This window comes from Strix uralensis, chromosome 3 (assembly GCF_047716275.1).
Source record: "Strix uralensis isolate ZFMK-TIS-50842 chromosome 3, bStrUra1, whole genome shotgun sequence".
In the NCBI taxonomy this organism is placed as follows: domain Eukaryota; kingdom Metazoa; phylum Chordata; class Aves; order Strigiformes; family Strigidae; genus Strix; species Strix uralensis.
Genome location: NC_133974.1, coordinates 108,296,404 through 108,349,685, shown reverse-complemented (window position 1 = coordinate 108,349,685; position 53,282 = coordinate 108,296,404). Strand labels below are relative to the sequence as shown.

General features: G+C 42.5%; 1 protein-coding gene across 2 annotated transcripts; it reads left to right on the top strand.

The window, feature by feature from the left end:
* The first annotated feature begins 1,442 nt into the window (after positions 1 to 1,442).
* Positions 1,443 to 32,311, top strand: CAPN8 (calpain 8). 2 transcript variants are annotated; one of them, XM_074863814.1, is made up of 21 exons: positions 1,443 to 1,698; positions 4,407 to 4,476; positions 12,357 to 12,475; positions 13,573 to 13,706; positions 14,015 to 14,183; positions 15,080 to 15,163; positions 15,977 to 16,062; positions 17,410 to 17,484; positions 18,487 to 18,647; positions 19,347 to 19,522; positions 21,529 to 21,540; positions 23,225 to 23,436; positions 24,022 to 24,058; positions 24,739 to 24,804; positions 25,741 to 25,798; positions 26,714 to 26,778; positions 27,989 to 28,057; positions 29,383 to 29,461; positions 30,375 to 30,491; positions 31,122 to 31,180; positions 32,061 to 32,311. In XM_074863814.1, exons 1-21 carry the CDS (start codon positions 1,462 to 1,464, stop codon positions 32,082 to 32,084), a joined length of 2,109 nt encoding a protein of 702 aa, XP_074719915.1. In that variant the 5' UTR covers positions 1,443 to 1,461; the 3' UTR covers positions 32,085 to 32,311. The 2 variants fall into 2 exon arrangements, 1 of the variants encoding a protein (XP_074719915.1); XR_012628274.1 differs by lacking the exons at positions 26,714 to 26,778; positions 30,375 to 30,491; positions 31,122 to 31,180; positions 32,061 to 32,311 and having other exon boundaries at positions 27,918 to 28,057; positions 29,383 to 29,450.
* Positions 32,312 to 53,282: the final 20,971 nt, after the last annotated feature.

Genomic DNA, 53,282 nt, shown 5'->3' with positions numbered 1-53,282 from the left:
ACAGTATTAATTTAATTTTAGGACAACCAGTGTAGTAATTCCCTCAGACCAGCCTGGAACCAACCAAGTTATTTCATTTCCTCTTTTGTGTTCATGGTCTTCAAATATTTGCAGACAAACAATCTGGCTAGCCTCTGTTTGGACTCCTTATCTCAACAGGTTTTGGTCCTTAAAAATTCTCTCTTCCCTTCTCCACACCTTCTGTCTAAACTTACTAAGTGGGTAATCATCAAACATGCTCTCTGGCAAACAAAGTTACTGTTTATCCAGCTCTTAGCTGGACACGCAATGGGATTTGCTGGGGAAACCTGGCCATTAAATAGGAAGACAGCAGAGAGCAGCTGTGCTGCGTGGAAAATTGCTCCTGCTTCAGTTCTCGAACATACAGACATTTGCAGCCACCTTTGCAGGGAGGTGTGCACCCCTGTGTCAGTACAAAATGGGGTTGCCAGGGTAGAAGCTTGGAGTTCCACTACAAGAACAGGAACCACTATTTTTAAAGGTCTATAAAAAGCCTTCTGGACCTTTGTTTTTTGGTTGTAAACATTTTATATGCAGAAAGCACCACCAAAAGACAGTAAATATGATAGCTAACTTCTCACTAGCTGAGATAAAACCCTGTTTTTACAGATAGGGAAGGTACAGTGACTTTTGACCAAGGTCACACTGGAGATGGGGAGCAAGGGGTACCAGCTTGCCTCCTATCTGGTGATATAATTTTCCATTCTTGGCCTAGCTCATGCTCCTGGATTGTATCCTTGCCCTCTGCAGGTCATATGGCCAAGTGGCCATCTCTAGTTCTGTCAAATTCACACCTTTTATTGATAATAAATTAACTCAAAAAATCATACTGCTTTGAGAGTACCAAAGAGAATTACAAAAAATAAAAAAAAAATCACTTAATCCAGAAATGGGTTCAACTTTTCAACTTTTTCCTGGTTTTAAAACTCAATGACATTCCGTAGTCACATAAGGTTTAACAGCAGATATCCAGCTCCAGATTTTGTGGCTTCTCAACCTTCCAACAGTATAAAGCCCCATCTCAGAAGGAAGGAAAGGAGTTTTAAACCATCTTCATCTGGGTGTTTAAAGCATTGGTCCTCAAGCCTGACTTACAGCACTCCGAATGCACACACAATCACTTTCCATGTGTAAATAGGCGTGTCTGCAAAAACACTGGTTTCCCTTGCTGCTTGTTAAAAGTGTATTTTAAAAAGGGCTAGCAAAAAAGCAAATAAGGTGGGAGTCAGCACAAGGCAGTGCCCACAGTCCTGGCCATGCTGGCTGTGGCTGCTGCCAGCTCCCTGCCCACGTCTCTCGGGTACATATTTGCACTTCTGGTGCCTCCTCCCTCCAGGGCAGCCCCCAGCTCCACCTGAGCCTGCTACCTGCCTGTATTCACCTCTGCTCACCCAGGAGGCAAAGACTGAGCTGCACCACACACCAGGAGGGTGGTCAGGCATGTCCAGGGTCGCAGCAAGGCTGTGCCAAGAAAGAGCGGCCACAGATGGGCTCGGATCCAACAGGAATGCCATCAAGTATTTGAAGCAGGACTACGAAGTCCTGAAGCAGCAGTGCCTGCAGGCTGGCACCCTCTTCAAGGATGAGGAGTTCCCAGCCTGTCCTTCTGCACTGGGCTACCAGGACCTGGGACCATACTCCTTCAAAACCCAGGGGATAGTCTGGAAGCGCCCCACGGTAAGAGTGCTTTCTAATTGCCTGATTTACTGGATTCAGATCTATGAAACATCCATGTTCAATCAGTGGTGATCTTGAATGCCCACTATTCCTGTACATTTTGTTTTTTTCTTCTATCTTGCTTTATGGTTAGCAGAAGCAAGTTTGAAAAGGGGGTGGGAAAAAAAAAAAATCAACATTTTCTAAGCTCTTTATAAAGCAAATAATCCTATAACTGCTTCATGAGAACCTGCCTCCTCCCTGTCCAAACCGGCTCCACGGAGTTACAAGTCCAGGGTACAATCCAGAGATAGATGCGGAAGACCCATGCGTATCCAAACAGACCACAGGGCACGCCAGGAGCCATCGACCGTCAGTTATAACGATACCCACACCAAGATCTTGCCACTGTGCACCCTAGGAAATCAGGCTAATACTTAAATAAAATCCTCTGCCTCACTTCAAGCTACCTATAACAGTTAAAGACCAACTGACTGGAACCATTATTACCCAAATACATATATCCTATAAATGGCCTTTCATTTAAAAAAAAGTAATTTTCATCAAGAAAGATTACATGTTGAATTTTTTTAAACCACAAAATCAGGGCTTCAGAGATTTTTCTGTACCTTCAATTTTTCAGTCATTTGTTTCTGTCCTTACTTTGCTCCTCCTTTGTCATTTTGCCCCTCCTTGCAACATCAAGAAAAATTGAAAAACAGGAGAAGGAAGGAAAAACGCCCAAACAACTTACCTTACTCTGATGGAGGAAAGGAGAATGAGAAGAAGGGAAAATTTCAAGGCTTCAATATTTATTGTTTTTTCACCTGAAACGTGAGAAACAGAAACTTGCAGATTTAAAAAGTCCAAGTTTCTACCCTGGCAACACCATTTGTCCATCAGCACCTCACTCTGGGACCTGGATGTTTCAGCAGCAAGTACCATGGATGTGTCCCTCGACTTTGTCTAACCTGGGAGAAGATCAGCCTTAGAAAACTCATAAAATCAGATGGGCTCCTCATGCAAGAACAACATTGTGTCCACTGCAGCCAGAGAGACAGTCACAAGAATAACAGGGTAAGGAATGACTGAGGGCTGACATCCAACAGAGTTAAATGTCCCAGCCCTGCTCGCATGGGACCCCTCTGCCCTCCCGGCACTCAGCAGAGAGTTTATGGACTCTTAATCCACAAATGCCAGGACCCACTGGCTTATCCCTATGCATGGAGCATAGCCCAATCCCTGTGGCAAGGTGAAACAAACCCTCTGCTTTGCTCTCCTATGGAGGGACCTGGATCTGACCTGCTTTTATGTGTTGCAGATGACTCCTGTAGGAGGTCACAGCCCTGCTCATTTCTTGGACTTTTTCAAACAGCCAACAGGTTTCTAACTGCAGACTCTGCCTGTGATTGCAAGCTGATGAGATTGCTGTTCACTTGCCTGCCTGCATCCAAAACAGGCAGCAGGACCCAGTGGGAAATCTGGAGGAGACCTGCTGGAGAAATGCCCCCTGCAAAAGAAATATCCACTGCTAAGGTCATCCCCCACCAGGTTGTGACTGCTGTTTTGCAGACAGTGAGCGTTAGACACTCTGCCATAGACTTATATGCCGATTTCAACAGGGGGTTTATAGAAAGAGAGAAGATGGAAATGCAGTTGTGCAAAAGGTGTATGTGGCACTTGGCAGTGGCTCAGAAAGGACAGATATCTAGGTGAGTAATAAGTCATACGCAGCTGGCTATCACCAGGCACACTGATTTGGAGGAAGGAGGGAAAAACAACACAAAATCTTTTCTGTGTGGTAGGTAACCTACTCCTAACTCCTATCCACTGAGACAGCTACACCAACTGGATAACCACAGAAGCAAAAAGGATGTAGCTGAGATCACACGTATTGCAAGATGAGATTCACAAACTGACTCTTTGTGTCTCACACACACACACACGAAGTCCTGGGTTGTCCCTGTCTCTATGGGATGCTCAGACCTGACAAATGGGAGTGCCAGCAACTGCCTAAACCTTCCTCAAGCCTGCTTGCCAAGTTAGGCTTCTTATAAACTGCCCCTTGCTGCCATCCAGAAGCTCACAGAAAATGCTTGGGAGAAAGGGAAGGCTTCTGTCTCTAGAGAGATACTATTAACTTCCTAATATAAGACATGAATTGTGGGAGGGCTCAGAGTTGGGATAGAAGGGACAGTCATGGCCATAACCTACTTGACTGGACCCAGAGGGCCAGGAAGAAAGGCGGGTGTTGCTAATAAAAGCATTTGAGTAGCTGGCCTCCCAGGAAGTGATGCTGGGGTGGGAGAACACCCTCCATTCTAGTGACAGTGGAAACTCAGCACAGCTCCAGTACCAGAGCCAGCAGTGACAGTCACAAACTCATTCGCACTGCTTGAGTCAAAACCACTGGAAGATAAAATAAGATGCAAATGCCGAGGTTACATTTTCACCTCTGTCCCCACAGTAGCAAAAATTCTCACTAATATCACTGAGAGTCTCAAATAGCAAAGGACTTCAGGGCTTGCCTCAAAAAAATACATGCAGTCTTCAATTTAATAAGGCAACATTGTTTTGACACTATGTTAATCAGACAGAGAACGAAGGGTATTTTTTTAAAGAAATGTTGAAAGTGTTTAATATTTTTTGAACATTGAAACATGGAACAAAACCCAGGAACTTTTCAGACCAGAAAGGGTGATGCATACTTTGAAAATGTGTCTTTTCAGGAGTTATGTGCCAACCCTCAGTTTATAATTGGAGGAGCTACTCGAACAGATGTCTGCCAAGGAAAGCTGGGTATGTACAGCACTTCTGAATTTTGTTTTGGAAGAAGAAAAAAAAAAAATGAAGCTTCATTTAAAAATTCCTCACACACAGACCATTTTATTGGCTATCTCCCAGACATAGTGTGGAGAGAGACAGATACCCAAGAAGGGGACTCACACACCAGCATTGCTGCTTGAGACAGAGTATATAAGGGCTTTTAAGAGATATGTTAAACCTGGGAGGCACCAAACTGTTTCCTGGAGGTAGGAAGCTAATTATCCCTTTGTGGAGTAAAAGACAGGCTTGCTTTCCACCTCTTGAGACAGAGCTGGACACCAACCTAATCATGAGAGCACTTGTCCTGAAGCAAGAGAGTGGACTTCATGCCCACCCCAGCAAAAGCAGCTCTATAGACACAAGGGACACCAAGGAAGTTTCACCCTGTAGCCTAGTCATTAGGGATTTTTATTTGGGAGGCAGAGCAAGCTCCAGCCTCAGTTTCACACAAAACAAATAGACAACAACCAAGGAGCAGAGCAGGAACTGGTTTAATACAGGGGCTGGGCTTACAACATGCTATTTCATGGCAAGAAGGATGGCCCATCTGCTTGCAGGTATGAGTTAACAAGGACCACATCCTTGAGCATGTAAACTCTGTAATACCATATCAAATTGTTCCAAGCCCTTCATGCTGAATGGTTCTTCAGTTTGTATAGCGTTTGGTGTAGAGCTATGAGCAGGGACAGGAGCGACCAACCACTGGCCATGCTGTGCAAACACAGCCAAAAAAGACAGTGTTGCTCAGCTCCTTGAATGGGGCCTGATGCTGGTGAGATGTCTCTCAGACAGCACTCATCCCCTCCTGGAGATCCATCATAGGAAAACTTTCTTACCCATTTTTCTCTAATGCTTACTGTTGTCGAAACAGAGCTCCTATGCAAGTGGCCAGAAGGGAGCTGTAAGGGAGCTTTATTCCCCCTTCAAATAGCTGCTGCTGTAGCCTGCCTTGCTGATAAGATCCAGCTCCAGAAGACAGCAGCAGAAACCTCTCCTGACTACATATAGAGGCGAGAAGGCTGAAGCTCTTGTAATGAGAATTTGATAGATTAGACACAGAGAAATCAGTCTTTCCCCCTCCTGTGCTGCTTACTGCAGTGCTCCTGACCTTACTGGTCTCTAGCCCATCCATTGTGCAAATGAGATTCAAACAATTTCTGCAAGTCACTGGCAATAAATAATACCAATGCTGGTCCTGTAAACACAGTACCATTAAAGCAATTGCTAAAAAATTCCCTTGTGTGTGGGCCTGTGCTCCAAATGCTAAAAATAAGATGCCCAATCATATACTTGCTCCAGGATATTTATTCGGTAGATGCTGGAACAGAGTATGGGGAAATCACTTACTGTATTTTAGGAGAATGGTTCAGATAAGCAATAAAAATGACATTTCTTGTCACCTCCAATTTGGGAAGTTTCTATAATAGCATAAAAAAAATAAAGATCATATGCCTGAAGTAAAACCTCATTTTCCTTGACAATTTACAAGCTAAAGGTAAAGGACTGAAGAGTATTACCTGCTCTTAAACTAGAAGAGGTCAACGCATTATTTGTGTTAAATCTAGAAACTGAATGCAAATACCGTGAGCCCCTTTTTATTTCTGTCACCTCCTGAATGTCTCAGTGGAGTCCCAGTCCTTTGTGCTAAATGTGCTTTCATTAGAGAGCAGTGCCAAAATCCAAATAGTAACAACAGAATTGGACCCAAAAATCTCCTGTGAATCTGGGGACGGTGCCCAGCTCTGGGCTTTCCCAAGCCAGCCTTCGGTGGGGAGTACCCCAAGTGCTAGTCCTGAAAGCTACCTCTAAACATAGAAGAAAAGTCCCAGAATCTTATTCTGCTTTTGTTAGGAGCTTCCTTTTCTCTCTCTCACAAAAAAAAAAAAAAAAAAGAAAGATATAAAATAATCAAAGATAATCCAATTTGTTTCTGCAAGGCTGGTTACAGTTGCTTCTACACACAATGACCCTTCATAAAAATAAGCTTCAGAATATAGGCATGGGACTTCCCTTCTGGCATTCAGGTATTTGCTTTACATCTCTGAGGCATGCTATGCTTCTTTGGTATTTGATCCAATACCTTGAATATCAAAGTCCTTGTTACTAAAGCCCTCATGTAAAACACTTCTATTGAAACAGACCCTGATTACATATTTACATAAGCCATGTATGTGACCTGTTAACAAGTCCTTTAGGGAAATAGATCCTATTTTTAATAATCTTCTCTGACATGTTTCTTTTCTTTTAAAAATAACACTGCAGGTCTGGGTTTATATGAACAAAAGGAACAAGAAAACCCAGAGTTAGTCTCACTCCATTAAACTTATTTCTTTGACAACAGCGTAAACTAGATGAATATCAGCTTGGGAAGTTTGATGGGAACTTGAAAGACTTGAAATATTTTAAACATTCTTTGAACCATATCTTTTTGATAGCCTAGTAACAACTTGAAATACAGTCACATAGTCTTAGTTGTTAAAGGTGACTTACGAAGTTTTCTTGCAGCTATCTCAATAAGTTAACCTCTGAATTGTTTACAGAAGTTCTTAACAAGAAAGTGGCATAAATTTAAATTATATATAAAACAAATGCTCTCAGTTTAAGATTATCTTTCCAGATCCCCAGCTTTTATATTCATGGGGCACCTTTTGTTCTAAAGGCTCAGAGGGTACTCCAGGCACTGCAGCTGCCTTGGCCTGGGCTGTCAGCTGGAGAAGTCCCCTGAAGCCACCAGAGATGCACCAGTTCACATCAGCTGAGGACCCCACCCCAATTCATGCTTCGTGTGCATCTTGTCTTACAGGCAGATTTGAGAAGATTATGGGTAGATTGGAGAACAAACTTAGAGCCTGTCAGCTCTAAGACAGATCTGATACCTGTTGAGGGAGCCTTTGGAGCTCCTGTAGGCAGGAGAGTGCTTGATAGTACTGGGTTTGTTCACTTATTTTGCTGCAGACATTAATATACGGCCCTTCTGATGTTTAGTCCCGTGGGCCCAGATGTATTGGAGATCCTTGTTCTTGCAGATATATCCCCTAGATCAAAAAATACATTCACTGACAACTCTCAGACCCCAAAGAGAAGAAAGCCTGTTCCTTTGCTGGGTGCTCCTTTGCCTTTCTGTACACAGCTGCACAGCTTAAATCATTTCCATAGAAAACTTTACGAAGCCTTCTTTAGAAATCTCAAAGCAGGAACAGTCTGCACTGACAGAAATTATTATAAAGCTAGCAGGTCAGTGCTTCCTTGTTGTCTGGTAGGATGCCCCAGGTACTACGAGCTCTGAAGAAGGGCTTCCAACAGAGACTAAAGTTGAGAGTCAAATCTGCTTGACAAACCAGGAAGCAAGAGTCACAGCATTGTATTTGGATCCCTTCTGAACACTAAGCATTGCTGAAATAACAACAAGCCAGAGTACAGTCAGGACAGAAATGCCTCAGTACTGTCCAGTTAGGTCTTGGAACCAGATAATTGGACTTTTGGCTTAAACTCACCATCACTAGATCAATGAAGAGTTTAGGCGCTCTTTGTCTAGATCCTCTCTAAACAGAAACTGAGCATGCCTCTATAGCAACTGAAACTAATCGAATTTCTCATTTATTTTATGGCCTCTGTGAGTGCAGTGTGCTTGGGTAAACATCATCTGTATAGAGGAGTTGCTCAGCTCCCAGGTCACCAAGGATTTGGTATTCTCTGCAGCAATTCGATTATCTCTGTAAAACCAAGGGGTACCTGCATAGCACTGAGAACACAAGCCATCTCAGCACATCCGTGAGCAGCAAGTGATTTTATTTCAAGCGCACTAACAGTCAAAGTAATTCTCCAAGATCATGTGTGTGTGTGTGTATATATATATATACACACACACACACACAGCTAGGCTTCATGTTTACCCTTTCCACCACAAACTCAAGGTCAGAATTGCTTATTTTAAATTTAAAAAAAAAGAATTGCACTTTACCAACATTACAAATTACCTCAGATCCAGGAATCAAGCTGGCTTCTTTTTAGCACATTCAGCAGCAGCAGCAAACACTGTAATTGGCACTTGTCTAAAACTTTTGTTCATGAAACATGAGACTGAGCAGAAAGCAGTGTATGTGCCTGTAGGTGATTTAGCCTTGCAGGGCTAATGCTGAGAAGACTTTTTTTAAAATTTATTTTTATAAGCTAAAAGGTTACAACTTCAAACGCATAGAGTGAGCAGAAATGCTTTTTAATACTGTCATTTTTCTGACTATAACTATATTGGAAATACATTCTAATTAAATATTTAATTCATTGGCCAATTGGCCTCACTTGCTCTCCCTCCAAAAATTCATTTTAGGAAGGGAATCAAATAATTTCCTCACAGTTTGAAAGACAACTTATAAGCTGCAGCTGAACCAGGACATATTTGAATGGTCTTACATAAGCTGCCTTTCTAGAGAGCTTGTGCTGTTGCACTGTCCTGTAGGCACACCCACAAACAAAACTCTGAAATTTGTTGTTGGCAAGATGATGTTGAACTCTGAAAAAAGGAACATGTACTGTGAACTTGTACTTTTTTAGAACTAGTAATATATTATCCAGTAAAGCTGAGAAACATTATTAACAGGCCAGGATCCCATTGTGATGTACGAGAAGATAAGAGGCAACCTGTGCAGTTTAGGCTCCATCCTGGAAGCTCCTTGGTACAGACAGATTCCTGCATCCTCTTTGTTTTAAAGCCAGTATCACACGAACCTGAATGTAATGCATCGCTTGTATGTAAAGATGACCTCAAACCATCTGCATCTAGGCACCCCATGCAAATGTTCCTTTTTATCAAGTTACTGCACAGCATCCAATTCCCAACTGGTTCTTTTCGGAGGGCACGGTTGGTATTTGTTCAGCCACAAACTTAGCCAAAGATGTTAGGTCCCCAGTAAAGTTTAGAGATAGGACTCTGCATTGCTCAAGGCATGCATAGTTATTTTTAAGGCCAAGATCACCACTGCAATTCTAACACAAATCTTTGAGCAGACTTGCCCCTAATGCTTCCTCAGGAGGTTAGATTGCATGGTATATTTGCAGAAGGCAGAAGTGCCAGTGCCAATGTCACTCACTCTCCCAAATGCTAAGAAGTTAATTCATATCGTAAGATAGCTGTAAAAGGATTTCATGCTGCATTTCGCATCTTATGGGGTTGAGATTCTGAAATGGTTTAGGTCTGAGTCAGGGAAGTAAATAATGTATTTAAGGAAACTCCTCTCATTTCACCGATTCTTCTGCCTAATTGTGCATCAAACATACACCATCCTCAGCAAAGCCCAGAGTAGTTTCCCCTTCACTGGCTGTAAAAACGTGTCCTGGACCAGGAAGGGGAAACCCCTCCAGACATTGCATGTTGGGAGAGCATCAACTTGTCACTGTTGCACACCTTCTCTGGTCTCACTGGGAGTGGAGGAACACAACAGGGACACCAGGACCCCTACCCTGCCACCTTCTCAGAAATAGTTTTCTGTGCTTCACAGCATGCCAGAAAAAGCCAGGGCAGCAAGAAAGTCTAGGGTAGCTGAGAAAATGAGGACTTCAGTTCTAACTTTATAAGGCTTTTCATCTTCCTCCTCAAAAGAGCCATTCCCCAAGACTTATCACCATTATTTCTACCTCTCTGAGCAAAAGCAGAAATTATAACAGCATAAGGCATACACCCATACCAAGGAAAGCCTCAAAGAAATAGATACAAAGCAGATCTGAGTGTTCTCAGTCTCATTTTTCCCTGCATCTACACTTTCTTGGGAGAAGAGGTTCTTAAAGTTTTTTTCTCCCCAACTTGTTCTCTCCTAATTTTGCTTATTTTATACATAGGTATCTAAGGCTAGGAGGAACCTTCCAGGCCAGCGAGTCAAGCCTCTTCCCACAAAATGCAAAATAATTTATAAAATAATTAGGTTGAAGATGAGCTTGAGAAAGTTTTGGTCATAGTTGTTCTAGAGGCTAAGGCTTTTGGACTCTCTTTTTTATTTGCTCATCAGCAACGTTTTCCTGTTTCCAGTTTAAACATCTCACAACCCTTTTATTTTAATTTATCTTCTCCTGCAAAGGAAATCTTACCTTTCAAGCAAGAGCTCTTGGCTCAAACAGCTTTTCTGCAAAGTAGTATTTAACCTACCTCACACTTCCTCTTCAAACATCACTTGTGTAGGATGAACAGGACAAATTTTTTTAACCTCTTCTCATAAGAAATGCAGGTGGATTGATAGAAGCAGACAATCCAGTCATTTTCTACCCCTTTCCAGCTTGAATGCTCTCTCCTGAATGTGGCAGCTAAGATAACACAGAGCAATCCTGGGGTAAGGCTCAAGCAGCACCTGATGTAATAATACTAGGTTTTCTCTCCTCATTGGAAATGCCTGGGCTGGCACACTGGGTAGATCATGCTTTTGTGCCCATAATCCAATCAGCCAGTTGAGGTGGTTACAGGTCATCACACCAGGGGCACTTCTTTACAGGTGTTTCTCAAGTGACCTCTTGCCTAACTGGGAGCAGCTGTTTCTTGCTCAGCTCATAGGAGGCACCTGGGTACCTCCCCATGGGGTACAGGCAGCAGAGAGCACGCAGCACCAGGCAAGCCCCCTTATCCTACCTTTACAGTTATATTCATCATAGCACTAAATCATAAATCCCAAGTCAATATAAAGAGTTAACTGCTGCTCTAAGACATTCAATAATGCTACAGATTAAACTCTTTCCTTGGCTTTTCTGTTAGCTTATTTCCACTGAAGCAAGAGCTGTTATGCCAATCCCTTCTGCAGAATATGCACCTGCGCAAAGAAACTATGTTTTAGCACAGATAATCCACAGGGAACCAGGAAAATGTTAGTACCTTCAGAGCAGTTTTGTTTTCCTAGACTTTCTGCACACCTCAGAAATAACACAGAATCACAAAAGTTCCTCCTGCTGTTTGCAGTATGCAAATACTGTAAGAAATCCATGAGTCACTGAGTTTCTCAAGGGCACCACCTTTGGTGTGATAGAGGCTTCTACTCACCTAACCTCCAATCCACAACAAGCAGTAACCAAGCCAGCAAACAGCTCCAGCTGCCAGACACACAGCCTTCAGGGAGGGCTGGGCACACCCATCCTTTCCAGGATAAGGAGTGGGCCAGAGAAAGGACGCACATCCTTGCAGAGTTCCCAGGAGACTTCAGCTTCCATTAGACTCATGGGCAAATGTGTAGCAACAGCCCTAAGTTCAAATTCAGACCTTCAAAGAAAGGGCTAAGAAGGAATAGCCACCCAAATGTTCCCTCTATCCATCAAATCTTCTCCAAAAGATAAGAATGAAAGTCCCACCACCCTTCTATCAATCCAGAGCTTTTGTTCTCTTCTAAGGAAACCTTCTAAGTCCTTGCCTCTCCCAGGCATGGAGGCTCAGGTCTAGTTAAAGTACTGCAGGTCATTAACTCTATACTGCCCAGCCAGGCTTTGCAACCCACGTACTCCAAATGCCTTCACTCTCTGGTTATGTTCTTGGTCTCCTGAGAGCATTAACAAGCCCTCAGGAGATAAAGCAACTGCTTTCACAGCTTCATTTAAAAAATCAAAATAGCAGGGCCCAAACTAGACCATTGAGATTACCACCATGATCAGCCTCACGATCCCCAAGATACCTACGCGGCCTGAGTGAGTGGGAAATGAGCAAAACAGATAAATAACAAAATAAGACTGGATTGCTGAACCAATACTGAGTCTAGCAGGACCTTGCAAAGCACTTAATACTGGCATTTTGGTCTAGGTGGGAGCGTGACATAATGGTGTAAGGATCAGCTTGGCAAACCCTTAATTATTAATGAACTTTCCTGCCTTGTAACAGTATGTGTTTTTAGGTGATTGCTGGCTCCTAGCTGCCATTGCATCTCTCACTTTGAATCCGGACATTCTGTACCGTGTTGTTCCCAAGGCTCAGAGTTTCCAGAAGGACTATGCTGGGATCTTTCATTTCCAGGTACCTATATGATCAGGGTATTGAAAATAAAAGAGGAAAATGCTAGTATTTAGCTATAAGCAGATTTTTGGTGTTTGGCACAGGATAAATATTCAAGAATTACAGTGTGTTAGTGAAATTGGTTGAGGAGAAGGGAAGAAAAGAAGAACGGGGTTAAGTAATGTTAAATGACACCTGCTCACTGGCAAGGTTCTGCTGTCTTACAGCTGATAGGACTCTGGTGAGTTATACAGGGTTTGTAAACTGAGCCAAACCATCACGCCATGTGGGTCAAGCCAAGCTCTATTGCTTCTGACTGTTGATAGTGAATTCAGGCTGATGCAGTTCCTCTTCCTTCCATTTCCTCCTTGAGGCTTTGCCTGGATTTCCTTGCTTGCAGTGTGTTGGGACTGAGCCAACCTGCTTTGACTTAGAGGTTAGGGTCAGGTGTGAGCAGTATGGATTCACTCTGCAAAGCTAAAGGCAGTGTTTTGGTCAGGACATACCTATCCTTTCTACCAGCTCGTCTCAGCAGAGGGGTTATTGTGTGAATTACATTCTTTCCTTTCAGGACTGCATCAGATTCTGGAGTAAATGTTTTTAGTGTTCAGGCAAAAACTAGCATTAGCAATATTTCACACATTTCCCAGTATTTTTAGATGGGATTAGCACTATTGAGTACTTTCCTTTTGGGTGACCTCTCCTTGAATCATTTTTACAGGGGCATTGTTGGGTTTTTTTTCAGTGGATTGGATCTTGAAAGAGTAGACAAGAAAAGGTACTTTAGAGTATCGTGTCTACACGTTAGCTTTCTGGACTTCCACCATGTAATTTTTGCATGGAGTGCACACAGTGTTCCAGCTATTACGTGCAACAAGTTGCCATTAATATTACCTACCAGCAAAATTTAATACAACATTAAGAAGCCTGCTTGGCACTTCACAGAGCTGGAAAGAATTTTCCTCTATTACAAGGGAGAGGAGTCCAGCGTGGAATGAAACCTTACAGTGACTTATCCAGGGGGAACTGATGACAGGTGAAGGGGTAGGAAGGTGGTAGTGTGTATCTGTTATGTGCATACCAACTCTCATCATCTTTCCCTTTCTTCTTTTCATCAGTTCTGGCAGTACGGGGAGTGGGTAGACGTCGTGGTGGATGACAGGCTGCCCACCAGGAATGGGGAGCTGCTCTTCGTACACTCGGAGGAACGCAATGAGTTCTGGAGCGCACTGCTGGAGAAGGCCTATGCCAAGTACGGTGGCTAAGCAGGAGGCACTGTTCCTGGGTGTGCAGAAGTTGACTACCAAGGCAGTTGTGGCGTTAGACACAATGCACTTCACTCAAATGCAGCGTCTGTTTCACCTGTTGTTTACAGTTTCCCCTAGGTCCATAAAGGGTATTGCCAGTTATCTGTTTCAAGGGGCTTTACTTCTGGTGCTCCAGCTCACACTGATGATCACACAGACTCAGAGATAGTAAACTATAAACCCTTTTTTCTGCAGTGACAATGCTTACAGGTAGAGATGGCCCCTTATATAGCTCTTGTCATCTCTCCCACAGGTTGAACGGCTCTTATGAAGCTCTCACAGGAGGGTCCACTATGGAAGGCTTTGAGGATTTTACTGGAGGCATCTCTGAGTCCTATGAGCTGCGGAGGGCTCCTTCGGACCTGTACCAAATCATCCAGAAGGCTCTCAGAGCTGGATCGCTGCTTGGCTGTTCTATTGATGTAAGAGACTGCTGCCACTTTACTCTCCTTTCTCCTCTTCTCAGGGCTCTGGTCCATACTGTAACAAAAGCTCAGACAAAAGTTAGACACAGGTAGGAAGGTCTGAATTAAAAGCAAACTACAATTAATGGGAGACCTTTATTGATTTCAGTTATAAAAACTTTGGATGAGGTTCTAAATAACCAACTCTCATCATGCCTCCCTTTTTACAAGGCAACCTGTGATGATACTTAGAACCATGAACTGAGGACTGGTCTTCCCAAACTCTGTTTTCATTCTCAGAGTATCTTTTCTCATTCAAATTCTGTGTAATTTCAGCTCCAGACACTTGACTGCCAGAGACAAACTCTTTGAGACACTTTGTTGTAGCCTGTAGTCTGATTCTGGCTTTGGTTTTCAGTCCTAAAGATTATTGGCACCTGTAATACAAACTCTCTTAAGTTACAGATGAAGTTTGTACATGTTTTGGAAACTTCATGCCTTTCACATCCCATTTCATTATCTTGTTTGCAATCCTGGTTCGTAGCATATGGGATTACCCGAGTTCAAATTTGGATGTGCTGGATCTCAACCAAGGCAGGCTAAGGCTTAGTTCAAATGAACATGTCTTTGCAGGTGACTGGGTCTGTTACCTGAGCTGGGAATTGGATTTAGATTTAGATTTCATTGTACATTCTTGAATTTCTGCTGTGCCAGGACTGCATATTTAGGGGCATGAAACTGTGGAGGTGAACTTTTGCTGTGGATCTCACCTTTATTTAATATACTTTGCATCAAGAATATTGATATTCATTGTGCTTACCGCTTCGGATATCTTCCTCCATATTAATTTGCTCATGAAAGCTGAGTTCATGTGCAATATATAGTCCTAAATGTGTATACTTTTATCACCCCAGATAACTACTGCAGCTGAAATAGAAGCAGTGACAAGTCTGCAGCTGGTAAAGGGGCATGCTTACTCTGTCACTGGAGCAGAAGAGGTAAGCCAGCCTGTCCAGGACCATCATACAAACCAGTCTGGGGTTGCAATACTGCAGTGTCTTCAGCTTTCTGATGTCTTTCTATGACTGACCAAATAAAAATGTTGCTAACTTATGCATCCTCTTACAGAAAAAAGAAAGCACTTGTAGTCCTCAGCGAGGTGGGAAGCTCTATACTGGTGTTTATATATAGTATACCGTGCAGTCTGCAACTTGTATTGTACCAACAGACTAGAATACAAAATGTAAAGGTGGGCCAAGCTGTTACTGAAATGGAGAGTAGGAAAAGGAGAAACAGGAGAGGAGGCAGCTGTTTCCCCACGTGTTCATACTGCATGAGGTGGGAGTATGTACTTTGCCGGTCAGTGCTAATGGGAAAGGAGTAAAAGTCTCTTTCATGAACTCTGCTGTTAGTCTCACCTTGACAGTGAGTCCTAGATAATCCTGCTTTTCTGAAACTGGAATCATTACAGAGGTTTCTGTGCCAGATAACCTCCTTCCAACCTTGCTGTGTTGTGCGACGTCTCTTGCTTTCGAGGATGTAGATATTCTGCTGTTTTGTAGCCAATGTTTTTCCTTGCAGGTTGCTGTCATTATATGAAATGGTGAGTGCTGCAGCTAATGGCTCACTTGGTGGCACAGGATAATGTAAAATAAGGGTGGAAAGCATCTAGGTGTCTTTTACCTATTGCAAATTGTAATGGACTGCATCACTCAAGTACAAATTGTGCTTTATACTGTCTGAAAAGCAATTGCCCTGTGATGATTGGAATAATGGAAGTGCTCAGGCTCTGTTTGTTGTGGATCTTCTAGGTATATTACCGAGGACGGCCAGAGAAACTAGTGAGGCTTAGAAATCCCTGGGGTGAATGCGAATGGACTGGAGCTTGGAGTGATAAGTAGGTTTTTATATGACCCTGCTTCTCTCTCTTCAGTGTATTTTGGTATCTTTTAAAAATTAAATTGGGACTGTGCAGCTATTCCAATCACAAAGCACATTTAGGAAAGATACTAAATCAGTTGGAATAAAACACTATTAATTTATTAGCAAGGTCAGATATTGATCCGCTCTGCACAGCGGTCATCCTTCCCTGCCTCAGGCAGAGCTTTCTAATAAGAGAGAACAGCCCACGTTTTAATTGTGAGCTGCTCAATGCAAGCATATCCATGTCATTTTGCAAGATAACTTTTCTCAGATTGATCCTACTGATGGTGCCAGGACCTTAGTAGAACATGCAAACCAATTCCATTCCTGGGAATTACAGCAGGGATAAACCACTGTGCCTCTGCTTCAACTCAGGTTGCTCGGCTCTAAATCCAACCAGTATTTGGTTTCTACTGGAGAATCTTGAAAAAATGGGGATGTTGACTAAGCTGAGGCCCAGAAGTTTGAAAATCTCTCAGAAACTGTCTGGGCTTCAACTAGCTTGGAATCTCAGGAGAATGACAGTGACACCACCTCTTTTATTTTTATATTTAGAATATCATAAATTTTACTTTCATGTGGGCTGCAATATTTTTTTTCATGCAGCACTCTGAGATTTCAGTTTCCTGTCCTGACTGCAGTCCTGGTGCTGATGTTGTAACATACTTAAGGATAGAAAATAGAGATAAACATCAGAATTATTCTCACTCTTATTAGAGCTGCTTTGCTCAGCCACAAGATAAGCTGCCTCAGTCACACACACATGCCATATCCTGATTTTGTTAGACCCCTTTTACTATGGGACAGCCCTGCTGAGGCAGGTGCAGAACTCCATTTTCACGTGGGAGCAGACCAGAGCTGGATCCAACGTGCTGCACATTAACATCAGAATGGAAAGAAGCAATGATATTTTCTGTAGTACATTTTCTAACTCCACCTTCTTGCTTTCTAGTTTTTTCGTGACCCCAACAGTGGAGCTTATATCATTTCCCTAGGGAAACTATCAGGCATCCCAATAGATATTACAGTGGAGAAACTCTGCCCAACTCGTGTTACCTAATCCAGCCAGTCTGCAATATTTGTACATTCTGGCACCTGGCAGCGATGATTCAATTTAAGGTTTATTTGTTGCAAATACAGTTGCAGTCTGATTCCAGCCCTGTATAGTCAGGTTGCTGTGTGTACTGCCACTGGGAGGGGCAGAAGGTCTAATTGCTGAAGAAATACATACTCCTTTATCAGCTGTAACAAAAGAGCCTAACTCTCTGATCTCGTAGAATAAAATACAACTGAACAGCTTGCTTTTGTGCTTTGTCTGCAGTGCTTCTGAATGGAATTATGTTGATCCCAAACAAAAACAGGCTCTGGATAAGAAAGTAGATGATGGAGAGTTTTGGTGAGAATTGTTCATTTAGCTTAACCTTTTGGACATTTTATATGCATGTTTGTTCTTTAAGCAGTCCTTTCAGTTGGATGGAGAGAAACTGTCAGCACCAAGGGGGTTAATAATGGCATGTGTGTGTTGTTAGCCTCTTGTTTATCTCCCTTTCCATTCAAATATTACCTTTTATTAGAGCTTGCATAACTCAGTGCTTATCCAAAATACAGAGACCAGATGGTAATAAAATTAATGAGGTGGCAAGAATGAACCTCAGCTGCTCTACATTTTGAGGTTTGTTTTTTTGCCTAAATGCTACACACTAATGAAAAAGTTTAGATTACCAGCTTGGGAAGAGTCTGTTTACCCAGACCTAATGGAAAGCCCATCCAGTTAGCTGATTATATGGATCAGTACTGAACCCATGTCACTCTGTCCTAGACTGGAAAGATAAATGGCTACCGTCTTCCAGCGCAATCAGCTATATGGGCCATAAGGCACTGAGAAATGAGAACAGACCTCTGCTTGAGGCATGAAGTGATCAAGGTCTGTCACTCATGCAAACCTACTAGGAATGGTAAAAACAAACATCAACGATAGAATTAAAGCAAAACACCAAACTGGGACTGTTCTACAAAGTGATACTTTCATAAAAGCCAACTCTCACTCCCATTAGATGACATCTCCCTGCACATTTTGTTCCACCAGTTTTAGTGAATTTGCTTATGAAGCATGATCCATGAGGGACGGCCCACAGCTGGGGATGACAGAAAATGTTATGACTGAGCCCATAATGCGTAACAACTGTTGAGAACAACTGTCTCCAGGAGATACAGATCATTCAGGGAGTGGGAAATTTTGCTTCCCAAAAACAAGTTCCAAGTTTCAGAGTTCAATTAAATGGGGCTTTGGGCAGCTCTGTAGTACTGATTTTTGCTACCCTGTTGGGAGAGACATACATTTGCAGTTGCATTGACTGTTGCAGGCCGATGGACTAACGCAAGTCTTTTTGTGCACCAGGATGTCATTTTCGGATTTTCAAAGGCAGTTCACCCGCCTTGAGATCTGCAACTTGACTCCGGACACACTGACAAGAAATGAGGTCAATAAATGGGACCTGACCCTGTTTAATGGACAGTGGAGACGGGGTTCAACTGCTGGGGGCTGCCAGAACTACCAAGGTGGAGACCCAGCCAAGTGGACAGTTGGTGAAATACCAAACAAAACAATCAAAAAATAAATGCTTGTGAACTGGAGGGGGCTTTGGTGGGAAGATCTTGAAGACATAGCTCTGTCTGTGGAGTTTAGACAGTAAGCAAAAGCTTCACAGTCTAAACAAAGGTCTAATTCACACTTATTTCCTTGTTGGGGATTACCAACACACTAAGCAGTTAATTCATGGCTTTTTTTTCTCTGTCTGCTTTTCCTGCTTTTACAGCTTTTGCTACTGACTGGAGTAATCCTCTGAAGGGCTGGGTAGGCCAGGAAAGTGTCACAGTTCAGTGGCAGTGTTGTTTCCCATTCATTTTCGGGTTAGACCTCTGGAGAGGCTGTCTGGCATTTGGTCCTCTTGCAACAATAGCAGCCTCAGCCAAGAACGTTTCCTGAAGATAAATGAGTGGCTGGAATTAACGATATCAGCTCCTCCCTGTTGGTCATTACTCCCCAGGAAATACCTTGGTGCTTTGATTTGCTATGGCTCCAACTGATATTTAGCATAGCTGTGAAAACATAAAACCTTGTAACATAATGGAAAGGACTGGAAAAACTCCAGGCAAAAGTCCTTCCAAAGAGATATTCTCCGTAATTCTAGTGACAGCCATCTTGGGTACAATGACAGCAAAATCTCCTTCTTTTTGTCTCATCTTGGGAATTCTTAGCAACATACTGGACCAATCCCCAGTTCAAAATCCGGTTGGACGAACCAGATTATGACCATGAAGGGAGTTTGGATGAGCCATGCTGTACTATACTGGTGGGCTTGATGCAGAAGAATCGCAGGAGACAGAAGAAAATGGGAGAAGCTCTGCTTAGTATTGGTTATTCGCTCTATCAGGTAAAGTTTGATCCTGATGAAAGGCTTTATTCCCTGTTCTGTTACGCTGGAAAAAAATTAACAATGTGCTACATCTTGACATTCAGCACTACACTTCAATAAGAACTGGATTTTGCAAGATGATTCAAACCCTTCTCTCATTTCTTCCTGACCCACATAATATGGGAAGATTCAGATAAATTTAGTCTCAGTTTTTGTCCCACTTTAACAGAGAGCAGTGTAAAGCTAGGGGCAATAATTTAGGAACAGTCTCACTGAGAGCCTTCTCTTACAAAATCTGAATGGGGGCAGGCTCAGGGTGCCTGGCAGTTCCAGATAAGTGTTTCTGATTACAGCCTATCGTTAGTGCTCAATAGTCACTTTCTTTTTTTCATTATTTTTCCCTTGCATTTGAAAATTGTTTTGATTCATTGTCTACCATGCTTATTGTTATGGTTCAGTAATTTTTTTTTTCTGATTCTCCCAGTGTTGCTTCTGTCTCTAAAAATATAATGTAGGGAAAAAATCTACACTGTCACCTCTAATTTCTGTGATGTGAATGGAGAGAAGCAAATATAAAATTTTCCAACCAATATCATATCTGGAGAAAAGCAATTAAATGTTGTATAGATTCTACTGGATGAAGATCATTAACCAGCACAGGTGGGAGCAGATGGGAATGTCTGACTTTTGCTAATATATCTTGTGCAGGATGGTTCAAAACTAGGAAAGGTTTTCCCTAGTGCCTAAGTGCCTGCATACACAAATCGTTCTCACTGAGCACATTTCTGAGTTGCCATCTGCGTGGTGCCAAGCACCCTGGCCTATTGGCATCCTGAATTTGCACATTAAGGATGTTTGTCTGCTCATATCACTGAGTACCACCCTGGTGAAGTTAGCAGAGCTTTTCTGCTTTACATCTATTTCATCCCATCTGCCTCCTCTGTGATCTTTTTCATAACAGGGTAGACTTGGTGACTCTTAAAAACATGAAGACTTTCTTTTGAAAGACATGGCTGCTAAATCACCTCAGGTAGATATCCAACTATGACTCAAGTTACTTGGGTCACACACTGTCATAAATTTACACCATTGCAGCTGATGCTTGGCTAAGGAGGTCTAGTTAGGACAGCATGGATGGTGACCTAAAGCAGATCCCTGTACAGGAGAAAGTGAAAAGATGTATGCTCAAGTCTACCTGACATGCAGAGCTTTTGTAAGTCATGTAGCTCAAACTGCCTACTGATAATAAGTGTGCCCATCACCGAGTTCCTGGCCTTGTACTATGCTGATTATAAGGAAGAAGACCTGAGGTCTCAAGGAGCCATCTCAGACCCCAGATTCATTGTATGGGTGATATTTTCAAAAGCTCTTCTGTGGCTTGGGAGGACACTCTCTTTGGCTCTCACTGGAATCTGTGCTCTCAAGACAACTAATTACTTTTGGAAAAGCTACCTTGTATTTGGAGGTACGAATTAACATAGCAACTTAGTTAATTTAGAAAGGGCCAAATCTTGAAATTTGTTACTTGTTATAATTGCCTTACAACAATTTCATCATCCTCAGGCTGATTGCTAGTGATGGTAGCCTTATATTTTCATCATAATCCAGTAATAGTAGACTGATAGATTTTAGGTCTGCTGTAATAAATTCTCAGTTTGTTTTTGGTTAGCAAAGTTGGGCTAACTTGCTGATTTTTCTGACTGAACATTTAAAGGCTTACCCACATATTTCTAGACAATAGTGTCATTCACACCACCATACCACGAGAAAAGCAATTAAATGTTTTATACAATCCTCTGGATGAAGATTCTGTTTTTCCTTTGGAACAGCTCTAGCACAAGCTAGAACTTCATGTATAACTGATACTACAATATGTGGTTGTAAATGAAAATGAAAAAAAAGTGTCTGAAGGAGGCTTTATCTGTTTGGTTGTTTTTTGTTGTTTTTTTTTTTTTTCTTTTTTCCTACTGATGGATGTAGGTATGTAGCAACCTTTTAACATCAGCTCTTTCTCTTCCTTCCAGATTCCTCAGGAGGTATGTAATCTCTGCTGAAGACTTCTAGCCTCCAGATGGACTACCAGGAAGACTTCTTTCTTACTAGTGACAGCTTTTCTGGAGAGCTTTGTTCTTGCATCACTAGACCAATATCTCAAGTTCTGAATAGCCACTTCCAAGAGACTGGGCACAAGGCTTTATTACAGACATCTGAGTCCTGATCTTGACTTTATTTATACTTGTTGAAATTTGGCTTCCACTAAGTTTGTATAACAGAGGTCAGAATTTGTCTATTTAGTACACGTGAAGGCTGAACAGGGTCTCTGAACTCTAAAATCGAGAAAATGTAGCTAATGTTTAGAAGAAACACCAAACTCTGTGGATCCATTCCTTTTATAGTTCTGAGCTGGGGTTCCTGGTAATGAACAAACCCTGCTCAACATTCCCTAATCCTCCCAGATGTCAATACTGAGGTAAAGAGACTTTTAATTCCTGAAGAAAGAGGCCCCAGAGGTGTCTGGCAGTAAGAATAGCCTATATTCATTACTGAGGTCCATCAGCTTGCACTGCCAATTTTCCTTCAGCTTTTCAGCCCTTTTCTTCTCTCTCAGTAAATGAATGTGTGGTCATGTAGCAATTAACTGTGTTATTTTAACAGCTTTGCAGATGCAAAGGGAAAATGAACTTTATATATTGAAAATATATGGATCTGGCTTCTTAATCTTTGCAGTCTCACTTAGTTTAAGATTGAGTGAGGAGGAAGGATGAGGCTGTTGTATAAATACCAAATCCAGTCTTATCTTCAGAACTCAAGAGGAAAAATATTTTTCTAGAGTTTACAACAGATAAACTGAATAATTATAAAATGTTTGGTAACATCTTTGTATGCTCTGATCTCAGACAGCCAGAAACCTTGTCTGAATGCAATGTTCCCCAGCCTGTGTCAACGACACTTTTGTGGATCATTGAATCACACTTTCTGAAAGACACCCCTGTGGAACAAAGGTCATGAGTAGGAGGTTTATAGCAGAAGTGTTATTCTTACACTACTGTTTCTTCTTACATCAGTGTTTTGTTTTATGAGCTATGCAATGTCTCACTTGCTCAAGAGTATATTGGTATTAAGGAAAAGTTAGGTACTAGTGTCCACATAATCCAAAGGAATATTCTTAGTATTACTAATAGAAGTTGGGTAGATCATCTAATGTGAGCCCAAAAGACTCACCCTTGTGACTACTACTTTGTCCTGTTTACTATCCTTTTCTGTCTGTTTAAAGAAATCAGAGACTAGAACTCCTATGCAATTAGGAGATTTATCCCATACCATAAGTTGCTCAAAAATATTCTGAAATTTAGATTTGTCCATAAGCAGCCTGTAAAAGCAAAAACTGCTCAATACATGGACAACTTAAGTACTACAGGTACTAGTTTGACCAGATATGAGCACACATTAAGATCTTTTTATTTATTTCATATCACAGATTGTAAAGAGGCATGTGAAAAGATAATCTTTATAGAGAAAGATCCTTGCCCCTTCTAATTATCTGCCTGACTGTTTCCCATGACAGAACCCTGATAGTTATCTTTTATGCCATGACTTGGGGATTTATTATTTTGTGTTAAGAAAAATGTGAGATGGCTTTAAAGTACTGAAATTGAAATAGAGTGGCTGGCTTACCAGTGAATTGTCAAATGGTTTCTAACAAAAAAACATTTCCCATAGCTGGAAAATAACACCGATGTTCATGTGAACCGTGCTTTCTTCGCAAGGAACAAACCAGCAGCCCGGTCTGATCCTTATGTCAACCTGCGTGAAGTCTCCAGGCGCATGAAGTTGCCCCGGGGAGAGTACCTTATTGTGCCGTCCACTTTTGAGCCTTACAAAAATGGAGAGTTCTGCCTGCGAGTTTTTTCTGAGAAACAGGCTAAAACACAGTGCGTATCTTTTCTGTAAAGCCTCCTCTTCTGCTGATGAGGCACATAAAGGAAAAGGTCAGGTGTTGCACCCACATCCTGTGCTCTATCTTTTCCCTTAAACAGCAAAATAGGCCCATTTCTAGGACCAATTCTTACGTAGTCTACCATATGTGACACACGCATTCATGGTAGAGAGTCATGGCTCTTCAGATGGCCTCCACCAAGCACTCAGGTGGTAACCAAATCCCTCATATCTGTGAGGTAGAAGTTCCCACAATTAAGGAATGAAGGATTTTGGAGTACGACGATAAGGAGATGATTTTTAAAAGGGTTATATTAATAGCAGCCATTGAATGAAAAAACAGGAGTGTGGATACAAGACAAGAACAACAAGGCTGTATTTCCTGAGGAAAATATCTTCAAAGAATGGAACAAATAGAGGTGGGATGGGGAGCATGGGAAGCAGGAAACCTGGGGGCTTGTTCTGTGCATTTGTTAAGACCTTATATTGAAACAGCTTGTTTTGCTAATTATTTTAAAGGCAAATGGTAGACTCATAATTTCTGGTTGTTTGGGCTTTTCTTTCTTTTTTTTTTTTCTTAGGATGATTGGTGATGTGGTGTCTGCAAAACCATATGAGGTAAATGTCTTAACTGGGCAGATCGTGGTTTTTTTTTTTTTTTTCCTAGCAGACTTTTCCTTCAGAATGTGGGGGCAAAACAGGGTCAAGATTTTTATTTCTCCCATGAGCTGGGATCACAGTATATGTTTGTGCTCAGGAGACATATTTTTGGTTGTGGGGATTCTTTACATATCTCCATGTCTTAGTTTCACGTGCGTTTTCATGTACCTGGGCCCATGTGGCACAGAAGCTGCACCCTTGTAGACTGGGCTGGAACATATTATATTGTCCTTCCATCTAGCACAGGTAGGAGAAGGCGGGGAAGGCACAGAATGATCCCTTCCAGAGAAACAAATAATCTTTCTAAAACCTGAGAAAAATTGCAAAAGCAGACTTCCAAGGAACTGCTGAATTGCTATGGCAAGGTGCAGCAACATTTTCACTGCAGCTATTTTATAAAACTATACTGGTGGCAGAAGAAAACTTTTTCATCAGTCTTAAAAAGTATTTACTCCCAAATGAAGCCAATTCCTGGCTGGTCGTGATTTAAGTAATGCCTCTGTTTTGCCATTGCTGCAGAGCAAGTGCTTGTTTTCTGTTACTGTAAATAGTACCCTGTAAAGCTGCTTTACGATATCCACAGCTAGCTTTCTAGAACCACCTTGTAAACCACACTCTTGGTCATCTCTTTCCTCTAGCCTCATGTCAATAACAAAGATATAGATGATGAGTTCAAGACTCTGTTTCAAAAACTCTCTGGAGAGGTAAGTGGATTAAAGTGAAAAGAAAAAGACCGGGGCCTCTCTGTTATGATTATGCAAATATTTGACTTGTCGATTCCTTTTACTGTCTGGTCTTCAAAAAACCAAGCAGTTCTCCCCTTTTATTAACTCACAGTTTCAGTTCAATTTATTTTACAACAGAGCAGTTTTACTACATTTTTCCTCTTATTGGTGCAAAATGTGATTTATTCCCTCAGTAATGCAGGGCATGGAATAACTTTGGAAATAGGGGTGATGGGAGTGAGGACTGTAAAAATATTATCCTACAGTGAAATAAATTACCTGTGGAGTTAACGTGTAATTCTGACAATTGCCTAGTTGGCCAGTTCCTTCCTTTTTGTTCAGAAGCCCCAGGAATTGAAAAACTGTTGGCTGAACTTTCTCTCTATTTGTTGTATTTAACAAACCTCAGTATCTACAAAGCCCTGCTGCATTAGCCTGTGGCTGTCATGTCAGATTTTCTCTTAATGAACAGGTGGTCACTGACATTGGAGAGGGAAAACATTATGTTAGTTAGGAAGACCTTTTTGAGTTTTGAGAGGGCAATTTTAGTATTTGTTTGGTTATAGTTTCCGTAAACCTGGAAAATCTCAAATGCTCTCCTGAACTTCTTCAGCTGAGAGAGAAGTCATTCACCCAATTCAGCCAAACCTGTTAAAAAGTTAATATTTATTGGGTCACATCACCATGGCCCGTAACAAAACACTTACTTCCCATTTAAAAGGCTAGAAATATTCATGGTTTCTGAGGATCTTCTCTATGTGATGTCTGATGGTAAAGTGTTAGAAAATATTTAAAGGTTTACATGCCTTAGGTATGGAAGGAAAATAGTCTCTGAATGTCTGACAGGAAATGAATATAGCTTGTTTCAAATAATTTTTGTGTTAACAGCTAAAGTACGTTTTGTTTTCTGTCCAGGACTGTGAAGTGACTGCAATTGAACTTCAAACTATCCTAAACCGGGTTTTGGCAAAGAGTAAGTAATGTTATGTAGTTCCCATTGAATGGAGCTGAGAGGCACACTGTCCTGGTTTAACCAGGATAGGGTTAAGTTTCCCCAGCAGTGGGGGGGAGCTCTAGCCGGGTTATTCAGATACCATGCGGACATCACATCCTGGCAGGTCACATTTTCCTGGCGCGGAGCGCGGTGCACTCGTGGTTTTGTACATCGTGCTTCAAACTGCTGTATTTGGTAGCTATTTTGCTCTGTTCATTGCTATCACTATTACTGTTATTGTTGTTGTTGGTTGTGTTGCTATTGCATTGTTGTATTAAACCTTTCCTTATTTCAGTCTTGGGGCTTTGTATTTCACTCCCTCTGTGGGGGAGGGACAGCGGCCGCGTGGTCTCAGACCCCGGCAGGGGCTAAACCACCACACACACGCTGAAATGGTGACACACAAAGTTGCTCTTAGGTCAGAGGGAATGTCTGTGCCTGGGTCCATCAGCACACAGACAGGATCTGTGCTAACAAAACCCACTCTATCAGCAAAGGGTGATGAAAAACTGAGTTTGTGTCTTCCCTCAGCTGAGTTTCTCCTGGCTTGCTGAACCTCTAATATGGAGGGGAAAAAATACCACTTGGTGCTCCCCTTCCAAGTGCTGCTAGCTAATGTTCTGCAGAGGCACTATATTCCCTGAACTTTCTTGGGAGGAACATCATGGAAAGATATTATTATGCTGCTGCATAACTGCTCCAAAACCAGTAACATCCCCTGCTCCTGTGCCAAAAAAGCCATGTTAATCAGCTGAAGGACAATAGTGGAAGAAATGGCAGACCATTTACTTTGCTAATAAGATTTTAAGGTGGCTGACATCTCCAAGGTTGTCTGCAGAAAAATATTTGTCTAAAAATATTTCTGACTTGGATTTTTACTTCCTTTTTGTACAGGAAAGGATATTAAAAGTGATGGATTCAACATTAACACTTGCAGGGAGATGATCAGCCTTTTAGATGTATCCTTTGAATGTCATTTCATCACCTTTAAAGTTTCTGTATCTCCTTTGCAAAACTTCCCCATGAAGTGGGCTAAGTTTGCACTTCCATTGTCCAGACACATGGCTGGAGGCATAAAATTCAGTCAAGCAGCTCTATCAGCTCAGGGTGGCAGAAACCTGAACCATTTAATCATCGGCTGCTTCTCTAACCTGCTCTGCATCTCTCATCACTTAATCTTTCCCCTAAAAATAGCAGGGAGAAGAAGCAGGGACCTTCTGCCTGGATGCACCTGTGCAGTTTTGCATGCATACACAGTGTGCTTGGCAGGAGGCAGGTTTTAAACACAACCTCAGCTGCCATCTCTAAGTCAGGTACTGCTTATAGAGCACAGAACTCAAAGCAGCAGAGACAGGCTGGAGAACCTGTTCAGAGTGGGAAGGTTACAGGTATATGCTGTGCCTCCCTCCCTTCTCCATAGCTTGTAGGGCACATGGGAGCTGATAAGCTCTGCCTAGCCAAGGGAAAAGGAGAGGTCAGCACAGCTGCCCAGTACTCCCTTGATGTGCTGGGAAGGTAGCCAGTGCACTGGGAGGGTCATAAGCCATATTGCCAGGATTATACTAATGTTGGTCTCATGAGGTCAGCAGGGATTAGCTGTGGATCTTGTGGATCACTGACTGTTAGAAGTGATGTCTTTGCCCTACACTCCACAGGCTCCCAAACACAACAGGGCAACTCAGTAAGTACAACGTCATGGGGGCCAACTCCCTGTTTCTGCATAATTTTCCATAGGAAGGGATGTTCAAGGCCCTGAAGGACATGGGGGAAGACTGTGTAGTCTGCTATTGATTTTCTCTGTTCACCTGCAGTTCCTGCCTCTGGTTTCTAATACCTGTCTGCTGAGAGGCCAGTCCTTTTTTTCCCTAAGGATTCTAATCTAACTGTACAAAATGCGGGTGGATCTAATTGTGATTGTATATTTAGCAATCCCATACATCATTCCTTGAGAGTGCACATAGCCTAGAAATTCTTGGCATGCCTTTAGCTAACTGATTGTAAAGCTGTGGGCATGTCTGCGTGAGATGGAGATGCATTACAAATCAGAACTAATATGGCATTAAGATGACACTGTGATTGGGTGATTTGTTTTTATCAGAACTGATTGGTGTCCAGTTTTTCTAAGGATAGAGGAATCCTGATTTTTGAACCATGCCTTAACATCCCCAGACCAATGGGACCGGCACCTTGGGACTTGTAGAATTCAAGACACTTTGGATGAAGATTCAAAAGTATTTGGTAACACAATATTTCTGACTGTCTCCCCTTCCCTCTCATCTCTGAAGTTCAGATCCAGAACTGAGATAGGGTTGAGCCATCACAGGCAGATATACTTGAAACCTTCCGTCTCGTGGCTGGAGTTTGTTCCAGGGCTCACAAACACCTCTGCTTTAAAAGGGCACAAGCAGATCCTCTTTCACCTTGGCCCCACCACTCTCCCTAATATGCGATATCTTATGGAAAGCCACATTAACCCTCTTTCACTGTTGGCAAAGAGAGGGTTCTCTGCTGCCTGCTGTATTAAAGCTCATATGAACATATCTCTGCTATTGCAGTATGTTACATTGCCAGCTGAGCACTAGCAAACACAAGAAACACATATTTTTAGAACCTACAAAAACCTGGCTTTGTGTTTTTTAAATCTTGTAGAAGTGCTGAACTATTTTTCTGGCAGAGGATTTAATATCCCAGGAAGTTCATCCAGAATCAAGGAGTCTAAAGGAAGGTCAAATTTGGACCCTTTTTGTTTGACATCCCTTTCAGGCAAGCCTGCTGCTCCCATACTTGATGCTGGTCAACACAGAACATCCGTCCTGGAGGTTCATGAAGAGGTGTTGGGTTCATGAAGCATCAGCTCTGTCCTAGGGATGGTGTCAGCAGAGAAAGCCCTGAGAGCCAATTCCAGTCTGAGCTGTAGGTCTGGGTGGCATCTATTTCTGGATAATAAACCTGCTGGCAGTAGGAAGCATCTGTCATCATGTCTGAAATATTAAGCAAAATGGACTTTGCCTGTTGCAGTGTTTGCCAAATGATAGGATATTTTCCTAAATGGCCTGTCTGTCACCATGTAACATGAAGGCAGGCAGCCTGCCAGCCCATGGGAATGTATTTCCCAGTCTGCCTTGCTTGCCAGTAGCTACTTGAAACTTTTCCCTTGCTCATTAGTGGTTCAAAGAGTAGGAGATTGGGCCGGTAGGGGCAGCACCTGTCCCAGGCATCAGAAACCTGAGGCTGTGTCTGCACAGCAGAGTGTTAGTGTGGACACAGCAGAGGTTGGCACGATTGTCCTGGCATTAGTCTAGCTACACGAGGAGGGAGCAAGGCAGGCACAGGGCAGGGCAGGGCAGAGTGGACTAGCAAACGAAGGTTAAACCCTAGAGGAGACCTGATTATTTCATTCTGGCTGCTAACCCCTGGTGAGCCTCGTGTTTCCATGTCTTCACTACTGCTGTTACCCAGCTGTGAAAGCTAAAGCCTGCCTGCCTGTGCTCACACCACCACATTGCTGCGCAGGTACACCCTGAAAGGCCATCTCCGCATTCCCTCATTCCCCTCTGTTGCAGGAAATCTATAAGAAAGTGGACAGTGACTACTCCGGTACCATTGACTCCCATGAGATGCGAAATGCCCTCAGAGAGGCAGGTGAGTACGCTGCTCAGGGACATGGTCGGATCACTGAACATCGGAAGAACAGTGGAACATTTTAATGGGTTTGCTTCCCTTCCGTCTGCTAGATCACAGCATTGCCAGTGCCATTCTCCCTTCCTGACAGTCACATACTGCTACATCCTTTTGCTGTTATATACATCAAAACCCATCCTCTGTTCTGCATTATGAACCACTGATATTTTTGTCCATGCTGTGACCATTGCTTATCCATCTGATTATTGCTTGCTCTATTTTTGGCCTCATTATTTCCCAATCTAATTGTCCTCTTTCAGACCTATGTCCAAATCCTCTTTTTCCTTCATTTCCTCCCATCACCTTTCTCTACACTAGAGAAGGTGTAAGCCTGATCAAGGCATGCCCCAACGATATCCTCTCTGATGTGTGCTATTCACTTTTGGAGCAGTGCTTGCCAGCTCAGGGGCATCTAGAGGTGCACTGTTATTTTGATCTGTCTTGTGCTTGGTGGAGTTTATGTGAATGATCCAGAGACAGAAATAGCACTAATATGGGCCTGAATAGAGCCCAATGTGTTATGTGAGCAATTGGCTCTACTGCAATCACTGCTATTCAGCTGCAGCGCCAAGACTCACTAATTAGGAGTTTATCTGGGGAACATAGGACTGGTTATGCTGTGAAACAATGTGAAATATGCAGTCTGAAAAAATGCTGTGGGAGAACTTTATGCCTCTCTTCACCCAGCACAATGGGCTTTGGAAAGGACCCACCGCAGAGGTGGGTGATGGAGTCCAACAGACCTCCTGGGAAGAATAGTCCTCAGTCTTTCACCCAGGTCTGCCTGCAGCTGCAGCAGTCCATGGGCAAGTCACATCAAAGACAGCATGTTAACCTGCTGTGTCAGTGATTCGTGCTCTTCCCGTGCCTTCAGGTTTCACGCTCAATGATCAGATGCAACACAGCATTGTCCTCCGCTACGCCTGCAGCAAGCTGACGATTGATTTCGATGGCTTTGTGGCCTGTATGATCCACTTAGAGACCTTGTTCAGTAAGTGCCTCTGTTCAGCAGCCAAGGGGAATTCTGAAAACTTTGGGATTTCATTAATTATTTGCTACATTTATAGTATTTAACTGTGAGTGTAGCAAATTGCATGGAAATGTGAGGGTGCCAGCAAAAGTGTGTCTGTTGAAGAAAGCAGCAGAGAAATAGCAAAAGCCTTTCTGTCTGAATGACCATGGTGGGTGGGGAACATGTTTTCATAGCCTACCATGTTCTTCTGCTTTACAGTCATCTGTACTTTATGGTTGGTGCTCTGGCCCCCAAGTTGTCCCAGATCCTGTAAATGGTACCATTTGTCATTTACAGCCCTTACTCGGACCTGATTTACAGGTTTGTCCCTGGATCATACCAGATGCTACCACATCAGACTTTATAGTTGTCCTGCTGCCAATTCTCAGTTTGCTGCTGTAGATCTGACTATTCCACCCCGTGAAACAGCTTAGAAATTACTTGTAAGAGGAAAGAAGAACAGCTGTAATATTATCTTACAGAACCAGTCTAGATTTCCAGTAGATCATGGCAAAAAGCCAGACCTCTACGTTTTGTGAGAGAGTATTTCTCTACATGCCAAACTCTGTGGCTTATATCCAATTTTTTTTCTCCTCTTCTACTTTTCAGAAGTGTTCCATCTCCTGGACAAAGACAAGAGTGGAGTTATCCAGCTCTCTCTGGCTGAGGTGAGGCTTGTCAGATTGAAATACTGTCTGGTTAAGCTACAGAAATGTACTGCACTAAAATACATTTATTTAAAGTCACTATTATAAGTGGTAAACTCAATAGTGGTTCAGAAAGAAAGCTTGTTATGTGAAAAGGTTCTTCAGCTCAGAAGGCCTGTCTGAATTAGTAGAATGAACATTATATGAGCAAAAAAGTAAAGATACATTCAAAACCCCTAAGGTTGCTTGAGAAATGCTTACACAGTCTGTTTCACTATCTACTTTTAGAGGGCAGTGGTCAATTCATTAGAAAACACACAGCAGGGAACTGTTCTTGTCTGGCAGAGAATGTGCTGATCAACCTGCCAGAATTAGAAGAGACCTTTTAAGATGCCAGGTCTTTTTTTCCCCACGTTGTTTTTAATGCAAATTTCTCCTGTTGAAGCTGTAATAAAAGCAATCAGCTTGAGTCTTCTCTTTGCAGAATACAAATATATCTCAGGAAACAGCTGGAAGGGGCCCCAAGAGGTCCATCCAATTAGTCCTCTCAGCTGAAGCCTGGCTCGAAGGGAGGAGGATGGCTAGGAAGCCCTGTGACCCTCAGTCACAGTTAGTTAAATCTAGCTGAAATTGTACATTGCATACTCTGACCCTAGGATTTTTCAAAGCTTGCCCTAGAGAACTGGTCTTCCCTCAGAACAGACCCCACTTGCAATGTCTGAGGCTCATCCTGGCAATAAATTTCCCCAAAGTTCCAGAGCAGGTGGATTCTACATGTACAACAGATTAAAACGCAGCTCCAGCCTTCCCCAGCTTGTTCTCCCAAGTGTGGTAGAGTGCCCCGGTGGCATCCTGTGGACCTTCCAGATGGTCTGACACCTTGTTTTTATTTCTTCCTCAGTGGCTGTGCTGCACACTGGTTTGAACCATGGTTGATGAATTCAGGAGAGACCTCTGAGGCTCTTCTGAACATGGAACCACTCATTCGGCTGCTCCTTGCTATGAAAAACAGAGAGAGAAACTTGTTTTTAATACTGGCAAGTAATTTTAAGTCCACTAAAAATGAAGTGATCTCCTGTCAGTTATAAAATAAATGCACTCTTGAACAAAAAAAGATAAACAAATAAAACAAAAAACCAAACCCAACCTCCTTTACTTTTGCTGTCCAAAGAGCATTTCTCTGTGTCATGCTGAAATGTCACAGATTTTGACTTACTACAGATGGGCCCAGGTGGCTTTGGTTTGACTTCTGACTGTGCTTGAAAGTTCAGCAGTGTTCAAAATCCTGGAAGGGATCTCCATTGCCTGCAACATCCAACACATATTTCACAGAGAGAAATCCATGTTCAGAGCATGGGTAAGATTTGTGTTTCCGCTCTGGCTACCTCCCTTCCCAGCCAATTGCTCTCTTTGGCTGTGCCAAACACCCACAGAAGCTGGGGGTGAGGAGCTTGAAGGCTGGGGGTGAGCTGCTGGGAACACAGGGAAATTGGGCATGGACACAGCCCTGAGGGTGAACAGGGAATCAGGCAAACGTGATGGCACTCCTCCAAGAGTCTTGGCTCAGTCTTTCAGGAAGAAGAGGGAGGATGGAAGGCCATAAGCAAGTTGCTGCTGTTATTTTAGCTGAGATCTTCTCCTATGAATGCTTGTCTATATGTGTATTTCAGTGCCCGAATATGTGGTTTGGAGTTTTAGGAGGTGACTGACTAGAGCTCAGAAGGTCCCAAAGGCAATTGTGAGGGAAGGAACATAAAATGTGCATGTAGGGGGCCTAGGAGGTTGAGTGTGCGAGGGACCTGCAAAAGTGGATTGTGATATAAAGAAGAAATTGAAGCTAATAGTCACTGCCTAACAGTGCCATGCTTTCCTAAGATCTTATAAAACCTTTGTCCTTTAAAAAAATCTCTCTGCATTTAATTTCACAGTATTATAAAGAGTAACTGCACAGCAATACAGGCAACATAATCTTCTAGCAATCTTTTTTAGCAATCGGAAAATATTTCTGTAACTCGCAGTAATGATCTGACGAGATGACACGTCTTTGACACTTCTCCCCAGGAGTGGAAGGTGTGCAGACAGAGATCTGTGTCCCCAAGGCAGATGTGGGGCCAAGGGTCCATCCGCCTCTCTCTTCAGTGCTGTGTTTGAGAAGGGCCTTTCTCCATGCCTACTTTTTGCTAAGCTCTTTCTTTAAGCAGGAAGAAAGCTGTTGCTCGGTTCCCATCTCCAAACACAGAATACCTCATGAAAATCCCCAAGCCTCTGCTTGACATCTCCCAGCACTTCTTCTTGGTGCTGGCTACAGCTGTCTGACTAAAAGGGATGTATTACCTGTTGCAGTGCATGGGCTGCCTTTCTAATAGATGGGATTCTCTGCTCTCATTTAGAGGTCCTCTCCCAGTAAAAGAGAAATAAATACTTAGTTCAGGTAGCAGGATAAAAACAGCCAGTGGGGGAACCACAGGCTTTCCCCTGCTGTCCCTGTGCACGTGTCACTGGTGAGGACATCCATGCAGCTGTCTGTGGTGGTGCAATCCTTACCCCCCCCCCCACTCTTTGTTGGGCTGCTTGGTGCTAGGTGCGATTCCACCCACATCCCCCCGAGCTATACACCAGTCTGTGGAGATAAGGACTGACAATGTTAACGAGCCTGGCTCCTGCCCCTCCCGATTGCTCGGAAATGGTTAAAATGGCCCATCAACTCCTAAGGGCCTGGCACACCTGTGCCTGGGATGTGGTCAAATGGGAACAATAACAGAGTCGCACATTAATCAAATTCTTTTGTAACTGCTGGAAGGCACCAGAAGGCATTTGACAAAAGTCAATTATCTTGGACCCTATAAATGGCGACCACCAGGGAGACCCTTTGAGCTCTCCTGGATCGCAGTGGGCCTGTGACTAGCATCTCCCCTGAGCTGGGACGCCTCTCAGGTACCAAACCCTTAAGGTGTCGTCTGCTCCAGACGGAAGGCCAGGGCGAAGTCCCCCGCTTGAGTCTCAATTATCGCCCGTTGAGGAATGCCAAGGCATTGTGAGTATTTGCTCTAAACTCAAGAGGGAAATTTTCTTTGAGCTAGCTTCTCTTTACTCTGTGTGTGTGTGTGTGTGTGTGTGGGTACGTACCCTTGTTTCTGTGTGTGTATGTCTGTTCTGTGTCCATTCTACTGAATCCAAACACCTTTGTTTCTGTATGTTTGTCCATTTTGTGATGTGCATGCATGTGTATATATGTATATATAGGTACCGTTAAGTAAGTTAGTGTGAATCTTGTCATTTTAGAATCTGAATAAGTCGCTTTTCTTTCTTTTAGTATCTCTGAATTATTTTATAATAATAAATTGCTGTTAGTTATTAATAAACCTAGATTTCTTACTAAATATTACCGTGTCAATACTTTCATCCGCGACACTGTCTTAGGTTGCCACCAGTTTCCCGTGGTAGATATTTGCCTGCTCACCAACAATAGACATCTACGCATCCCCACCTGCCTGGAAAACAGAGCTACCTGGGGCAAGCTGGGGTTTCCAAAACCTTAAGAATTTTCTAGTGTATGCTCTGCCTGTTCAGTAAGATGAATGTGTCCTTCCCTGCCTTATATCTTGAGTATGCAACATGTCTCCTTACTAACCATGCATCAGGGTGAGCTAACTGCTTGCAGCTTCCAATTTGCTTTCTGCTCACATGCGCTATTCATGAGTTCATTCCAATTATGATCACAGAGAGGCCTCTCTCCACAGGACTGGAAAAACTCAAATATATGCAGAAATCCATTGCATGCTCCCAGTTCTTCTCCCTTTACATCAAGCAAGATGCCCCCACCACAGTAATTCTTATAGTTATCTCAATGATTCTCACCCTCCTGTACAGGATGGGCAGAGTGCTGCACTCCATCTTCCTTTATCTTTGGGAAGCAGGCAGCTCCAGAGGAGCCACCTCCTCTTTCATTTGTTCTTTGAGCACAGCACTTTGCTATCAGGTCTCAGAGAACAACTGCTTAAAAATAAGCCTTTTCATGGGATTGAATGTGCTTCTCCTTTTTACTTGACGTATCTGCAAAGAGATGATTAATGTCCACCTTATTTTCCTTCCCTGTGCTGCAAGCTGAACAAATGTCTGCACTCATCAGTTCTCCCAGTTAGTCCTGATGGGCCTAAAATGCCTTTTGACTGAAACGCCTGCAGCAGCTCCTGTGGAAGCAGTGGGGCATAGTGGGCTGAACCAGGGCTCAGGCATCTGGACTCTCTGCACTCTTATACCCTGCATGTTGGCCATGCTTCATTTTTGGAGCTGTGAAGCACTGCAGCTCCTGCAGCTCAGTCATGGGGAATTATAATGCAGACAAGTCACAAAGGTTCATGAATTTGTGATATGTTCCCTGTCACTATGAAAACTGTGCTGCATGGCATTCTCAACACTTTATAAATAAGGTGGGGCAAAAGAGACCCCCCTGGAAACTCTGCAATGGTACTTCAGATCTTTCTTTTCTTTCTCCACTTTCCCATAAAAATGCTTTCATTTGCACTGCAACCTCGTGAACTGAAAACGTGAACTGTGTACATTAGTCTTGTAAAATGTAATTCACATTAGACCATGTTCAGAGTTCCAAAATCCTTGTGCACAATTGTCTTGTGGTTGCCTATAGAGGAACCTCCTGTGGATATAAGTCCTACCATGTCAGCATCTGACACCAGCTTTGAACCAGAGTAAATGTCTCCATGAGGTGCAAGACAATCATGGGGGTTTGGGATTCTGCCTATGAGCTAGGAGGATAAAAAGAAATAACCTCATACATGCAATTATCTGTCACCTGCTCATCCTCCCAGAATGGGAGATTTACAGAGGGATCTCTCTTTTCCATCACTGCAGGCTAATGATCAGATCCATGGCTTATGAGTAAGCACAGAAGGAGCAGTCCTTTTCAAATCCCTTTTCATTCTTTACTTCAGACAATCCCACTGAACCTGACTCGACGGTATGTTTTAGTTCTTCATTTCCATACAGTTGAGACAACCTGGCAGGCCTGGAAGCACTGAGATACTGTAAGCATGTTTTTCCTTTCCTTCTTATTCAGGATGCATCCAAAACTCCAGCCTGCTGCTGTTGTTATCCCAGTCTAAGCTTATAGACTGAAGATTCAAATAAAGTCCATAAAAAGAAGTGAGATTCTGGGTGCAAAAGGAACCCGAATTCCAAAGCTTTTGAAGTTTCTCCACCACTAATGATGTCCCCAGTGATAGTTAATCTTAAAGTAGTGCCCTGCTACTGCCTGACAAGCTTGTTGCCATGGTGTCTGTCTCTCTCTGTATAACTGGCACGTACAGCATAAAATCCTCTTTCTTTAATAGAGCAAATTACTTCACTTGTTACTGTTGGTTGCTCATTAACTCCTTCCTCTGTCTTTGAAATCTTTGATGCAGCTCTCACCTGAAGTGCAGGCCCCCATCAGCGCAGCATCACCTGCCTGTGTGGGCGAGAGGGCTTGGCCAGTGTGGTTCTTGGGGAGGGTTGTGTTGGAAGAGAAAGAGCGTGAAAGAGAAAATAATTGGTAGGAACAGATCTGGGAGACGGACTAAAGAAACACCTGAACAAACGCTGGGATAACAGCCAGGAAGAAGCTGAATGAATCAGCTTTCCATCCATGCAGGAACTGAACAAAGTCAGGAACTGGAGAAAATGGTATCTTCTTTGACTCTTGCTGCTTTCAGGGAAGAAGGAATGTGCACTCTCTCCATAAATCGCTGTGCTTAGAAAAACAAATGATCTTCTCTTATTTGGAAAACTCTGTAAAACATTGTTGGTTTTGTCTATTCGCTCACTTCCAAATGTGTAAAAACTACATTGTTGGCTCAAGGGGTGATTCATGTATTTCTTCTAACCCACTTCCTGTTCATTAAAAAAAAAACCAACCAAAACCAATGATGCTTTCTTTAAGTTCAAGCTAGCTGGTCTGCTTCTCAGTATAATCCCTCACCTAATTAGGTTTGCCTGGGCTAATTTAGCTGGAGTAGCTTGATCTAGCTCTTACACAGAAGATAAAAGTGAGGGACTTCTTCCAATGTCTTAAAACATTTCAGGCTTCCCTAAATTCCCACATCCTTTTTGGTATTTTCTCTCTTCTGACTGTACAGACGGTCACATTTTTATCTCTGCTGTATGCTTCTTGTCAGCTAATATGGTAAAATGTTTAAGTGTTCCTATGTTATATGTAAAAAAACACTGAAGCTGGTTTTGAAGGGGAATCTCCATTATCCTCCTCAGTTGCTCACTCCCTCCCAGCCAAGACACAAGCCATACCCAGATAACAGGGTCTATACTGGTGCTCCAGACCTGGTACATCACCACCAGTTGCTGAGCTGGGGCAGCAGGAATAGCTACAATCACTGGCAAGGGGAACATCACCCCGGTGTTCTGCTGAGGCCATGTACCACTTTGAAGCAGCTCACGTAATGCAGGTATGTGGGGCACAGAGTCCCCAAGAAAACTGCTAGGCTATCCATGTAGAAAGCACCACAAATCTTTCCAAAGGTTTGTCTTCCTTGCATCGTAAACACATGAGTACATTAAACACATTTCAGTGTGAGTGGGTGTTTTCTCCGTGTCTTTACTCAACCCTGTAGCTCCATGGGCCCACTACTGAACGTCCCACCATGAATGTCGCCGCCTTGGCAGTGGCATCGCAGACTATGAAGAGAAAGTAAGCAACCATCCTCTGTGTCATTGAGGGCCTGTATTTAGACACAAAAGCAAAGAAACTGTTTTTTTTACTAGGAACCCATAGCTCTCATTGCCTTTCACACCTCCTAAAGAAGTCAGGTTACTTCTTTGTCTGTTGAAGCTTTCAAAGGAAAAAGAGAATAGACCAGGGCAGTGTGACATTGCTTTAATTATAAAATCATCAGTGTTCTCTTTAATAATGAATAGAATCCTTTCACCACAGCTTAGCTACAGATAGCACAGGATTTGGGACTTTCAGAGATTTTTCATTTCTGTGTCTTATTTTCTCTGCACACCTTAACTGCCTAATTAGCCAGCACTCCTAGGCCAGTTCTTGGGCACAGCTCTCTAGATACCTGGACTTTAATGTCATCCGTCTTTAATGTCATCCATGTAGGCTTGACCAGAAAAGAAGATACTTCCTTTTATTTAAAAAGATTTATTTGGTAATTGGTATCAGTAAGATACCTGAAACAGTCACTAAGCTATCTAACTTAAAACTGTATGTGTTTGTAAAACTGTATATGTTTTCCCAAGCTGTAATCACACTCTTAGACTGCTGTGTAAATTTACCCAGCACACATGCTGAAGCAGGTACGATCTCTTGGGAGTTTAAACAGGCTTGGTGATCAACACAGTGTACGGCAAATTGTGTTCTGCTACATTTTAAAAGCTCATCATATTTGATCATTAATTTGCAGGGAGGTGGAGCTGAGGAAATGTGGTGCTCATCAAGCACAGGATTGATTACTGACAGCGGCTGGCATTGTTGCAGGCAGCAGGCCATCCCACAGGGTCTCTGTGCTGGGGGACCGCGGCATCCCTGGGGGCTGTTCCGGCGTGCATGTTGTGTCACATGAAGGATGTTTGCCTTGGGTGGCACCTTCTGCTGGGGAAGCCTTGCCTGGGGGATGGTAACTGTGAATACAGACAAGTAGGAAAATATTTTCAATTTCAGAAAGAATCAGCATGGAATTAATTAAACAGAAGAAAGAAGAATAAAGGAAAAATGAGAAAATTATAAAGTACCAACCTGACCTCTAATTTGTAAAGCACCTTTAGTCAAAATCCTGAGAGAAGCAGCTATCTGAAGCAGCAGTTGTGAACTTAATAATAACAAAATTGATTCCAGCACAGAGTGCCAGCCTTCTACATATTAATTTGATTTGAACTCGTCTCAGTTTTGGGTTGGGATTTTTTGTGTGTGTGTGCTTTTATACATGCTGATAATATTTGAATTTCAGACATGCTGGTCTGGTGCATGAAAGCTTGAACAAGAAATTATCTAACCAAATTTTAGTGACCAAGCTGACTAGAGCACAAACAATGAACAAGCTTTATGGAGAGAGAAAATAAAATGAATTTCACAGTTCATGCCTTGCATTGTAAGGTGGTACCAGTAACAGGAGTAACAAGAAAAAAATAATGACTTTAAAAATGATGTGGGTCACACCAGGGATTTCCTGTGTGTTCTGTCCCGTTAGTAGAAAGGTTAAGTGCAGTCTTTTGAATTAGGAGCTTAAGGTTCAGTTCTCTTTGCTTGTGACTTCCAGGGTATCCTTTGGGTATTCACTTAAACTGCCCCCCACCTGCATTTAGACACCGACTCCAGAGCTGCACTGCTCAGACTTACCTGTGTTCGGTTGCTGCCTGCCTGTGGAGATACCTCCACTCAGAGGTGCTGCAGATTTGGTACTGAAGCTGCTGAGATCCCTGAAAGCTGTGTTTCTCTATATGTGCAGAAGTATTTCAGTTTTGACAGTTTTCAGGTTTTGGCATCTAGCTCAGACTCAAGGCTAACTGGGTTTCAAGTACAAGATGTTTCTCTAAGAAGAGTCCTCTGAGAGACTCAGTCCAAGAGGCATCTCTGAGGATGCCTAAGGCATCTCAGGAGGATCTAGTTCTTTTTGAAATACAGTGATAGCACTGCTTTAATCTGAAATATGTCTACAGAGGAGTTGTTTCCCTGCCACTTTCACTCTCCTCCCATACATTGTGGTAGTAGTGGTTTAAGCACTTAACTAAGATGGATGCGAGAAGCTCTGCTTCAAGCCCCTTTTCTCTTTAGATGATGCAAGTCAGCATCTCCTGTTCCCAGAAGAGGCTTTACCACCTAGACCATGGGTAATATTGGAGGAGAGGTGCCACTCCATTCTTCCTCTGGAAGTTATGCCACTATACAAAATAAATTCAAATATTTACATGCCAGGAATACAGAAAGTCTGGGTGAGACGGAACACTCTAAGAGGTAGATCTCCTTCATGGATCAGTGGAGCCTGAAGTCTGATCCTCAGAAGTGCTGCTCATGGGTAACAGATAAACACAGATGGTTCATTGACAAAGGTCTATGACTCCTGCATCCCTGGGGGTCCCAGTGACCCTGGCACCAACAGACTTAATTTTGCCTGTCCTCATAAGGATCCTTGATCCAACTCTGCCCATAGGACTGCCAATGTTATTCTAGTTTAAAGGCTATCTCTCTTCAGTACCTGATGTCCTATCACCATTCTGTGGTGTAATGGAGCTATGTAACAGTGATGTCCTATTGTCAATAGGGATGTATGGTTTTATTAAGACAAAGTGCATTCTGGCAACAGCAGATACATGAGCATGTCTTGAAAAATCGTGGTATTTGCCAAATCAGGATATTGCTTCTCTGAATTCCTACACATAGAGCAAATGAAATTTCATCAAATACCAGGAGTATGATTTTTTTTGTTTCAACTTTGTTTTATTCTGAATGAACACTTCTGGTTTGGAATTCCTGGGAAAAAAAGGTAAGTAAAATACGGTTGGTCATGTCTCCTTTATTTCATTTAAAAGTAGCTGGCAACATAGTGATAATTGGCTTGAGGATACTTGATGAGGAAATGTTTCCATCCCTAAATTCAAGATCATTGCACGGATGGATGGAGACAGCTAAATCAGAATTTAGTTAGAAGATTAATGAACCTGGCTGGACCAAAGAGGTTCACTGCATTGAGCAAAAAGTGAACAGCATGTTTTGGTTTTAGTTTTGGTAGGTTGAAGTATTCTGATGTATGTCGTAAATTATGCTCCATGCCACTGGAGTGGTCAATAGAGAAGTCTGGGAATACAGCTCATTCAGAGACACTGTAAAGCCAATTATACCACCAGCAGATCTCAAAAGTACCACAGAGCTAGACAAGACTGTGCTGTAACACATCTTCAACCTGCACTCCCTAAACGTTTACTTCTAATTAATTTTCTTAATTGCATAACAGTGCACTTCCTAATTACACTGGGGAACCACTCTTGGATTGTAACAGAGTCTTTATCTATTGCTCAGATTATTCTGGCTGTCGCTCTATCAGCATACTCCCTGGCCTAATTTTGTGCTAGCCCGTATGTCTATGAGCACAGACTGCTTGGGGAATGCTTGACAGATCCTTCAACTGATGCAGCTACATCTCCAAGGACCAGATGGATACTCTTATTCACACTGAGTTACTACTTGAGTAGCGCCACTGAAATCAATGGGACTACTGTGGAGACACTTACTGCTTGATGCAAGAGTTTTGTTAAGAGCTTCTATAAACAACAGCCAGAGGAAGTAATTTGCTGTGCACATCCAGTTTTATTGGTCCTACAATACCCAGGAGCTAGACTGTGTGTTGTTGAGTGTCATCTAATTTGGGGAGTAACTAAGTCCTTATCAACAGATGGCGTGCTCCTGAAACAAGGAGCACAATCAGCCCCCAAATTAGCCTTTTCACATGATGCTGACAGAAATGAGGAACCCATAATCTCAGATACCACCATTTATTCCGTCATTGTAGCTGGCATACACAATGGTATAAGCAGATATGTTATAAAACCATGCAAGAATAATTACAATCAAGCAGTAAAAAGACAGGCAAACCGAAATCCCAGTGTGAGGAGTCTGGTTTTGAAGGAACACACATCCCAACGCTGCCAAATATATCTGCCAGGCAGTAGCGCACTTTTTGTTTCCCTCAGCTATGCATGTGACTGAGGTTAAATACCTGAAGTGTACCCCACATTTGTATAGCACCGATGTGCTTTAACACAGCGTCAGTGCCTCTCTGGGTTTCCACCACTACTGGGAAGTAGCTGAAGGCTGGATCCTTTTTGCTCATATTTTGCTGAAACCAACCAGAAAATTAGTAATAATGCTTGGTAGATTTTGTATCTCTTTTCCTCCTTTGTTTTCAAACTTCATAAACTTCTTAGCCAATGGGTTTACCAGGAGATCTCCCAAAAAACATCTGCTTTGCTCCAGGAGAAGAAGATGTTCAATATAGTATCAAAGTAATACATTTAAACCTGATCAAAGGAAATATATTTTACAAAATGCTGACAAAATTGTGGAGCTTATTGTCACTGGATGCTGTTGGTCTACATTATTTGGCAAGATGAAAAAAGGGATCAGACATCCCTTTCCCTATTTTTATATGGATAAAAAGGGTAATCATTGTTTTAATAATTATGGCTAAAACATCTTTTGGAAAATTATGAAACCTCATAATTTCAGGCTTTGAGCCAACTCTAATATTAAAGATAGAGAGCAAACCTGCTGTGAAGTCTAAGATATCCCTCCACCTGTGTGGCTACTCTGAAACACTCGATCTTGGACACTTTGAGACAGGATGGTCCACTGAATGGACCACAGATCTCTTCCAGGAGACCAGTGTTTGCTTCATGTTATATCAAATAGACTTGTACTCATTTGCTGTGCAGTTACCACTGGCACTTTGTACTTCATCCCTCTGCATTGCCAGGAGCCTAATGTCAGCTTCTGCTTTGCTGAGCAGAGAGGAGTTGACGTGTCACAGAAAAGAAGGAGCTTGTGCTCTCTCATAAAGTTTTCACTCCTCCTCCTCCTTCCTTTGATGCTTTTACTGCATCCTAAATAAATGTAGCTGAGTGGTAAGTTATATGTTTATTCTTTATTTATAGAAATATAAGGCATTGGAGACTGTGAAAAGTATTTGCAAAGCACAGTTCTGGCCAGTTATTGAATTGGCTGAAATATGTTTGAACAGTATCAATTACTCTAAAATAGAGGACAACATATAAAAGTGTAATTGTCTTTTTCTATAAAAATAGCTTACAATGTGTGGACTTGAGGACACTAAGACATGTATTAAAAGTATTTCACATAATCCCGGTCTCTGTCAATTGTGAAAAACCTCTCTGGGTCCCTAGGGCTCCCTCAGGAAGCGCAACATGGGGACAACCCATGGCTCTGATTTCAAAATCCGATGATAATGGTGACTATAGTCCCTGGATCACTGAAAACATCGCTTCGTAATTCCTGTTTTCTAACAACGCTAGAAAATTACTTACGGGATCGAATAAAAACCCACTAGAATTTAAATAGCTGTCCTGGTAGAGATCAGTCCCCAAAGGGGGAAGCATCTGGGTACCCAAAGGGACAAATATTTCTGTCTACAAACATACTTCTTAATGATGATGATATGCAAGCTGTAATGCTTCCTTTTCATCTAGCCCTTTTAACACAATCACAGCAACACATGGCTTCAGCCTGAGTTGTTCCCTGCCATCCATTCTAGCAACCAAGATCTGTGAGACAGATCTGCTTCCAAATTGGATAAGACATGTACCAGGTGCCGCATCCATGAGCACTGCACAAACAATGAAATCCTAAAATTGCCTTTCAGCACAGCCTGATTAGAACCGGTATAAAACAGCAGCAAGGGCTGCCTGAGCCTCAGGATCCGTCTTACCACTTGCCCTCTGCACTGCACTTCAGACTGCACTGCCGGTGGCTTTCCCACCATTGTGCTTTCTAAGAGTATAAATGAAGGATGGCAGGCTGTGAAAGCAAAGTATGGTTATGCAGTTGCTATTAGACTGGGACTTGGGAGATTTGGGTTGGACTCTCTGTTGTGTTGCAAATGACTTGTGTGATTTTGAGAAAGTAATTTCGCCTCTTAGTGTCTCCATTTCCCATATTTGCTGTCCTTTCTTCAACAGGCTGGCTCTCCAATCTACATGAACAAGACATAAGCTGCTGCTCTAGCACCGTGATTCAATCATCATGTTGGGATCTCTCTCTACATGTGACAGTTTGCTATACTGGAAATGAAACACCATGCCAACTGTGCAAGTCCTCTTTTAAAAATGGAAAGTTCCTCTGCATGCAGGCTGGCAGAGCCCTGTGTCTTCTGTCACCCATGATACCCATAAAAAATTATATGCTCTGTTTCAAAGCAAAGGAGTTGTTATCTTTCTCAGTGACACCCGTCAACCTGGGCAGATGTCCCAGACCATCATGATGAATACAGGTCCCACCAAACAAAATAGGCTCTGATATTTTTTTCAGCCTGCGCCCTGAATGGCATCTTTGCTTTAAGTGAATTCGCAAAGTCTAAATGCTTGGGAACTCAGTACACGATTCCCCTGGTGTTATAGAAGGGAAATAAAATGTGGACCACACTTTTCAGGCTTTATAGGAGTAACAGGAATAAAAGGCAATAAAATGTGAGTTATCACTGTGGTCACAAGTTTGACTCTCATACAAGCAAAGGTCAGATCAGCTAATAAAACAGTTCATTCTTTCCAGTTCAGAGTAGGAGGGTGCTTTAATCTTCAAAACATCCTTGTTGAATATACTCACATATGCCAGTGCCTGTGGCTAGCTCTAAAAATAATCATGATTCATTTCAAATTTGGACATGAGTTGAACTATGAGGATCATGACTCACTACATGCGGAAGAGTCAAGGGGATCTCACCAGTTCATACTCAGATGAAGGAGTTAGTATCACTTGTTTTCAAAAGCAATTTCAAGGCTGGAATTGTTTAACTGCAGAGTTCCAGCAAGTACTTGTGCATGGCAGGACTATTGAAATTATAAGGTGCCAGTTCCTTTTGGCAGGGCCTGGACATTTTTAAGCAGAGTTTTTCTGGAAGTTTTCTTTCTATCTCAGTTGCTCACAAGCAGATGAAAACTTCAGCTTCCCTCAGGCTCTGCCGTGACATGCTGCTGGGTGCTCTTGGCTGGTGCATGGTGGCACTGGAGAGATACAGGCTGCCTTGGAGTTCAGAACAAGCTGTATCAGAGGAGAATCAAGGTGAAAGACATTTACAGGAATGTCCACCCCATTTTTAAAGGTCCTCTGCTGAGAAACCTGTTTAAGAAACATGGCCAGAATGAGGCAAAGATGAATGGTGGAGAGATGTTGCAAGTATCTTCTCTCCCAGACAGACTTCTGAGTGACTAGTCTGATCTATCCTTGCTGAAATGGACCTGTTTTGGTTGTTGAAATTCTAATGATCTCTATTTTTTTTCCATGTGGAATTTATTATGTCCATTTCTATCATGAATGCAGTACTTTCTGTCTCTAAAGAGACATGGACAGATTGCAGAAGCTACTGGGTATTGATTTTGGTGACACTAACTTTAAATTAGAGCTAATTTCTGAGCACATGTAAAGAATGTTGTGAATTTGTTTTAAAAAAGAACTCCATTGAAACATACTAAAATTGGTAGGTACCATTTAAAATAATAACATAAACCTTAGGATAACCAAATTTGAATATTATAGAGATGCATACCTTTTTCTCTTTAGAAAAAAAAAAAAAATACGTAAAATGACAGGGGGATCAATGATACCTAAAAAGTCAATTAGAATAAAGCATTGCCCCTGGCTTTCCAGGTGGCCATATCCTTTAGTTCTAGTTAGAAAGGGGTGCCCCTAAGTTTGTATTCAATACAGCTGTGCTGCCAGTGACTTCTACCTGCGCCTGCCCACTGGAACTGTCTTACAGAGACACTTCAGTGCAGAATCAAACTGTCAGCATAGGACTGATCCCAAGTTTGAGCCCAATCCCAACTCACATCAATGGCTCTGATGCAAACCTGTGCTCAGGCACAGGCTTTGGGTGAGCCCTGGCACATGGCTGGGGGAGAGGAAGCAAAGACTGAGCCTGCCTGTCCTCTCGCCTGCGGTGTGGTCAACGCCTGTCCCCCAGCTGGGTCCTCCAGCTCTGCACCCCGTGGCAGGGAGCCAGAGTCTGAGAGACGTGTCAGCCAAGGTCCTTGGAAGGACCTGCCGTCCTATGGGGCAAGGTAGCGTGGAGCATGAAGATAGACGAGCCACTAGAAATTCAGACATTCAGGGTGAGGGAGTACCAAGCGGTATCATTAGACTAACTCTTACGATTGCAGTATTGTTTTTATCAACAGCTGAATGTCACTATTAAAAATGTTTACATTTTGAAGAATAAACAGAATCTTTTTTATTGCTGATTTGAATCCCTCTCTATGCCTTTTTAGTGCCCCAAGGCTGACATTTCATGTCCTTATTATATTAATTTCTTAGTCTGTTTTTATTTTGGGTTGGTTTGGGGCTTTTTTTTTGCTTATTTGATAAACATTTTGTGTACGTGACCTGAACAGTGCAAGATAAAGTTCAGTTGGGTAATTTTAATGAAATCTGGGAGGTTGGGAGAGAAAATTCAGAAGGTGTTTGAAGCAAGTGCTTGTATTTCACACTGTGTTGCAGCAGCTGAAATTAAATTCTGATTAATATTTTTCACAACCAGTAGTAAGTGACTGTACTGGCCTTTGATTGTCAGTAGTTTTTTAATACATGCCAGAGGTCAAACAAGTAAAAGTCCAAGGAGGTATGGCCAGGGGGCATGATGGGGAGAGAACAGGGAGCGGGTATTAATGTGATACATGTGGCATGTACATGCCTGTTATTTAACTACAGTTCGTTCTTACTTCATTCCCCCAGGCAGCCTGAAGCTAATAACCCTGTCATCTGGAGAGATAACACAACAGTGATCATCACAATTTCACTAATAAGTAATTAATTATATCGCACCCTAATAAGACCAGCTCTGAGTGACTCCTTGTTTATCTTGGATTACTTTGTCAAGACTGAATATATTAATTTTACAGATAAAGCTGTGTGTGCTTGCACACCAGCTGATGCTGTGTGTCTCTCTGTGTCACCTACTATCTGCACCCCTCCGACCTCCTGAAATCCTGATGAACAAGACTCACTGGGCAGGGAAAGTCAGAGAATTTTTTCCTTCTCATTTAGCACTGCATGATGCTATCCCACAGCTGCACATGCCTCCCATTGAGGTTGTTATTACAGTCACCTCGGCTTAGGCCATTTTATCTCAAGGCATAAAGGACTGCAATCCAAATGCAAGCCTGGAGATTGTGACTCAGCTCTCCTACATCTAACTATGCTCCAAAGCAGCTCCCTTGACCATTTTGATAAGCCCAGAATCTGTCAGTTGATAAAATAGCCTCTTTATTTTGATATCTCAATGATATGAATGGCACTGACAAGCTGCAGAGAGGAGGGTTAGAGTAATGGACAGGTAGCAGAGCGGGCAGAGGGAGATCCTGGAAAGCTCTTAGCCTGCCTCTGTAACAGCTACTTGAGAAACATTTCTTCAAAATGTTCTTTTTTTCAGAAAGTGCCTCTGTGTTGAAACAAATCAGGTCTACTGCATTTTCAGTCTCAGAGCAGAGCTGAAGCAGGATGGGAATATCAATGAATTCATGCTTTTTTTTTTTTCCCAAAAAACTTAATTTACAGGAAAAATGTTTGAAATCAAAACATTGACATGATTGTAATATCATCTTCAAGCAAAAAAAGGTAATGATTTTGGCTTTTAAACCTTCATTTAGAAAAAAGGAGAAGCAGGGATATTAAAAGTAATGGTAATTCTCTTGAAGCAGCAAAAAATTCCCCACCAATTATGGCCTAGCGTACTACAGACTGGACACAAATTTCAATTTTGGAACTAGTTTCAATAGTCTAGTTGAATATTCACCTTAGAGATCTTCCTGGTCTGTGAAAGGTCCAGCCTTCAGAGACTTCTGAGCTAAAGGCATGTGACCTCCTCCAGCCTTGTTCAGCTCTGCTCTGTTTTCTAGGATGAAGCACTACAACACAGACATCCAGGGTGAGGGAAAGGGAGAGGGAATGGAGGTGCAGAGTGTTACTGCATTCCCAGTACATCTATGCGATGTTCTTTTTAATGTCATCATGCATCAGTGAGTGATAACAAATGGTGGTGCCTAAATAGTGGGATTTGCTAAAGAAGAGACTAGCAATGAGACTAAGTCATGCTTTGGTTGAAACCACTAGCAAATATTTCAAAGAAAACGTGTTCAGGGACTTATACAGCAGATCAAGATGCCACCTGTGAAGGAGTAGTTTAGTAAGACCTGGTGGGAGTGATACTTAGAGGGTGAATCTGGTATTACTAAGTGTGCTGCAAATTTCACTCCACATTTTTAGTCAACCTGTGTTTGTGAAGATGAAAGGCAGGTAAATGAGAAGCTGGGTTCCTGAGAAGGAAAAAGGCAAACCCATGAAGTCAAGCACAAGAAAGCAAAAAGCTGGACTGAAAATCCACCGCCGTTAGGTGGGAGCTGAGGAACATCTGTAACAGCACGTCATACTCCCACAGGTGATCTAACCAGGCTACCACAGCTAAGCCTCTCCAGTTAGACAAGTGCTTGCCTTCTCTGGGAGAACTACAGACTGCCAGTCACCAACAGACACCATATGTAGGATTTTCTCCCCAGTATGCGGTGTTCTCTAAGGCAGTGTGTCCTGCATGCATTCAAGAAGAAAATGCTCTGTGACGCGCATGTGGAAAAGAAATGATCAGTCTTAAGCTAGTGTTGAAACTATACCTGTAAGTACAAATGGGGACAAGTAGATGCCATCACAAACTGTGTATGAGACACTACATTACAGTGATCCTTCAAGACATTCTTTGGACCTATGCTAAGAAGGATTTTCTCTCTTCAGACCATTAATCACACTTGCTGATGGACTCTGAGAGAAACACAAGGTTAACTAACGTTGCCCCTTTTTGTAGATGTTTTTCTTTGAAGAGAGAGTGGCAAATCTCAAGAGACACAGCAGTTCAGAATGAGCTGCAGGAATCACACCCAAGTTCCTCAGGATTTGTAATCTCCCAGCAGTCATATTTTCACCTTAAGAAAATAAACATTGCCCGATATTTTGTCACTTGTAGTATAAGGGATCTCCTCTCTCAACAGCTGTTTACTTTACAGTTTTCCCAGTAAAATTTGCATCTATTTAAGATAACTGAGCCTAATGACTTAATTGGCAACTGCTATTAGATGTTCTCAAAAAGTTTGATCTGAATTCAAGGTTGATAGTAGCAGGAGTGACTTATAGGCTTGAGTCTCTAGTTGAAGGAAGCAGGTTTCAGTGTCTCCCCAGAAGGAATTTGGTTATGATTAATGTGATCAGGGCCATACAACAGTTGATGAGAGCTAAGGCTGCTTATGGCGGGGGGGGGGGGGGGGGAATATGCTTATTTACCATCAGAATTAAATTGTTATCTTTATTGCCAAGATCAAGTATGAAAACTCTATGTCTCACACAGATGTAGTAGAGAGATACATGCTGTCCCATGACAGGGAAGTAGTGGCAAAAGGAAGTGTTTGCTTTTGGGTTTCTTTTTAGTAAGACTGACTTTCTCCAGGCAACGTCACTTTACACTTATTTCACCTCTGTGTATTGCCTTAGTTAAGAGACACATTCACAGAGGCGTTGCACAGTTGGCTAAGCCTACACTGTAATAAAGACTACTTTTACTTCAAGGTTGGAGAAATATTGTCAAGATAACACGCTTTTACCAAAGCCCCCGAAGTTATGCAAATCAACAATCTCTCAACACCACATTGATTTTTGAGTTCATGGGAGGCCTGAACAGTCCAAATTGGAAACTGAAGCGGTGCTAAGAGCTGCTCTAACTTGTGTTCTAGCTCATGTAATGGCACAGGCTTTCTGCATCTGGAAAAGAACTGAAAAATATGCTGTTACCCCCAGCTCTGACTACTTCTCTCTAGCTGCTAACATATGTTTGGGACATTAGACAAATGGCTCTTTTACAGAGTGCATTGAGGAACTACAGGGTCCAGGCTGATGCTCTGTGTCCTGTGCAGTGGGATCAAACAAGAACCATACATTTACCAAGGGACTACTTTAAAAGGTATGTTTTTTCTCAGCCACTCCACATAGGCACAGTGATCTTGTCTGTAGCATTACAGAGGGGTTTTCTCAATCTTCTACTGCCTGGGCCACATAGTTTTCATGTGCTTTTATCTTTTTTCATATGGGGTTTTTGCCTTATCCTTGGCTGAGATGGGTCTACCCAAGAAAACAGAGACAGTTTCAGTCTTGCAGCTTGGGTCTGGATTCTGTATTCAAATCTCCGTAGTCTTACGAAGGGTCTGAGGGTAAGACATGCACCACTCTTGACTCTGGACTGTCACTGATGGCCTGGTGTAGTGCTTCACAGTGAGACTCAAAGCACCTTACAGTTAATGCCTGTATCTTTGGGGTTTTTTTCAGCAAAATGTTTTTTTTTTTTTTCCCCACTGTGTACCAGACTGTTATGTGCAACAGTGCTAGTTAGCCCCGGGGTACTCCTTGGGAAGTCCTATTATGCTGGAGAGGACTGTGGCATGCCGCAGAGCCTTGTGTACGGGACTGATGTCAACCTACCCCCAAGCTAAACAACACACAGGTGGAGGAGGCTGTCTGTTTTGATGGTTTTGTACAAAATGATGCATGCAACCACTTAGGGTTCATGAGCTTGTCTGAAAATAGTGACTGTATTGGGATCATCTCATAATAAAGAGAGGCAGTTGTGGCTAGATTAAGGAAGTGTGTGCTCCTGAACCTCAGTGGAATTTACTTTGGGAGTGTTGCTCAGAAGAGACATCCTGACTGCTCAGAGGTGGGTAGTGTCATAAATAAATGGCAGCTAAATTGAAAAGGAGAAAGAGGAGATCAGAAAGTGTAAGGAATAATAATTAGAAGTTGAAATCCCTGAGGAATATATCAACTATAGTATATCTGAAGTATGGTGCAATGTTTAAAGTCAGAGTAATTCTATCTTCAAGCCACATCATTGCAAATATTAAGAACAAAAAGAAGAGATAATGTAAATATTCTTGACACTGTGTTTTAATTCCAGACTTGGTATAAACACTTGCAGTATCACTGTCATTCAAGTCCCCTCTGTTTAGGTCAGACCCACCTTTTTAAAATTTTTTCTGTGCTTTTGCCTTTTCCAACACACCAGCCTACTCTGACCTTGAGCAAGTTTCCCCCTGTATCCCTGTTCCCTTTCTGTAAATGTAGGTGATGGTACAGCAAGCCTACAAGGAAAAAAATACCCTGGATGAACATTATTATAGTGTGCGCTCTGAACACAGCATAAGGAAATATGCTCTCAAACACAAGGTGAATTCACGTTTAAAATGGTTACAATGACAGGTTGATCTAAAATTTCTGTTCCAGTTGCCCTTGGCTTTTTGGGATGTTTCAGAATCAGATTCCAATGAAGGACACTGCAGCAATATGCAATTCAATGTGTCTGAGGGCTCACACATGCTGGTTCACATCAGTGCCCTTTGGTATGTAGGGCTTGCTGCCAGTCAAAGGCTCCTTTCATCCAAGCTCAAATTCATTCAGCATATCGTTCATATCGTTCAACAATGCCTGCTCCTGCATGCATCTGCTGCTGTTGTGGATGGAAATATTAACATGGTAATGATTTAGCAGCAAATCAAGGTTTATTAATGACTAGCAGCACTTACTCATTAACCAATTTAAGAATTTACAAAATAATTCAGTAAAATACGTTATGATTAAAATAGCGACTTAACTACAAATTCAAAAATGACAAGATTCACACTAACTTGCTATAAAGTATCCTAAATCTATGCATAATATGTATATTCAGAAACACAAGATGTACAAACGCACAGACAGACAAAAGTATTTGGATCCAGTGAAATATGCATGTACCCACACTTGTGAAAATAACTGTGTATACCCAAACTCAGTAAGCAGAGAGAGCGGGTGAAAGAGAAGCTAACTCAAAGTTAAAATTTCCCTCTTCTCTTGTTTAGAGTAAAAACTCACAATGCACTGGTATTCCTCAATGGGTGAAAACGAGACTTGAGGGGGTCAGCTTCACCTTGGCCCTTTGTCAGCTTTGATAGCAGACAGTACCTTGAGGAGTTGATACCTGAGAGGCATCCCAGCTCAGGGGAGATGCTGGCCACAGGCCTGCTGCAATACAGGAGAGCTCAGAGGGGCTCACTTAGGGTCACTATTTACATGGTCCAAGATAACTGAATTTTGTCAGGTATTTTTCCACTCCGGCCCAACTCTAGTGATGAAATATTCCGGTGTTTTCCACCAGTTTTCTGGCACAGGCCCAGAACTTTCTGGATGTGTGGTTCTGTTATTGCCCCCCCTTGGCCACATCCCGGGTGCAGATGTACCAGACTGTCAGGAGGTAATAGACTGTTATTACCACTCCCAAATGACAGGGAGAGCAGGACCCAGGCATGTCAAGGGGGTACCTTAATGCTCTGGTCAACAGCCATTTGCAATCCATACTGCCCTAGGTTGGTATGTGGCCAAGGCGGGGGATTGGAATCACACCAAGCACTGAGCAGCCCAGCAAGGAGGGTGGGAATTGCACCACCACAGTTGCTTGTCCCCTGTTGTTTAGACTAATGAGGACAAAGCCCTCACATCTTGTTAAATATTTACTACAGTGTTCACAGTCACAGTATTGGAGAGGCTTGAAAAAAAAACCCACCTAAATTAAGGCCAAGCACACAAGCATTTTCATAACAGTTTTAGATATGACCAGGAACCCTGAATGTATTATTATATTTGATAAGAAAAGGGGATTCTATATTCATGGAAGTGCTGGGAATGCCACAGCATATCCTGGAAAATGAGGGACATGAAGGTGATCGGAACTAGGAGTCAGCATGGATTCAACAAAGGAAACCCCGCTTGCCCTACCAAATAACCTTGTATGGTGAAATGACCGGCCTGGGAGATGAGAGGTGTGCAGTGGCCACTGTCCACCTAGACTTGAGGAAGGTTTTCACCACTGTCTGCCAGAACAGCCCCATGAAGAAGCTGAAGAAGCATGGGCTGGATGAGGAGAAAGGGAGGTGGATTGAAAACTGGCTGAATGGCCAAACCCAGAGGGTGATGAGCAGTGACACCAAGTCTGAGTTACAGAATCAGAGAATCACAGAATCATCTAGGTTGGAAAGGACCTTGAAGATCATCTAGTCCAACCATTGACCTAACACTGACAGTTCCCAACTACACCATATCCCTAAGCGCTATGTAAACCCTACTCAAACACCTCCAGGGATGGGGATCCACCACCTCCCTGGACAGCCCATTTCAACGCCTAACAACCCGTTCTGTAAATAAATGCTTCCTAATATCCAGTCTAAATGTTCCCTGGCGCAACTTGAGGCCATTCCCTCTTGTCCTATCACTTGTTACTTTGTTAAAGAGACTCATCCCCAGCTCTCTGCAACCTCCTTTCAGGTA

Bases quoted from the DNA above. Each gene is read 5' to 3' on its own strand.
- CAPN8 (XM_074863814.1), top strand. From the start codon at position 1,462: ATGTCCAGGGTCGCAGCAAGGCTGTGCCAAGAAAGAGCGGCCACAGAT. The intron at 13,707-14,014 runs GTACGGTGGCTA...TCTCTCCCACAG, and splicing joins CTGGAGAAGGCCTATGCCAA to GTTGAACGGCTCTTATGAAG. The intron at 26,779-27,988 runs GTATCCTTTGAA...TAACATCCCCAG, and splicing joins AGATGATCAGCCTTTTAGAT to ACCAATGGGACCGGCACCTT.